We start from the raw sequence: 72,089 nt of genomic DNA, 5'->3' as shown, positions 1-72,089 counted from the left end.
GTCCGTGGGTCTTGGTGGTTGAGCAAAAGCTCCCATAAATGCAATCATATAAAGTGATACATGCTACTCTCCTTAGGTCACAACTTAAAATAATACATCAAAGCCTTTCTGTTGCATCACAAGCTTTTTTGCAATTGATTCAATACTTTATTACGTGCAACTTGTGCATAACTTTCTTATGGCCTCTTAATCCTTACATCCAATTTAATCTTACTGAGAAATCCAACTACACTTCTCTTCCTAGTAGTAGTGCAACATTTCCATGATGCTTAATACCTAGGGTCTTTAAGGCCTTACCCTCGCAAGTATACTTATGAGTGGTGGTTTTAGATTAATTTGTGCCATGAGTAAGTTAATCCTAACTACAAAAGTAACCATTTGTTTCCTTTGTATTTCTAAAACCAAGAAACCTCCTATACCATCAATGATTGACCCTACCCCATCATTACCATGCAAGTATATTTGGATTTGCATATCTTTATGAGTATGAACTAAGCTTCATATCCCATCTCAATAGAACTAGACCCATTTATGACTTGATAAAAGAATTAATGATCAAGAGTAGAAGGGAAATTACGAAGCACATGGGGGTCCTTTTCCTTCTAAGCATCATGGATTGGATGTTTCTTTGCTTGATGGAGTCGCTAAGTACTAGATATCTTGATCTTGTCCTCTTGAGCTTTCGATCTCAATAGTGCCTCTACAAGTTTCCAAGGTGTACATACACAGTTTGTTGGCCTTCCGATCTTTGTTAGGAGACCTCCTCACTTATCACACACACACACACACACTCTCTCTCTCTCTCTCTCTCTCTCTCTCTCTCTCTCTCTCTCTCTCTCTCATACTGATAAAAATAATTAGCTTGTACCCTTTTAGCAAAGGCATGTGAGGCCTTATGAGGTGACTACTAACCCCCCATTATTCTCTTTGTTGCATCATCGATCCAAGCTCTCTCTCTCTCTCTCTCTCTCTCTCTCTCTCTCTCTCTCTCTCTCTCTCTCTCTCTCTCTCTCTCTCTCTCTCTCTCTCTCTCTCTCTCTCTCTCTCTCTCTCTCTCTCTCTCTCTCTCTCTCTCTCTCTCTCTCTCTCTCTCTCTCTCTCTCTCTCTCTCTCTCTCTCTCGTATACTGATAAAAAGAATTAGCTTTGTACCCTTTTAGCAAAGGCATGTATAGCCTTATGAGGTGACTACTAACCCCCCATTATTCTCTTCGTTGCATAATCGATTCAAGCTCCATCTCTCTCTCTCTCTCTCTCTCTCTCTCTCTCTCTCTCTCTCTCTCTCTCTCTCTCTCTCTCTCTCTCTCTCTCTCTCTCTCTCTCTCTCTCTCTCTCTCTCTCTCTCTCTCTCTCTCTCTCTCTCTCTCTCTCTCTCTCTCTCTCTCTGTGATGCCTTCAAGGTAGATTGTAGACCAAGCATTTGCGTGGTGATTAGGGGGCAGGAAAGCTCCACTTGCTAGATGGAGAAGGTGATGTTTAGCATGGCAGCTCTGGTGATTGGTGTGGAATACAAGGGGTTGATGGTGCTGGCATGAATGACTAATTAGGTAAGTCTTTTTTAACCTTTTAAGAAATAGTCAAAGGTCTATAACCTTTAAAGTTTCTCCCTCATTAGCATAGGTTCACACACAAAAAGGGTGGGGGTTTGATATTATAGTTATCATCTATGCATGTGGCATTGCCCCCACCCCCCCATCAAGTGAGCCATGTCATGCTATGTAATGCTTCTTTCCTTTGTGCATGACCACATAAAAGAAAACTTAAGCAAAAGCAATAGCCATCTAGCAATTCAATTTGATGGTCAATATAAGATATGAATAATGTGGCAAGTAAATAGTTCAGAGTGAGTTGCTTGTTCACAAAGCTCACTAGAAAGTCCATGTTATATTTACTGTTTGTGGCACAAAATAGTTCCAATGGAAATTTTGGATGTATCAATATGAAGATGGAACATGATTTTCCAATCTAGGGCTTATAAAATGGGTGCAAAAACAAGAGCCTTCTTCAGGGCCTCATAGGCTTCATGGTATTCAAAACTCCACTCCCACATAGTCAAAAGCTTATAGAGTGACCTAGAAATAGCAACATAGTTTAGAAACAAAGTGGCAATAATAGCTAGTATGTTTGAGAAATCACTAAATGCCCTTCGAATTGGTGGGAGGTGGAATCTCCATAATAACCTTGATCTTAGCTACATTAGTTGCAAATGTCATTCTTAGACACAACATGTCTTAGAATAATACCATGCTTTACCTAGAATTGATATTTCAATAGATTTAGGGATAGTTGATATCGTCAACATCTTTCAAAGATAAGGCAAAGCTTGGATAAATGCTCTTCTTAACTAGAATGGATACATAGATCATTAACAAAGACTTTGAGCAATTTACACAACATGTCTGGAAAGATGGTGCATATCTTTGAAAAGTGGTGGGTGCATTAGTTAGCCTAAATGGAATGACAATATAAGTAAAGATGCCCTAATTAGTGGGAAAAACAATCTTATGCCTATCATCCAAGTGAACCTAAACCTAATTGTATGCGGAGAATCCATCCAAGAAGCTAAAAGATTCTTTCCTAGCCACTCTCTCAGTCATGTAATCTGTGTATGGTAGCAAATAATTGTTTCATTTGGTCATTGCATTGAGCTTCTTATAGTTGATGCATACTTTGATTTTGCCATTTTTCTTGAGTACCATGATAATTGGTGATACCATTCAATATGCTCAATCTTATAAATGACTCTTGCTTTCTACAATTTGTCTACTTCCTTCTTCACATGCTAAGCGTAGCAAGGATTCATGGGATAGGGCCTTTGCTTGATAGGTTTAGCATATGGATGTAAGGTATTAATCCTCAGAATGACACAAGATGCAAAACAACACAAGGTGCAAAGAAGACTTAAGAAGGAGCATAAAAAGACAGCCCGTTGGAAAAAGAAGACCAAGAAGTGCATATAGCCCTTTGTAAAAGAGAGCGAGGATCCCTCCTATGCAATTTGTAAATGAAAAAGTGCATGTAAAGAAGCCATTAGAATAGGAAAAAGAATGGGAAAGAAAGTGGAAAAAAGGACCAAGGTCGGATGGCCAATCATGGAAATGGGTTGGGTGCCCAAGGGGAAAAGGGCATGTATAAAAGTCAAAAAGTGAATAGATAAGCTCATTCTTGGTGTGTGTGCAAACTAGCTCTCTTCTTGTTCTTGTTCTTGCTCTTGCTCTCTTATTGTGCATGAGAGAGGGAGAGAGGGAGAGTGAGAGAGGAAGAGTGTGAGTGTGTGAGAGTGAGGGACTATGGAGAAGCTCTTCTTCTCCTCTCTTTTTCTTCTCCTTCTTTTCTTCTCTTTTCTTATGCACGTGGCTATGGGAGTTGGAGCTTGGAATGAAGATGGAGCTTTCTTAAGCTAGTGCCTTGGATTGTGGTGCCATTGAAGGATTCAACGAAGAGGACTATAACGATTGGATTCAGTAGTAAGCTCACTACATCCTTGTGCGAGAGCATGCATGGCTATGTGAATGGGAGCCATTGTCACTCGCTTGAAATGCTTGACTTTATAAGCAGTCCGTAGGGTCTCGATGGTTACTGGTGATAGCGATGACATTTTGGTTTTATTTTCAAGACCAACAAATTCAAGCTTGAGTGCTTGCGCACTTCAAATTGAGTGACGAAGTAGGAGTTCATCTCTGAAACAATTCTTAGTTTAGTAGGAAGCAAGGGAGTTAGAAGGTGTTTGATCTCTTTTGCCAGATAGTTTAGGTGTTGGAAGATTTAGGAATGTTAGTTAGATCAATGATAAATATTTAGTGACCCTAGCTAGGGATCCTAGACCTATGACTGTGACCATAGAATTAACCAATGCCGAAATTTGCCCCAACGTGCCCAAGAATTGACCAAATCAACCAATCACTTGCAGGTTGCTACCTAATAGAGACACTATTTGACTGCTTCTAGGTGTGCAAATGATTTCATTGAAGATTGCACATTGCATTGTAGGCACTTAGAGTGCATGAGAAAAGTGGAAAGCCTGATTGTGCACAGCTCACCTTGCATTGAAAGTTGAAAGCCTAATTGTGCACACCTCACCCTACATTGCACCACTCAAGTGTGTGAGGAAGGTAAATTGGTGAGGTAAATTCATTAACAAGGAACACAATAAAGGGGAATTAAGTTGAGAAACAAACCCACCAATAGGACTTGCAACACCCTGGGGACGGCAAAAACAAACCAAGAAGCCCAACACTGAGAGGTGAATAGCCTTAAACCCATGATAATCGAGCAAAGAAAGGAATAGACCACAATTACAAATCAGTCCTTAGCCAACCTAATCACCCTTGTTGGCACCTTGGTGGATCAAAAGACTGCCAATATGGCATGTGCTAGCACGGATATAGGTTTAGCAAAGGATATATTCTCTTTGCCTTGTTCTTGGGAGGAATTTGAATTCATATTTACAAAATCTTCCATGATTTTAGAGGTGTTGATTGCCACTAAATTTTCCTGAGAAAAAGCCTTAAACTAGCGGTTAATCACATCCTTCAAGAAAGGCAGAGTTCTAATATTTCATGATGAGCTTGATGAGTTGAAAAAGCTACCTAAATCCGAATCCACTTTCCTACGGAAATTGTACTCTCTTTGCATCCAATGGGAACAAGAGGGTTGTCAAACCATGACCATTGTAAAACAAAGATGAGTCATCAAGACTTATGAATATGACCCCACTTACGTGGCCCCAACTTGTTTAGAGTGCTAATCATGACATGAAACAACTCATTAGAAGACAATTTCATGTTGAATCTATACTTAGATAGGATCTTGACTGAAGAAGAACTTCATGTTGCTAGGAGAATGAATTTAGTGTGATGTCTTGATCAATGTCTTAACCTATATCATACATGTGGGCATTCGCCCACAAGACATGGACCTCTAGGCTGCATTGGAGTATAACCCAAACTTTTATGATTGGCTCTTGAAACACTAGAGCCCATCAAGAGCATCCCAAATGCCCTTATCCCTCCATTCTCCAATCCTAGAAAGGATTCTCATTGTTCTAAGAGGGGAAGAAGTAAGGTGAAAATTATTCATGAAGTTCTTGTGTGGAATGTATGGATTGTTTGATATGGAAAAATCTTTCACTCCTTGGTTTATATGTTTCACTATTTGGTAATGTTTCCTTCTAACTACTTTGCTTTTAATCAAAAATTGTCTCTCAAAGAGAACTCATTTTGTGAGTTGTTGTGTTATGTTAGGGATCCAAATGGCAAGACTACTACTTTTCAAAGAGGAACGAAACAAATATCACCTAACCATGGAGATGTAGGTGTTCAACCAGTTACGATACTAAAGTATACACAACTTGGAAGAGCTTGTGGCACAACTGAGTGTAATAAAGCATAAATGTCTTAGCCTAGGGTTTAGTATAAAAGGTGGAGATGTAATATGTAAGGGATCTTTTTGCCATTTTGAAGAATACATGATTTGAGGTTTCCATCCTCCCACCATCTAAGAGGGTGCATACTCTTAGCCACCATGATCATGGGGTGCATACCATGTCCCACCTTGGCATGAGGCGAGTATTCATGTTGCACCATTCATATTTGATTCTCAGCCTTCCATGGCAATATAATTTCATGCCTATCCACCTTGGCTATGGTTTCTTGGTACACGTGGTGTATTTCTTGTATTTTTAGTTATTTTGCTTGCTATGAGAATTAGTTATTTTACATTGGTATCAAAGCATGGATTTTGATCCATGGGAACAATCATTTTCTTGGGGAAATTAAGTCATAGGGACAAGTGACAGGTAACTGGAGTACAATATTTAATTAAAGTGGTTGGTTGGCATAGTTTAAAACCGTGACTACTTAAGTTATTTGCAGTAAGTCATGACTAAATTTGATGGTCTTGAAGAATGTCTGAGGAAATAATGGCAGATTCATGGTCATTTTGGTGGTTCATGCTCAATTTTGGACTATTTTGAAGGATCATGAACTTAACTGAAGCCTAAACAGGGTTTAGAAGGATTAAACCATGGTTACTTTTTGGACCAAGTTTCTCTTTCCTCTTTTCAAGCTTCTTGTTGAAAACTGCCATGGAGATCTCTTCTTATTTCTCTTTGCCATGGTCATATCTCTTCATGAGACCTTAAAAGAATGATTCCTGATGTCTCAAGCAACCTGCGGACTACTTATTTGGTCAAGCATCATCATGATATTGATAATGTGGAGCATGAGAAGTGGCCGGATAGTTTGTGCCATTTTTCTAGCTCATCTCCTCTTGAAGAATCAAAAATCTTCTTCACCATTCAAGCTTCTCCCTGTTTTGACTAATCAATGGCAGCCCTAACATGAAGTACCTACACTCTATTTCTTGATCTTTCACTCTCCTTCAGCCCTAAAGCTTCCTTCACAACCCTAGGTATGGCAAAAAATGGACAGCATGAAGATTCCTTCAATTTCCTGAAGATTTGGCTTCTTATTGATGCCTTTTAGCTTCCAAAGGTCAAAGGGAAGCATCTACAACACACATTGGGTCTATATTGAGGATTTCAAGAAGATTGGAGCATTCTCTTCTCTTGATTTAGGGAAAATAGGGCAACCACTTGATTCTTTTAAAAAAATTGTATTTGAAGATTGGAATCATGGGGCTTTTGGCTCTTGATGCCTCCTAAGGCTTCTAGGCATTGGAATTTGCTAAAATTTGAAGGTCTTGCTTCAACATTGCAACAATGGAGCTTGATGTTGATGTTGCAAGTATATGGACAGCTTATGCAAGCTCAAGTACTTCAATGGGAGAGCTCCTTTTCAAGATTTGAAGCCTTCTATTCTCTTAGAAGGTTCATCATTGATCTCCCTTCAAATTTCAGTCACATTTGGAGCTCATAAGGATCATCTCCATCAAGCTTATGGTCATAGGAGCTTTCTTGAAGAAGAATTGGAATTTATGAGCTAAATATTCATCTTAGGAATTACAAATTTCTTGGCCACTTCAAGTTGGATATCAAGCTTTTCAAGTCTCATACGGTTGTTGGACCTTTCATGATCATCTACCTTCAACAATGAAAGAGGTACTACTACATTTTTCTCTTAATTCCCTTTAATTCCAATTGCTTAAGCCATCCATTTATTGAAAAAGGGAGGATTAAGAGTAATCCTATTTTGAAATTGACAACTAAGTGCATATAGACCCAACTTAGGGTTGAATGTGGCTATGATAAATTTTCTACAACTTGCCCACGTAAAATTAGTAGCCAATTGATGCTAATCTTTCTCATTTGCTGGAATTGTATACCTCACCTTGACTTTGGTTGCTTGAATGTGATTGATTGCAATATGGCTGACAGCAAAAATCAAATGGTAAGTGGAATTCATTGTATGCAATGAGTCACTGCAAGAAAGGGCAATGCCTATCCCTATCCCTTTTCATTTTGATCAATTTTCTACTTCCACTTGCATATCATTAAAGGGATGAAGGAATTCTTTTCAGCCTATTGCATATCATTATTGTTTCTTAGCCTTAGCATGTACCTTGCCATGTCTATACCGATGAGTAAAAGTGTATGTCAGGCGAGTTGTAGGACAAAAATGAGGTGACCCTCCCCTACTACTAACGAGGACCCTGAAGGGGAGCACAAACTAGCTTGAGAGGGAAATTTGCACACCCCTCAAGTCACGGATCCCACACATTTTTTTCAATTTAGGTGCATGTACATCTCTTGAGCTAAGATGTGACAATGGTATTTCACTAAGATCAGCAATTCACAGATGTTACAGACATTCAGCAACAACAAGAGAACATGGTCATTTGGCCCTCTTGATTACTATAGGTGACATGGTACTTACTGATCATTTCCAGCAAAGTTACCAATCAATTACAGGTGTTTCTTAGAGATCTACATGTGCCCTACAATCCATCACAAGTATGCTAGGTGTTTTGGGTGTCTACAAGTACTCCAAGAGACAATTCAGGGTGAAACTTTGCATTCACAAGGTATTTACAGGGTGTAGGAATTCACAGGACAGGTACACAATTTCAACTACAGAAATTTCTGTCATGATCTAATCCGAGAGCTTGATCTCTTGATTCAAAGAGGGAATGTCAAGCTTCAATTTAAACTACAAATTTCAATAATCAAACATCTGGATCAAAAGTTATAACAGTTTTTTTGACAGCTGGTATAGTGGGATTGCACCTAGACAGGCTGACAGGGGTGCATTGTTTGAGGTCATTACACCCATTGCCTCTCTTGCAAGCTAAGATCTTAACAAACTTAGAATATCCTCACTATATGATCTTCCTTTGGGTCAAGAAATCATTGGGATTGGTGCCATATTAAGCAAGATGTCAATTTTCTCTAGAACAGTCATCTTTGACACCAACTATCCCTAATGGCCAAAAACAAAAGGAAAGACCAAGTGATGGAAACCATTCAAGAGGATATCAAAGAATATGTCAATGATCAAAATAACACCAATGAATCCCATAATCAAGACCAACAAGATGAAGGTGTTAGTGTTGGTAATGCTCATAGTGTACGACTTGGCAATGATGAGAATCAACTGTTTTGTGAACCTTTTGAAGACTCCATACTTTCAAAAGAGCTACATATGCTTAATATTGGAATGCATGACACTCATGAAAAACTCTCTAATTCATTAGGAAAGATGGAGAAAACATCCAATGAGGTAAATGAGAGCCTTCAGTAGTTGGTCAAATTTATGCATAATGGATTTGAAAATGCAATAGCAAAGTCTATGAAAAGTAGATTTGAAGATGTATTAGCAACCATCAAATACTTCAAAACTCAAACCACACCTTCTATGCCAAATGAACCCACTTCTCATATTGGAAATACTTCAGCCCCCTAGCCCACTAATATGAAAGGAAAAGGAATTGATCAGCCGACAATGCAAACCTTTGAGAAAGGAGAGTCATCAACATTGAAGAGTGCCTATTATTAGCCACCACTGATACCATCAAAGCATCATACCCATCCGCAATTCAATTCAAGACATGAGGCCAGTTATGAAGAGGAGGAGAACTTAAGAGAAGATGAGAATGAAGAGTTTCATGGATGTGACCTGTTCTACAAATCCTTTCCTTTCCAATCTACCATCAAGCAAAAATAATCGAAGTTGCATGATAAGAATGGAATATTTGAGGAAAGAAGGTCATTCCATGATATCACTAACAAAGAGAACTCATTTTATGGTCAGCCCCACTAGTGGAAAATCTTATTCTTTTGGATCCGGTCAACCAAATCAAGGTGGTAATGCTTCTAGACTAAATTCTTTTGAAAGAGGTTCAATGTATAGAGAGTCTTGGAGACAATCATCTTTTAGGCAGCAACCAACCTATAATGAGTGGGAGTACAAAGAGAAAATCACCATTTCCAACATCAAGGGTGATAATGCATCTCCAATGGAGTGGGAAGAATAGGTAAATAAATTAGAGATGTACTTCACACTTTTTTCTGCCAAGATGAAGCTAAGATCTATTTTGCGGCGCTCCATCTTGAGGGCAACGCACATACATGGTGGAGATATTTCCATGGAAGGTTGATAATCAAAGATGAATGCTGCAACATGAATACTCGCCTCATGCCAAGGTGGGACACGGTATGCACCCCATGATCATGGTGGCTAAGAGTATGCACCCTCTTAGATGGTGGGAGGAAGGAAACCTCAAATCATGTATTATTCAAAATGGCAAAAAGATCCCTCACATGTTATATCTCCACCTTTTATACTAAAGCCTAGGCTAAGACATTTATGCTTTGCCTAAAAGAGCTTTATTCTCAATGCTAGAATTGGAACAATTTACAAGGATAGCTTGTAAATAACGGATCCATCCTAAAATGGAACTCCAAGTTGAAGATCTCATATGTCAATGAAGTACAAGTATGAAATTTGAGTATACTGCTAGAATTATCCAAAATGGGCTATTGCACAAGAATGGCCATAACTTGAAGAAAAAATATCCAATCACCACGTATGAGCTATAGAAATGTAGAGGACAAGGCCTAGTATCTAGGCATGCCATAAAAATCCAATTTTGATTACAGTAGAGCAATTATTTTTATGATAGAATTTTTATACAGCAATTTGTCATGTTGAGATTTTACTCTGTTTCTTACAAAAGCCATGGAAAAGAACCAAGGTATGATGATGGTTTCCAAGTAGACTCCTCCATGGGCAACAAACCTCACCATTTAATAAGGTATTCCAGCAGTGAATGGTTCCTTAAAACCTTTTCTCTTTTGCCAATAATATTTTCAAGCTCGTAAATGATGAGACCATTTTCATCTATGGGAGGAAGCTCCTCCAAAACCTTGATGGCTAGACCCACATATTTCTTAAGTTGGGAAACATGGAAGGTCGAATAAATCCTTGTTGAAGAAGGCAAATCAAGCTTGTATGCAAGCTCACCAACTCATTTGAGGATTTGATAAGGCCCATAGTAATGATGAGCCAACTTATTATGACCGCCTTTGAGAGAAGCATACCTATATTTAGGCACTTTAAGAAATACCCAATCTCCTTCTTCAAACTCCAAAAGCCTGCTCTTTTCATCAGCATAAGCCTTCATAACATCTTGTGCCTTTCTAATTTGTTCTTTGCATTGATGTAAAATAGCTTCCACTTTCTCAAATTCAGCCTTGGCTTGTGGATTCACGTCTTCATGAAAGAGAGCTAAAGGTATTTGCACTTTATATCCATAAAGCACTTCAAATGGCGACATGCCAATGCTCATATGATGAGTGTTATTATAGTAAATTTCGGTAAGATATAGCCATTGATCCCACAAAGCTTGAGTTTCATGGCAAAAATGTTGAAGGTAGACTTCCAATCATTTAATGACACGCTCCATTTGGCCATCCGTTTGGAGAAGATATGCCGTACTAGGAATCAAAATTGTTCCCATAGAAGTGAACAACCTCCTCCAAAAACTTCCCATGAACTTAGTATCACAATCGGATATGATCTTCAATGGCATACCATGGAGCTTAAAAATACATTCCATAAATTGTACAGCCACTTGCTTTGCTGTAAATTGAGCCTTGGTGGGGATGAAATGAGTTGATTTAATTAATCGGTCTACCACCACATAAATGCTATTCACCCATGCTTAGTTGTAGGTAATCCCACAACAAAATCCATAGTAATATCAGTCCACTTGCCTTGATGAATAGGGAGTGGCTAAAGTAAGCCACCGGGTAGAAGAGAGGAGTCCTTATTTTGTTGATACGAAAGACATTGCATAACATAATCCTTGGCATCCCTCTAAATGCCCTTCCAATAGAAGCTCTTATGGATATTGTCAAATGTTTTGAACAATCCATGGTGTCCCGCTAAAGGTGAAGAGTGCATCTCATGCAAGATACGGTCTTTGAAAGAAGATTGTGGTGTCAAGTAGACTCTACCATGATACCATAAAAGACCATTGTGCCACTTGAAATTGGGATACTCTTTTCCTTTGCCTTGCTAAAATTCATTCATCATCTTTGATTCTTTCTCATTAAGTAACATTCTTGATAAAGCATCCGCCATGATAATGAATTCCTTAGAGAAATCCGAGCATACAAGGATAGGTGCTGAAACTAAGAGAGATTTCAGCTCATCAAAACTCTTGTCAGCTATGGAGCCCTAAAAGAAAGCCTTGTTCTTCAGCCTATCAGTCAAAGGAGCCACCACATGAGCATGACTTTTGATAAACCTCCTATAAAAGGAAGACAATCCAAGGAAACCCCTCAAAGAAGTAGAATTCATAGGAGTAGGCCACTCTTTGACACATTTCACTTTGTTGGGATCCACTCGAATGCCTTGCTCTCCTACAATGTGACCCAAGTATTCCACTTCATCTTCCATGAAAGAACACTTTGATATTTTGGCAAAGAGTGTGTGTCTTCTTAATATGTCAAAGACCTCTCATACATGCATCAAATGCTCCTCCTTGGATTTTTTATATATGAGGATATTGTCAAAGAATACCAAGACTGTTTTGAACAAGAAGGGCTGTAATATTTTATTCATGAGAGCTTGAAAAGTAGCGGGCGCATTTGAAAGCCCAAATGGCATGACCAAGAAGTGGTATAACCCTCTTCCAGTCCTAAAGGTTGTTTTATACTCATCTTCTTCCTTCATTCTCATTTAGTGATAACCCGAACGAAGATCAATCTTGGTAAAGACCTTTGCATCTTTGAGCTCATCCAAAAGGTCATCAATGTATGGAATCAAGTATCTATTCTTCACCGTGGACTTGTTTAACCCCCTATAATCAATGCACATTGCGAAAAGATCCATCCTTCTTCTTAACCAAGAGCACAAGAGAGGCAAACAAAGATTGACTTGGCTAAATTAAACCTATTTATAGTAACTCTTTGGCTTGTTGCTCCACCTCTTCCCTTTCAAACTTTAACAAGCGATAGGGAGGTTTGTTGATGGGTTTTGTATTAGGCAGTAAGTCAATAGGGTGATTAACCTCTCTCTTTGGAGGCAAAGATGATGGTGGCTAAAATAAATCTTTTGTATTCCTCCAATAGTTCTTCTAACCTTGGATCCTTTTTCTTTGAAGAAGAAGATGATTGGTTTGGTGGCTTCTCTTCATCTACTTTCGCAAGAAAAAGAGTGAAGATACATGATCTTGCATTGATTTCTTTTTGTAACTTCTTTATGGCTATGAGTTCCAACTATTTTTTACCAATGCCCTTCAATTCTATATGTTGTCCATTCCATTTGAACTCCATTTGTACGTTTTCCAAGTCTAATGAAAAATTTCCAATGGACATTAACCAATCACAGCCAATGACAACATCTATAGGTCCCATTTCTAAAGTAATCAAGTCCACTTGTATGGTACATGAAGGAGATAAGGTGATAGGAGTGTGTAGACACACTTCATTGCTTGACTCATAGGCTCCATTAGCAACTTGGATCTTCAATGGCACTTGCATTTGTTGAGGTAGCAATTTCAGCCCATGCAAATATTTGGTATTTATAAAGCTATGGGTATTGCCCGTGTCTATCAAAAGATTACCCACTTTCCCATTGATCAGTCCCTCAAGTCTAAGGGTATTTTCTCTCTTACAACCGGTCCATGCATCATGAGAAATTGCAGATAGAGAACCACCCGAATCAAAGGGAAAAATGTCCACAATATCATAGAAGTCATCATTAGTTCCATCTCCTCATCATGCATGTCTTCAACCATAGGGTTTGCATCCACATGAAACACATTTCCCTCTTCACCTTCATCTTCATCCGGCTCATCAATGATGACAAAATTGAGCTTGCTATTCTTGGATTTACATTTCAGTCTATGGTCTTGTGTCCACTTTTCTCCACACTTGAAGAATAAACATTTGGCTCGCATGTCCCAAATTTGATCATTGGAAAGGACTTTGCTGTAAGTGTTGTTTTGAGATCCCTTTTGTGCATTTTCAACCCTTGTAAAGTTTTGTTTAGCTTCAACCACCCCATTGGTCTAAAACCACCACCAACACTTGGTTTTGACCCATAAACCATTGGATAAGCAGGCACCTTGTTGTAATTATTGTTGTAGGTATTAATTCCCTAGCTATCTTGTCTATACACATCCCTTGGCTTGCTGAAATGAGCTCCAAACTTAGAAGACTAATTTGGTGAGGAATACCCTGCACTTTTAGGCTAAGTACCCATTGAATCTCTTCCATATTTCTGCCCATACCTTTTAGCATATTGAATAGCATCATGAATTATCTTGGGTTGCATTGCACCTACTTCCTAAGAAAGGGTTGGATCAAGACCAAAGATGTATTTGTTAAAATTTGCCGAATCATCAATTCCTTCAATGTACATAGAGAGATTGAGGAACATATTGGAGTAGTCACAAACGGACATGCCCCTTTGTTGAAAACCATACCATCTTCTTTGCAATCTTTCTTTTTCCATTGGAGAGACAAACACCTCTAACATTGCCTTCTTAAAATCCTCTCAAGAAGCAAAAGTATGACCAACTCTTTGCGTGTATCTCCACCATGTATGTGCATAGCCCTCAAGATGGAGTGCCACAAAATAGATCTTAGCTTCATCTTGGCGAGTAAAAAGTGTCAAGTGCATCTCTAATTTATTTACCTATTCTTTCCGCTCCTTTAGAGATGCATTATCACCCTTGATGTTGAAAATGGTGATCTTCACTTTGTACTCCCGCTCATTATAGGTTGGCTGAAATTTGTTAGAGTGTTGCCCAAAAGATGATTCTCCAAGACTCTCTCTACATTGAACCTCTTCCAAAAGAATTTGGTCTAGAAGCATTACCACCTTGATTTGGTTGACCCGATCTAAAAGAATGAGGCTGTCCACTAGTGGGCTGTGACCATAAAATGAGCTCTCTTTGTTAGTGATATCATGGAATGACCTTCTTTCCTCAAATCTTTCATTCTTATCATGCCTCTCCAATTCTTTTTGCTTGATGGTAGATTGGAAAGGAAAGGATTTGTAGAACGGGTCACATTCATGAAACTCTTCATTCTCATCTTCTCTTAAGTTCTCCTCCTCTTCATAACTGGCCTCATGTCTTGAATTGAATTGTGGATGGATGATGCTTTGATGGTATCGGTAGTTGATAATAGGCACTCTTCAATGTTGATGGCTCTCCTTTCTCAAAGGTTGACATTATTGGTCGACCAATTCCTTTTCCTTTCATATTAGTGGTCTAGGGGGCTGAATTATTTCCAATATGAGAAGTGGGTTCATTTGGCATAGAAGGTGTGGTTTGAGTTTTGAAGTCTTTGATGGCTGCTAATACATCTTCAAATCTACTTTTCATAGATTTTGCTATTGCATTTTCAAATCCATTATGCATACATTTGACCAACTGCTGAAGGCTCTCATTTACCTCATTGGATGTTTTCTCCATCTTTCCTAATGAATTAGAGAGTTTTTCATGAGTGTCATGCATTCCAATATTAAGCATACGTAGCTCTTTTGAAAGTATGGAGTCTTCAAAAGGTTCATGAAACAGTTGATTCTCATCATTGCCAAGTCGTATACTATGAGCATTACCAACAGTAACACCTTCATCTTGTTGGTCTTGATTACAGGATTCATTGGTGTTATTCTGATCATTGACATATTCTTTGATATCCTCTTGAATGGTTTCCATCACTTGGTCTTTCCTTTTGTTTTTGGCCATTAGGGATAGTTGGTGTCAAAGATGATCGTTCTAGAGAAAATTGACAATATCTTGCTTAATAATGTACCAATTCCAATGATTTCTTGACCCAAAGGGAGATCATATAGTGGGGATATTCTAAGTTTTTCAGCTTGCAAGAGGGGCAATAGGTGTAATGATCTCAAACAATGCACCCCTGTTAGCCTATCTAGGTGCAGTCCCATTATACCAGCTGCCAGAAAAAACTATTATAACTTTTGCTCTCGATGTTCGATTACTGAAATTTTTAATTTAAATTGAAGGTTGAAATTCCCTCTTTGAAACACGATATCAAGCTCTTAGATCAGATCATTTCATAAATTTTTGTAGTTGAAATTGTGTACCTATCATGTGAATTCATGCACCCTGTAGATACCCTATGAATGCCCTGTTTCACCTTGAATTGTCTCTTGGAGTACTTGTAGACACCCAAAACATCTAGTAGACTTGTGATGGATTGTAGCAAGGGGTATCACCACGGCTGAAGGCTGTGATTGCTGTGATTCTTGATTGGAAGTAGTAGCGGCTAGTTCAGGGGACTGGCTATTGTTGGTAGACTGCGGTGTCAAGTCCTTAGGCAGATCGGAAGTGGTCGTGTCTTTTGTTGCCCTTTGAGCATTCACTTGTGCAAATCGAGTTCAGATAGCCATGATGGATTGCACATGCATATCCCTAGGTTGAGAATTAGGGGTGTTGTCATGTCCCGCATCTTGGACATTTGGAAGCTCAGATGGAGATAGGTATTGGGATTGAGCAGTTGTACTTGACAACCGCTATTGTGCTTCTTGTGTCTGTCTAGGAAAAGAAGGTGTAGGAGATTTGGGACTCCTAGGTGGCACCTGTAGATATCTAAGAAACACTTGTAATTGATTGGTAACTGCTAAAAATGGCAAAAACTATCCAGCCCCTTCTCTTACTCCACGTAATCAATATCATGATGATGCTTGACCAAATAGGTAGTCCACAAGTTGCTTGAGACATCAGGAATCATTCTTTGAAGTCTCATGAAGAGATATGACCATGGCAAAGAGAAATAAGAAGAGATCTCTATGGCAATTTTCAATAAGAAGCTTGAAAATAGGAAAGAGAAGCTTGGTCCAAAAAGTAACCATGGTTTAATCCTTCTAAACCCTGTTTAGGCTTCAGTTAAGTTCACGATCCTTCAAAATAGTCCAAAATTGACAACGAATTACCAAAATGACCATGAATCTACCATTATTTCTTCAGACATTCTTCAAGACTATCAAATTTAGTCATGATCTATTGCAGAGAACTTAACTAGTCACGGTTTTAAACTGTGTTAACCACTGTAATTAAATCTTGTACCCCAATTACCTGTCACCTGTCCCTATGACTTAATTTCCCTAAGAAAACTACTCTTCCCATAGATCAAAATCCATACTATGATACCAATGTAAAATAGCTAATTCTCACAGTAAGCAAAATAATTAGAAATACAAGAAATACACCATATGTATCAAGAAACCATAGCCAAGGTGGATAGGCATGAAATTATATTGCCATGGAAGGCTGAGAATCAAAGATGAATGTTGCAACATGAATACTCACCTCATGCCAAGGTGGGACGTGGTATGCACCCCATGATCATAGTGGCTAAGAGTATACACCCTCTTAGATGGTGGGAGGAAGGAAACCTCAAATCATGTATTCTTCAAAATGGCAAAAAGATCCCTCACATGTCACATCACCACCTTTTATACTAAACCCTAGCCTGAGGCATTTATGCTTTTTTACACTCAATTGTGCCACAAGCTCTTCCAAGTTGTGTATGCTTCAGTATCATAACTGGTTGAACACTTGCATCTCCGTGTTAGGTGATATTTGTTTTGTTCCTATTTGAAAAGTAGTAGTCCTACCATTTGGATCCCTAACATAACAAAACAACTCACAAAACGAGTTCTCTTTGAGAGACAATTTTTGCTTAAAAGAAAAGTAGTTAGAAGGAAACATTATCAAATAGTGAAACGTATAAACCAAGGAATGAAAGATTTTTCCATATTAAACAATCCATACATTCCACACGAGAACTTCATGAAGAATTTTCACCTTACTTCTTCCCCTCTTAGAACAATGAGAATCCTTTCTAGGATTGGAGAATGGAGGGATAAGGACATTTGGGATGCTCTTGATTTGGGCTCTAGTATTTCAAGAGCCAATCATAAAAGTTTGGGTTATACTCCAATGCAGCCTAGAGGTCCATGTCTTGTGGTGAATGCCCACATGTATGATATAGGTTAAGACATCGATCAAGACATCACACTAAATCCATTCTCCTAGAAACATGAAATTCTTATTCAGTCAATATCCTATCTAAGTATAGATTCAACATGAAATTGTCCTCTACTGGGTTGTTTCGTGTCATGGCCAGCACTCTAAACAAAGTTGGGCCATGTAAGTGGGGCCATGTATAGATTCAACATGAAATTGTCTTCTAATGGGTTGTTTCGTGTCATGGCGAGCACTCTAAACAAAGTTGGGGCCATGTAAGTGGGGTCATATTCGAAAGTCTTGATGGTTCATCTTTGTTTTGCATTGGTCATGATTTGACGACCCTCTTCTTCCTATTGGATGCAAAGAGAGTACAGTTTCTGTAGGAAATTGGATTCGGATTTATGTAGCTTTTTCAGCTCATCAAGCTCATCATGAAATATTAGAACTCAGCCTTTCTTGAAGGAGTTGATTAACTGCTAGTTCAAGGATTTTTCTCAAGAAATTTTAGTGGCAATCAACTCCTCTACAATCATGGAAGATTTTGTAAATATGAATTCAAATTCCTCCCAAGAACAAGGCAAAGAGCATATATCCTTTGCTAGACCTATATTCGTGCTAGCACCTACCATATTGGCAGTCTCTTGAACCACCAAGGTGTCAATAGGGTGATTAGGTTGGCCAAGGACACATCTCTAATTGTGGTCCATTCCTTTCTTTGCTCGATTATCAAGGGTTTAAGGCTATTCACCTCTCAATGTTGGGCTTCTTGGTTTGTTTTTGCAGTCCCAAAGGTGTTGTAAGTCCTATTGGTGGGTTCGTTTCTCAACTTGATTCCCCTTTATTGTGTTCCTTGTTAATGAATTTACCCCACCAATTTACCTTGCTCACACACTCGAGTGGTGAAATGTAGGGTGAGGCATGCACAATCAAGCTTTCAACTTTCAATGCAAGGTGAGCTGTGCACAATCAGGCTTTCCACTTTTTTGATGCACCCAAGTGCCTACAATGCAATGTGCAATCTTCAATAAAATCATTCGCACACCTACCAAGCACTCAAATAGTGTCTCCATTGGGTAGCAACTTGCAAGTGATTGGTTGATTTGGTCAATTCTTGGGCATGTCGGGGAAAATTTCAGCACTGGTCAATTCTATGGTCACACTCGCATATCTAGGATCCCAAGCTAGGGTCACTCAATATTTATCTCCTAGCCTTTAGTATGTTTGGGGGGTCTAGATGGTCCCTAAGAATGTGTTCTAGTATTGGTAATCTTCCAATTTAGACATTTGAGTTGTAGGTCTTTGACCATCTCCTAGATTCGACTGTCTAAGTGGTGAATTTGGCTTGTGCAATAGGGGTACCCGCTCGAGTCCAAGAGGACAACTCGATCATCCGAGGGTGGCTTGTCTAAGTGGACTTATTGTTGTCTGAGTGACTTGACTCAGGCATCCAAGTGGGACTGTTCGAGTCCGAGTAAGTGTGTGTGAGTGGACTTAAGTGACTCAATCGTCCGAGGGCAGCCATTCGAGTCTTGGGGACATCATCTGAGCAGTAGAAAAAACACTTCGAATGACAAAAAATCAATGACAATGAATCATTTAATCACACATGCACTTGAATACACAATTCATAAGTTATAATCACCCACTTTTGTCCACTACACCTCTGAACATGAGGGTTAACTTAAAAAGAAATATGCTAAGCTAATCCTTCCTAAGTAGGTCGCTTAAACCTCCACCCAACTCTGCCCCTATAGGAGAACGAGATGCAGCTTAGCATTACCCCTTGTAATTTCATTATATTATAATATGTAAAAGAAAAAATATAAATAAATACATAAATAAAGCAGAAGAAGAAAAAAGAAGAAAGAGAGAATGAAGGAAAGGGAAATAGGGTGAAAAGAAAAAGAAAAAACATAAAATTTATCATTTGTGATGTATAAGTGCCATGAACATTGCATCTAGGGATTATTAAATCCGTAGGCCTTCCCCACTTCACGCACTTAGGGCACATCAAGGGTAGGATAGTTTAATAGACTTGTCTCCCTAAGTTATACATAGCACCCCCTTCCCTTTCATGAACTAGGTTCTCAAGTGTGGGACAACACCATAGGCTTGACCCATCTCCGAGTTCTACCACCACTTGCACAATATACTACATGGTAAGGCATACACACCCCCTAGGTAGTGCACCTACTCTTTCCTTACATATACATTTTATAGCTCTATGGAGCCCCAAAAGGAACACTAAGGAAATAGGGTTTCTACTATAATAAAATATATATTGTATCATCGACAACCATCTTTTTCATCTTTATATGTCCACAACAAAGAAAACAACATCAGGAACAAGAAATCTTCACTCAGCTTCATAAAAACAATTCTCCCACGGCTTTAACTTTAACAAAATCCATCATATTCTTCATTGAATTCTTTGATAGACATTGAAAACAAAAAATTAATACTCCACTTTGAATAGAAAGATATCACATAGGATTCATCTTCAAAGTTTCCATAGCTTTCTCTCACAATCTCTTATAGATAGATACATTGTTTGGCATAGAATTGGCTCTCTCTCTCTCTCTCTCTCTCTCTCTCTCTCTCTCTCTCTCTCTCTCTCTCTAAATATATAAATCAATCAATCAATAGTACATCATCTCCTCACTACAATACTCATTAACCACTCACAACAATCCTTCTTTGGTCATGGATGCCCCTTCCCAAGAGGTGTGTCTGATATGAAAGGTCACCAAAGCCACTACAATGACTCCTCATAGCTCATCACTGTCACTTCACTCCAGTCTTCTCTTGAGTCTTCAGCAATAACTTTTTCCACTTCCTTGAGCTCTTTTTAACTTACGTTCACCTATTTTCAAGGCTATAAAACTTTCCCAAAGTCTCACATACATTCCACAGAACACTTACAGAGGCATATAGAACAGAACAAAATGGGAACAAAGGCTCTACAGAAGCTCAACAAAAAGCATCAGAACCTCATAACTCATACTAAAACCATTCTAAACTATCAAAAACCATTCAATGAGCTTTCAAACAACTTAAAACTTCATCAATCATTACTCCATGCATCATACAAAAGAAAAACAGAACAAAACATAAGCTATCAGAACCAATTAGAACCTCAAGAGAATCTATCAGAACATCACATAGCCTCATATCTCTACTAAAAAACATCATGAGCTTCTAAAACATAATCAACATCATCCAAAACCTCTCAAACACTTCCAAATCAACTAAACATCATTCAAAATCCATCAAAAATTAACCATTCATGCCTTAAAAACAACAAAAATCAACCAAAAAATCAAGTCATTTCAGCATTCAACATATCCCCACACTTAATAAGGGAATGTCCTTGCGCGACCTAAGAAAAAGGGAATACAAGTTCATCAAAGATCTCAACTCGATTTCTTTAGCATCCATCTAACCACAACCCTAACTTATGACCTTCATCTAGTAAAGAATACAACGAAAGGAAAGCCCTTTATCCATTAACATATCTTATAAACAACAACAAATCATGACAAATTCGTAAAGGATATAAGAGGTTATGTATCTTTGCTTCTTAAGCTATCCATCCACCATCACCATCACTACAAATCTTCAAAAATATAGCCCTTGAACAAATCCAATATTCAACCACCATGAACCCATCACATACAAATTAACACAACACAAACACAAAAGACCCATCTGAATGGCACCTCTAAAAGAGAGATATATCATTGTGAATCATGAAAGATACATCTAGACGTATCATTGAAGATGATCCCTCTTGAAGACTTGATGATTACATAGACGATCCATGGATAAGGATTCATCTACAAAAGTTTTTGGAGGATTCTCGAAAATTTGAAGGTAACACATCCTCTCTAGCAAGACAAGGTATCTGCTAAGCAGACAAAGGGCATAAAAATACAGTACATCGGTTTTTTGAAAATCAATGTTCACATTTACATTCATGCATAACTTTGGAATGGTCTTTCAATCATTATGTGAATGCCTATGCATATATGCTAGGTACCAAGCAAAGTGAGCCATCAATCTCACTGAAGGATCTGTAGATTGTGAATATTGTTGAGTAAAATGGAGATAATTCTGATATGCTTGACTAGTAGTCATCCACTCCCCTCGAATTAATGGCCAATTAATTTGTGGTCCAGTAAGAGAATCAACTGATCTCCATCCTCTTCTTCTAGGAATATTCTAATCAAACCCTGCATATCCACTAACCAACTGAGAGGGCTAGGAAATAAAAGTAATAGGAGATGGAAAAGGAACTGGTACAAGAGGATGAAGAGATGGGTAGGCAAAATCATAAAATGAGGAATGGGTTAAAGAGGGTTTTGCTGAAAATTTAGAAAAATCTATTAAAAAACCTGTTAATTGATAGGCAGAAAAGTAGAAGGAATATGGATGGATGGTGAAGGACAAGACAAAGAAGGGGAAAAGACATAATCTTCAATGAAAGAACAATAAGTAAGGATTGGAATTTGAGGGGCACCCTGAGGTTGAAAAAGGAGAGGTAAAATAACTGTGGAATTAGATTTATAAAGGAAAAAAAAAGCATCATACCTATGGGCCATATGTTGATAATAAGATAAGCTAGGAACTGATGGACCTAAGGTGGAGATCGTCGATGATTAGCATCAAAGAAAGAGGAATCAAATGGATGTTGTTTGGAAAGATAGGCTAAAAGATCCACCCTTAGTTGGTTAATGTTTTGCACATGAATGGAGGCTTTATTATGTCTTTGATTTAGGAGGATCACAAAATCAATTATTGTATGCCCTGAAGTCATAGAGTCTTCAAAAACCATTCGAATGACTTCAATCAACAAGTTAGAAGACCAGGCTCCACTCCATCCATCCTCTGGAAGAGATAGATCCATTGTTGAGAGCTTAATATAGAAAACCAACTTCTAAAGCTGATAGTGCACAAAAAATGAGTGGTCTAGAGGAACATACTCCTGGAACTACTCAAATGAAGACCACCATCTTGAGACTAAAGCGTGACTGAAGCCTTTCCACTTTAGCTTGGAACAAAGGGCATAATGTGGCTTGTCTTTGAAGAACTTCCAACTCCGCAAGGGACAAAGAAGGAACTGGATGTACATTAGGACTCTATGAAAAAGAAAGTGACTGAACCAACTGATCGTTAAGTTGTTGAATTTGAATGTTGCTCTGTTCTAGGGTGGTATTTGCTAATTTAAGCTCCTCTATCTGGGCAGCTATCAATGCTTGAAGCTCTTGAGATGCCTTCAACAATATATCCCTCTCCTCGGTCACATTAACCACTTGGGATTGAGTGTCAGCCAACTAAGTGTACAAACTAGAAATTTCTACTTTTTGAGTATCAATGATCTTAGTCTATTACTTCATCTGAGTACAAAGATTAGAAAATCGTTCTTGAGCAGAAGCTAGCTCATCATTTGCTTTAGCTTCTATTTTGTTCTTCTTTTTTTTTGTATGAAGCATGAAGTAATGATTAATGAATTTTGAGGTTTTTTGAAAGCTCATTGAATGGTTTTTGATAGTTTAAAATGGTTTTAGTATGAGTTATGAGGTTCTGATACTTTTTGTCGAGCTTCTATAGAGCCTCTGTTCTTTTTCTGTTCTATTATGTATGCCTTTGTAAGTGTTGTGTGGAATGCATGTGAGACTTTGGAAAGTTTTCTAGCCTTTGAAAGAGGTGAATGTAAGTTCAAAAAAGCTCAAGGAAGTGGAAGAATTAGCTGCTAAAGACTCAAGAGAAGATTGGAATAAAGTGACAGTGATGAGCTATGAAGAGTCACTATAGTGGCTCTGGTGACCTTTCATATTAGCACGCCTCTTGGAAGGGACATCCACAACCAAAGAAGGATTGTTGTGAGTGATTATTGAGTATTGTAGTGAGGAGATAATGTACTATTGATTGTGAGAGAGAGAGAGAGTCAAAGGTAGCCAATTTTATGCCAAACAATGTATCTATCTATGAGAGATTGTGAGAGAAAGTTGTGGAAACTTTGAAGATGAATCCTACGTGATATCTTTCCATTCAAAGTGGAGTATTCTTTTGTGTTTTCAATGTCTATCAAAGAATTCTATGAAGAATATGATGGATTTTGTTAAAGTTAAAGCTGTGGGAGAATTTTTTTTATGAAGCTGCGTGAAGATTTCTTGTTCCTTGTGTTGTTTTCTTTGTTTTGGACATATAAAAGATGAAAAAGATGGTTGTTGATGATACAATATAAATTTTATTGCAGTAGAAACCCTATTTCCTTGGTGTTGCTTTTGGGGCTCCATGGTTGCATTGTGCATTCCATCTTTCAGCCCTGGTGTGGTCCAAGTAGGAAGGGGGGCATGTGCAGAGGGGAAGGGTGTTTGTCTTCGGGGGTGGTGGAAAGGGGGACCTACGAAGGGAAAGGGGGCTTTTCTATGGGTGGGGGGAAGGGGGCAAGGGGGGCTTTTGTGTGGGTGGGGGGAAGAAAGGGGGAGGAGGTGGAGTAGGAGGAGGTGGAGGAGCCGATAGGAGGAGGTGGTGACGGAGATGGAGGTGGCAGGGGTGAAGGGGAGGAGGGGAAGAAGAGGTGAAAACGACAAGGAAGACGTTGGAAGGGGGAGGAGAGGCAGGAGTAGGGGAAGCAGCCTGGGGAGGAAGTTGCGAGGAAGCACGCTAAAGGGGCAACAACTTGCGTTGGGTGGTGACGAAGGGTACCAAGGCAGCTGTGAGGGCACTGCGGTGGCCAGTAGAGAGGGAGGTGCTGGGGCGGCATGGAGAGGGAGGCCCCATGCAGTAGGTAGAAGCACTGGGGCGGCGACGAGGAGAAGAGAGGAGGGAGAAGAGAGGAGAAGAGGAGGGAGGATGAGGAAGGGGCGGCCAAGGAGGAGGAGGAAGGAGAAGAGGAGGGAGGATGAGGAAGGGGCGGCCAAGGAGGAGGAGAGAAGAGAAGGAGGGAGAAAGAGAAGAGAAGGGAGGAGGAGGAAGGAGAAGAGGAGGGAGGAGGAGTAGGGAGAGGAGGGAGGAGGAGAGAGGAGGAAGCAAGAGAGGGGAGAGAGAAAGAAAGAGAGAGAAGAGGGAAATAGGAGGTGAGGGGACGCGAGAGAGATAGTTAGGGGGATACTATATATATATATATATATATATATATATATATATATATATATATATATATATATATATATATATATATATATATATATATATATATATATATATATATATATATATATACGTCCCCTGTCTCACACGTTCATGCGAGGGCGGGGGTAAAAAAATTTACATTGCCTAGAACATGGAGCAGATGCATACAAGTGTAGGGATGGAGGATGACAGGACAACGAACGCGACCTGCGCATCGAAAGACAGAAATGAGAGCATTCCCACACAAACTCGCACGACGGCGAGACGCAAAAGTAGACGAAAATTAATTCCAAAAAGTAGACGAAGAAAAGGAAAAATATATGAAACGATGTGTTGAATATGCCTATTATAGCAAAATGCCATTTTGATAGAGATAGGGCTTGTTCACATGGAAAAAACCAAAAAAATAGATCCAAAATGGGGAAGAAAAATTTATACGAAAAGATGTGGCAGTCAAAACCTTACAAAGTGAACATGGAAAATGTCCACAAGAATAGGATAGACAAGATGAGAAAGGTTGAACAAGGTTCCGGGGATGGGAGAGCACGTTCGCATGGAAGAAGGAAAAATGTAAGGGGACATGAGTGGAATAGGGTCATCTAGTCAAAATGCAGTTCCGAGGGCGTTATGGGGAGTTCACATGCAAAAAGAAGAAAAAAGAACATATAAACACACACAAAAATAAATAAAATAAAATTGGTAGACCAAATTAGGAGGGAAAAAAGGAAAATCAGGCAAGAGACCAAGTCGGACAGGGCTATGCAATCAAAATTAAATTTGGAGGTAATTAAGGTAGGTTCAAATGGAAAAACCATAAAAAACGCACACAAGAATACCCAAAATTACAGAAATATTAATAACAGACAAACCGTACATCGGAATGATAGGCAATAATAAGGAAAAATGTCCAAAAAACACCTGAAAGGGATAGAAAATTCTTCAAAAATTAATAACTCAAGAGTCATGGCTCGAAACAAGGGGCGGTAAAAAGGAAAAGTGGCCAGGTCAAAGGAACGAGTAGGGCTAGAAGGTTGGAGGGGGGTTCCAGTGAATGGAGGATGTATTCACATTGAAAAACATCAAAACAAGGAAAAAAGGGAAATGGAGAAGGAACGGCCTCGGGAAGGGGGTAAAGGAGAACGAGTGGGTGGGGAAGGGACATGGCATACATGCATGAGCACGTCATGGTAGACACATAAGGGTATGCAACATAGACATGCAGGGATGTGTCCCCACACTTAAGACCTTACCAAGAAGGGTGAACTGAGCAACAAGGACCTATGACCACACATTAGACCAACCGCGGACATTCCCACACTTAAAACATGACCATCATGATAAACAGAAGGTGTAGGGTTAGAAAAACTCGGCCCATGTTGCCAAGAAGTTGCTGGTGTTGTGTTGGAGTTGAATGTAAGAGGTACCAAAGTATCTTCACAACACATGTTCAACAATGTGGCAAGGACCACGCAGCAATACCCAAGGAGGCATCTCTACAGAGGGAATCGTGGGAAATCATCGATAGTGAAGGATATTGCACTCAACTCAGTGGAATGAAAGAACAATCACTCGCCCCACAACAAACATCGCTCGATTTGAATAATGATGAAAACCCAATCCCACACCAGATGCCGAGTGTCATAACGTCCCTCAATCCGCGACTCTCAATAATTGTTTGAGGAAACATCAATTACGCTCAACCCCCCCCCTCCTCTGTCTCATGCTCTGTTAATAGATACAAGAGGCAAACCGTTCTTGAAACCCATTGATGTAATCCTCACTATCACTTGTGCCGAGAGTATATACCTTGTACGCAATTGATGGTGCAACTGTGCATCCTACCATGTGCTAACATACAGTGCGAGAAGAAAGGCCATGAAGCCTTATAATGTCATGCACATGAACAATTTTGTGCTTTGTGCATTGAGAGACCCATCCCATGCATGCAACTCTCCATTCACACATCTCAGCTCTCTCTGTTGGATATAAAGGGCAAGGACTGGTCACTCACCCCACCCTCTATTGCATGCTTGGTTGATAAATATAGAGGGCAACCCATACTCACATCCCCATCTGGATCGGATGCAAGCTCACATCAATCTAGGTTTGTCGATGAATATCAACTTCGTCTGGTTGATGATGTCAACGTGGATTGGTTGATGAAGAGGCCACAAATTCAGTGCTTGGATTATAGGTTGGAAACTTAGTCAGTTGTAGGAATCCAAAGCACTGATGAGGTTACAAGATTCAGTGCACCAACGGAGGCCGCTCGAAAACTTCTTATGCAAGAGTTTGGCTAGAGATTCGACGTTCATGGACTGCAGCGTGTTACCACATTTTCCACAATCAGCTTCCCATCCAAGGGTACGTGCCACCTTTTCTTGGAATGAGGCTTATTATGACAAGGAATTGCTTCCTTTTCGGCATGATAGGGACCAAAGCCCTTTTCTCCCATGATCGATTTTTTTTTCTTGAAGAGTAGAATGGCAGGAACACCATGTATCAGAACCAACCTCGCCACCTTTGCTGCATCAATTGAAAAGGAAGCCAAGGAGGAGGGGAAAGTGGCTGCAAGGGGCTAATAGAACAAAACCATGTCATTAGGATCAGCAGGGTTATCATGAGTATTAGGTAAAGCCGTATCCACCATTGTGCAAGGAACGAGGAGGCTATTGATGATGATTGTGAGGATCCCCAAGGAGGGTAATACTTCTTGAGGTGGTAGCCATTAATCAGGAAGGGATCATCCGAAGCGTCGAGTGTCTGGATGAGTCATTAGGATTGACAGCAAATATCTTATAAGGGCCCATCTAGCATTGTTGAAGCTTGCCTGGAAACTTGCCAAATCGCGAATCATAGGCTAGGACTAAGTCTCCTTCCTTGAACTCCTTTGACTTGATGAAGTTGTCATGATAGGCCTTCCTACGAGCTTGCGTGGCTTCCATTCATTGCAAGGCCATTCTGCGAGTCTCATCGAGACATTTCGGATGCAAGAGACGGCATTGCAATGACTCGTCATCTCCCAAGCATTCCTTGATAGCCATTGTAAAGAGGGTAGCTCAAGTTCAACAGGGAAGACAACATCTGTTCCATCCAATTGGAAAGGGATGTAGCAGCCTTATGGGAGGTTTTGTACGCCCAAAGAGCCTATGTAAGTCGGTCGTCCCAATCATAACGATGTGCAGTAATCGTTCGTGTCAAAATCAAGCAAAGGATATGGTTAGTAACTTTGACTTGGCCATTGGCTCTAGGGTAATATGGTGTGGACTTACGATGGCAAATCTTCTACTGTTCTATCAATTCTTCCATGATCTTGTTGAGGAAATGAGTACCTCGGTCATCACTGAGGAGCTCTAGAGGACTGCCAAAAAGGTGATGATGTTCTCGTACAAGAATAGGGCCATGCAGTTACCAATCCTCCCACTTCAGAGATTTAGCTTCACACCACTTGGTTACATAGTCTGTACAGACCAAGATGTATCTATTTTGTTTCCTTCTGGTTGGCAGATCCATGGGACCCACAAAATCAATTCTCCACTTCTCGAATGCCTTGAGGGAAATGATAGGTTGCTAGGGCATAGTGCTAGATTTGGTAGGCTTTCCCACTCACACCGACAGGCATCACAACATTTGCAGTAGTCATAGGCATCCTTGTGGAGGGTCGACCACCAATATCCTACAAGTAAGGCCTTTCTAGCTATCACTTCTCCCACGAAGTGTCCACCACATGGCTCGTCATGACATGCTTTCAATACTATGCCAATCTCTTCTCCTACAACACATCTTTGCAAGACTTTGTCTTTTCCTTTCTTGTACAGAGCACTGCCTAACTGGGTGTAGGGGTTGATTCCAACAGAAACTTCTTCTTCTCACGGCTCGAGATACTTAGGGGATATTGTTGGGTTGTCAGGAGGTTGGCTATGTTTGTGTACCATGGGGTAACTGTTTCGACTAGAAACAAAAAAGCATCAGGGAGATCTGGATCATCCTACTCTTCTTCGTCATCACTTTGAGGGATTCGCGACTGATGATCAACCTGGACATGAGAGTGACCAGGTTTGGTAACCGCTTCAAAGTCAAACTCTTGAAATAGAAGGAGCCGTCTCATCAGTTTTCCTTCACATCAGCCTTGCTCATCAAGAAGGAGTGTCAGAACTTCTCCAAAGCAAACACCATTGCTAGGCACTCAAGCTCTGTCATGATATAGTTCCTTTCTTGGTCGGTTACTTTTCGACTTACATAATAGATAGGTTGATCTAACTTCAAGGGGCCCTTTTGGCATAATACTGCACCTAGGCCTTCAATTGATGCATCAGTGTGCACATGAAACTCTTTCATCCAATCAGGAGGGTGCAGAATAGGTGCTTCAATTAAGCATTGTTTCAGGATGTTAACTGCCTCATCACAATCATTGGTCTATGTGAACTCTGTATCTTTTCTTAGGAGTTTGTGCAAAGGGGTTGCCTTTGTCGCAAAGTGCGCAATGAATCTTTTGTAATAGCCCACATGGCCAAGGAATCACATCAATTATTTAAGGTTCCTTAGGGCTATTAAGGTGGTAATCTTCTCAATCTTGGTAAGATCTATTGCTATCCCTTGCGCAAAGACAATATGGCCTAGAAGAACTCCTGAGATGACATACCAAAGACACATTTGTCAGGGTTGAGGGAAATCCCATACTCTTGACATATGTCATCTAGGTATCCCCAATGCTCACGAATTAGGCTATGAACATAGAAGTCATCAAGATACACCTCAATGAAGTCATGTAGATGGTTCTAGAAAGCAGCCATCATCACTTGTTGAAAAGTAGTAAGAGCATTATAGAGCCCAAACAACATCACTCTATAAGCATAGGTTCTCCATTCTATTGTGAAGGTCATTTTGGATTGATCTTCTTCTGCAATTTGGACTTCATTGTATCCACGGAATCCATCCAAGAGGGAATAAATTTCATGGCCTGCCACTATGTCCAATAGTTGGTCTGTGACTCGGGATAGGAAAATGATCCTTCTTCGTCTTGGAATTCAACTTTCGTAAGTCCACACATATTCATAGCTTTCCATTATTTTTTGGTACTACCACAATGGGTGAAACCCATTCACTATTGGCAACTGGATAGATGAAGTCAGCTTCAAGGAGCTTCAGTAATTCGGCCTTCACTAGGGCAGAGTAATTTAGATTCATACTCCTCTATCTTTGCCTCCACAAGTTTGGCATCAAGTTCTAGGTCAATGTGATGTTGGCATATTGTGGGATCAATCCCCTTTAGATATTTGTATGACTATGCAAACACATCTAAGTTCTCCTTCAATAGGTCTCCAATGACAAATAATTCTTCATCTGGAAGATTGATACCCACTTTCAAGTGATGTTTAATCCCTTTAGCATCCATGAACATTAGTTGCTTTTCTCATTTCACTTCATGGATGAATGTACCACGGACTGCTTCTGGGTAGAAATCCAACTCCTTCAAGGGAGTGGTCTCTTCTTTCGATGATTCACTGAAACTAATGTCCTCTTTTAATGGAGGCTTAGCTCACTCTTTGGAAAGCTAAAAGGGTATTAGAGTTGTTTCAGTTTTGGTTTGAGGATGAGTTATTTCTTGGCTCAAGGACTCATCTTTTGAGCATGCATCCAAGAATGTCACATAACAGGAACCTTCTACGTTCTGTTTAAGCTGGCAAACTAGGGGTTATTGGCAAGGTGCATCATCATCATCTTCTCTTAGGAAGGGTAACTTTGGGCGACAAGAGCCACTGTTGAAGGAAGGCCTATTCTTCTTTATCTCTTTCTTATAGAGACTTTGCTTATGACGTGACTCATTAATTAGTCCAAAAGGTACCATAGTCATTCTATCTAATAGAAAGGGATCTGCTTTTGAGGCTTCAGGAACTTCTGCCACTTCTTCCTCATCTCTGCCTTCTGCGAGTAGGATATACTCTTCTAGCTTGCTTTAATAATCTTCTTCTGCATTATCACTTTCGTTCTCCTCAAATTCTGTTTCTGCCTCTGTGGGGGTGTAAGAGACGAATAAGCTCTTTGCTATGTCTTTTGCATCTGCTTCTGTTTATGTCTCTATCTCTGTGTGATTGCCATGTAACACAGAGAACAATACGTCCATGCTTATATCTTGCTGTTAGAGGAGGTAATTTCAGAAGTCAATTCGGGTTCAAGCTAGGAGGTAATTTTAGAAGCTAATTTGGGTTCAGGCCAGGAGGTATTCACCCACTGACAAAGACTTTGCTTCCTTCAACAGTTGGCTTTGTCAATAGTAAGCCCACTATTAAGGACTATGCCTCTATTTTCTTAGGAAAGATCTGTTTAAAGGCCTCTGCGTCTCCTGATGTACCATCTGTTACTTCATTGGAGGAGTCTATTACGACTTCGATGGAAGTGGATCCATTACCTTTTTGCGATCCATACAACTTCAACACCACCTTATTGGGTCCTCTACCTTAGGGTTAGGTTTCCTTTGAACCAATCCGTCCTTGCTCTTGCTTCAAAAAGCCAAGGTCTTCCTAACAACAGAGGGTATGAGATCCCGTAGGAATTTGGTTTGACCACCAGATATGTCATCCAATAATCTCTTCGTACAAGGATTGTCTTTACATATGGGAGAATGCCCAAAGGCTTGATCTGATAAGCCATTGCATAGGTTGCATTCCTTACAAGCCTAGATCCTTCATTGTCACATCTGTCAATATGTTCACTGATGAGCCTCCATCAATCAATGTGTCTGTTATAAAGCACCCTTCAATAGGTATGCCAATCTTTGGGGTTCCAAGATCTAGGAAGGTGTTAGCCACATCCACTTCCTTCACAGGTTCTGGGGCTCTGTTGGATCTAGTTGCCACAGAGGGAGCAATTTTTAGGCCTCTTCTTCTTGTCAGTATGCTTTTGAATTTCTTTCGATAGCTAGGAGACAACATCAGCAACTGTTGAAATGTTAGGTTAGGTTTAAAAGTGTCTAGGTCTTTAACCAAGTCATATTCTTTGATAAGATACACAAGCTTCTCCAACCGGCTAGGGAATGGGGCCACACCCACTTTTATCTTCCCTTTTTCTTCTATGAGTAGTAACATATGTGCCTCTTCTCCTTGAGGAAGTACTTCAACATCCTCTATCTCTTAGACCTCTGGTCCTGTCTTTGCAACTGACTCTATAGCTCTCAGTGGCTCTGTAGTGTTTTATAGCACATTGTTCTGTGCTGCAATGTTTTGTTTTTCCTCATGAAGGTTGAACTTCACAGTCTTGGCAGAGAGAATGTCTTCTTTTGGAACTATGGGTTCTCATTTCTTTGCATGTGTTATTATGGCCACTTCTAATTCCACCAAACTGGAAGCAAGTTCTTGGGTCTTCTATTGGGTATCAAGAGTAGCTTTCACAGGAGCTCGACTTGGACAATCTTTTGCAGTGTGGCCTTCTCCCTTGCATTGATGGCATAAGGGATTATAGTCCATAGATCTTCTAGGGTTTGGACGGCTCGGTGAGATATGATCCTTTTCTCCACATCTATAACACTCCACTTCTAATCTATGGCCACCGCCAAACTTTCGTCCTTTGTAACTTTGAGAGGGAAACCTCCTTGGACCGAAATTAGGACCAAACTCCCTAGGCTTTGGTCTAATGTCCTTCGTTGTCATTTTGGATTCCAACAGGTTAAATCTTGCGTCTTCATCTTTCTTTCTTCTTTCGTGTATCTCTTTCTTCAAAGAGCATATATCTTCTGTATGGTTCTTCCTCAAACAGTATGAACAGAAGGTCCCATGGATGGTTGGTTTTTGAGTACATTCAATAGCTAAATGTCTCGCTTGATGGCACTTTCCACACCATGTATTAGAATGCATCACATCTCTCCCATCTCTTGCATGAGTGAATATATTGGTGGTATTCACCTTTAGCATCAATAGCTATTCTATAATCACATCCATAAGCTCCTTCTTGATACTTGCAACTGAATTGGACAAGTAGTCCTTCAAATTTTTACCTCTTTGACTACTTATAGTAGGGTTTTGGAAAGCTTCTATAATCACTGCATACACTCGTTGGGTTGATCCAGAGGGTTCTCTATTCTGGTTCTAATTTAGAGCTCCTGTTGAGACTTGGGGTTGTTGATTCCAATGGGTAGGATTCCACTATTGTTGAATCGCCTTTGGGGAAACTGTTTGAGACCATTGTTGTTATGGTTGAACCATCATTTGAGACATTGTCATCTGCGGTCACTGTGGATTAGGTGCACTTTACAATGGCATTGTTTGCATATGGGGGTAGGGGTAGGGAACTATCCATGGGACTGCATTTGGTGTGGGTATACAATTCTTGGCATAAGAGGAGGTAAGACTCCTCTTCCTGAGGTCATTAACAACCTTGCTTCAACTTCATCATACAGTCTTGCACCTTCCACTGCAACTTGTAGATTGACCGATCTTCTCAATTTCATAAACTTGCGAACTTTTGGTTGCAAGTCTCTAAGAAAAACCCCCTTCTGGATGCCTTCATCCAAATGATGGTTGGTCCATCTCTTCAGTATGGATTCCATTCACGAGACATAAGCTTCGACTCATTCACTAGAGGATTGACTTAGATTCATGAACTCCTCTCTCATTTGCTCTTCAAAACCTTCATGCATGAATTTAGTGAGGAAGGCCAAGTCCCATGTGCCAAAATTTCCTACTGCTTGTCTCTCATACCACTAAAACATTGTGCCTTTAAAAGTGGCGGGGAATATTGCTAACCAATGTTCAAGGGTTCTGGCATTGTTAGCCACACATGCTACCATAAACTCTGCTACATGAAGATCAAGATCTTCATTGTACTCTCCCTTAAAAATGGGCAATGGGACTACATTCTATGGCATATCATCAATATTTCTAGGACGGATTTGACTAGGAAGGGGACCTTGAGTCGTCATGGGGACTTCCATAAAGAGTGCTTTTAGGGCATTAAAGGAGGCTTCTGCTGCAAGCTTGTTCTCAGCCTTGATTTTTGCCTTCTCTCTTCTCACATACCTCTGGACTCGTTCTAGTGCTTCCCTCTTGATTGCATCATTCATCAGGGAGTTGGCTCCACCCAGTTGGTCAGTACTCAACAGAACAGAATCAGGGAGATTTCAGTCTCTCTGGAGAACTCTTTGGCCAGCATCTCTTCTACTTCGTGCTTTTCTATGTCTCAGAATTTGGCTTTCAGTTCGCTATAGAGGGGAAGATATTCTGTTCTGAAGGTATCAAAACTCTTTCTTCTAAGGATCGTTGTTGCACAACAACGATCCTTAGAAGAAAGAGTTATGAAGAACACTCTATCCACCAACTTCAATAGTGTATGTTATGAAGAACACTCTATCCACCAACTTCTAATGGGTTGCTAATTGGACAAATAGGAGATTATCAGTGCACCATGCATCCCACATGTCTTGCTGTTGAGCATCCACGAACAAATTCCAACTCTTTTCTTTCTTGTTTTCATGAACCTCCATTGACCATGATTCCTAAAGTTTTTTCATGAACTTCCACTTCATAATGTCTGGAAACTTCTCAATGAATGCCAAATCTTCCATGGATGGTCATTCTCTCTGTTTTTGCACTTCAGCTTGTTCCCAAACAATTTTCTACCAAGATGCACGTCTTTGTTGCTTCAACAGGGAGAGAAAATAGTCCATCACCTAGAGCATGCATCATGATGGTAATATGTTTCCACCATTGTGGGATGAACTTCTTGTGGACAATGGCTTTGGAAATAAAAATCTCTAATTCTTTAGTGAGGTTGGAGGAACTTTGCAAGCATCCATTGAATTCTTCTCTTCTTCGCAATGCCATTTCCTTCACTTTCAGCCACTTCTAATGCTTGTTGATGGCAGTTTTTCTTGGCTACGCACCAAAAACATGGAGCCCCAAAAGGAAAACCAAGGAAATAGGGTTTCTGCTGCAAGAAAATCTATCTTGCATCATCAACAACCATCTTTTATATACCCACAACAAAGAAATCTTCACACAACTTCATTAAAACAATTCTTCACACACACACACACACACACCCGCACGCGCACGCACGCACGCACACACAAGTATGTTATGTGCACTTGAACTACTACTACTATATATACATATAAAAAATGAGCATACAAGCTACCATTAAGTGAGGTAAAGCAATTAATGTATGTGAGAGAGAGAGACACACAGAGAGAGAGAGAGAGAGAGAGAGAGAGAGAGAGAGAGAGAGAGAGAGAGAGAGAGAGAGAGAGAGAGAGAGAGAGAGAGAGAGAGAGAGAGAGAGTATATTGGAGAAGAGAAAAAGATAGTATGGGAGTTTGAATCCTCGATGAGAGAGAGACAATTAGAGAGGAGGGACAACAAGAATTGGAGAGAGAGAGAGTTGGTGAATGAGAGAGTTGGGGGGAGAAAAAGAGATGGTTGTGGTGGTATTGAGGAGAAGGAGATGTTGGTGGTGGTGACTAATTCCCAACTTATGAGAGAGAGAGAGAGGATTGAGAGTTGGGGAAGAGAAAGAGATAGATGGGGAGGAGTAGTGGTGGTATTAATGAGGAGAGGAGAAGGAGATGCTGGTGGTGGAGGACATTGTGGTGGTGGTGGTATTGGTAGTGGTGTGAGTGAAGGTTGTCCATAAAGGGGCTCCTCGGTTGGATGTCAATTGTTTGTCCATAATTTCTAAACGGGCCTTGCCTAGATCTTGGAGATCTTATGGACCAAATATTCCACTTGCCCCAATGGGATATAATCCTAGTTGATAATCATCCAAATGGCTCCCCACGTAGCCATGGGCTTCTAGGGGTTGGTCAAGTGAATGACCACTGTAAGTGATAATCCTTGTGTCTAGTGGCTCAGCATTTATGTTAGAAAATCTATGTTGTATTGAAAGGAAGCCATGGGCTTTTTGACAATGTTCTTCTTAGTGAAGTTGGTTCCATTAATAAATGTAATTAGTTTAGTATGCACTTGTCACGGATCAATTCTTGCAAAATACAATTGTATAGTGCTATTTGTGATACATGTAGGCTACCCAACTCAAAACTTTTTCAAAAAGTTGAGTTTTTCGATGTATTTTTGCAAGCAATAGAAATTGAACATCTCAGCAAGGATTTAATCACTTTTCCACTTCATGAATGCAGGTTTGAAAGCACCACATGCCCCCATATCCTTGTAGCCTTGGGCTTCCATGGCCATTATAGGCAAGCCAATGTTGCATAGAAGAAGATGAGAATTTAGGATGGATGTAATTAATGGGGTTGCTTGAAAATTGAGCTAAAAGACTTTTGAAATGGGTTTGTCATTACTATCTAAGAATATCTAGAAAATGTTTGAAACATCTAGGTGGTAACCATTTCTAATATAATATATAACTAGCAGTCTGTGGTGCTAGGACCCATGCAAGAGTGTGTCATTAGGGTACTTGTAAAGCAATGTTGTTTACCCCCCCCCCCCCCCTCTCTCTCTCTCTCTCTCTCTCTCTCTCTAAAAACACCTTCTTAGGTATGCATGAACCAATGTGTCAAGTCTATGCTCATACATATCTATCTAATATATCTATTTTTTAATGCATGACTTGACTTCTAGCCTTAAATCACCAATCTTTAATAAGTTTGCTTCTTGCCTAAACATTGAACCCACTACTTGTAGTATATAAGCAACACACCATCCTCTCTCATTCTCACAACAAAATCCATGTTTTGCCAAAGAACAAGTAAGACATTGAAATTTGATTTTACACATACACACACACACACACACACACACACACACTCTCTCTCTCTCTCTCTCTCTCTCTCTCTCTCTCTCTCTCTCTCTCTCATTTGGTTATAGAAACTAAGGATAGTTACCTTTATTTTGTTAAAATGATGATATCTTGTCATATGAACATGTACTTAGAGAATATATAGGAAAACAATATGTAGATATTTAGGAGAACTAGATAAGATAGATCTAAAACATGTGGAGGATACTTCACTAACAAGACCTATCATATCCACACCTTTATTGTATATATGTCTACACTTAGCTATTGCGATGTAAGTGTGTAAGCAAGTGTGCAATACAAGTGCATGACTCATTCTCCATCTCATTGTCTCATTGTCTCTCTCTCTTTCTCTCAAAAGAAAATAAAAAAGACATAGGGCAAAGGCGGAAAAAAGGTAGCTTGACTGAAGAAAGAATAGGAGAAAAGGCCAAAAGCGCAAGGGCAACCTTAAAAGTCCAAGGCAAATGCAAAAGGGGAAAGGTGCATTTTAAAATAAAAATGTGCACTCTGAAATCTTGTAAAAGAGCGCTGAGCTCTCACCCGTGCAATTTGTAAATGTAGATGGGCGATGGAAAGGAAGCTAGGAAGATAGAAGGACAATGGGAAAAAGGGCCTAGGCTATGGCCAGCCATGTAAAAAAGGGGAAAAGGGGATGACCGCCCAAAAGGGATTTAGGGTTTTGTATATAAAGTTGAAAAGTGAATGAGAAGCTCATTCTTGTGTGTGGCCAAAAGTAGCTCTCCTCCTCTTCTTCTTCTTCTTGTTCTTGCTTGCTTGAAGCTTGTGCTTGAGAGAGGGAGTGTGAGAGTGTGAGGGAGTGAGTGTGTGAGGGTGAGGGACCGAGGAGAATAAGCTCTCCATCTTCTCCTCTCTCTTTCTATTCTCTTCTCTTCTCTTGTCTTGCTCGCAGCAATGGAGCTTGGAGTGTGGAGCTCGAGATTGGAGCTTGCTTGAAGCTTGCACTTGGATCGTGGAGCTACCGGAGTGCGCGGGAGAGGAGGTAACTCGAACGGCATGGAGGTAAGCTCACTACACCCATAGATATGGTTGGCGCGTCGGCTATGTGAGAGGTGGCCATTAGTGCTCGGCTTGGAACGCTTGAAACAATAAGCGGTCCATGGGTCTTGGCGGTTGAGCGAAAGCTCCCACAAATAGCACACTGTCTTATTTGGCACTCATCATTCATCCTTGTGCCTCTCCTTTTATCACATATGCCTAAAATCAATCTATCTACACAACATATGCATGGTAAGGCCATAGTTCCTAGCTCCAATAGCCACATAGCAACATGTTAATAAACACACATGTGCGTGCACACACACACACACACACACACTCTCTCTCTCTCTCTCTCTCTCTCTCTCTCTTTGAGTTCTCTTAGGGGACATTAATAAAACTTTACTCTCTCTACATGGAATGGTGAGGTGGAGGTGGAGTGTTTTGCATGTAAGTTGCACAATACGAATACTTGCAACTCTCTCTCTTATCCAATAGTAGGGTTGATTGCCTTGCATGCAAGTTGTATAATATGAACATTTGTGAATTAGCCTTGAAGCATGAAAAGAAATATACATATGGGAGACAAAATCTGAACAAAGAGCACAACCTCGCATTTTTCTAAGTGCAAGAGTTATTGGGCAGCAAGAACTTTACTTATGTACCCATAGTTAGACCATCACACTTAAAATTAAAGAGAACAATTTGTTGAAAAGTAAATGGCAAATCTTGTTGGGGGCTTCTTGTGTCTAGCTGCCAACATTTACTTGTACTTACTATCCACATACTTGTAGATCGTAGGTGGCACTTGCCTGTCATTGCCACTTTATTTTTAATTCTTACTATGACAATAGAATAAGGGAAGGTAGGTTACACATTGTGATTGTTGGAGTTCCCACACACTAGTCTCTCTCTTCTTTGCTTGAACCTCTATAGCTCTTTTTTCCACTTATGCTTCCACTTCCACTCCACCTTTCAACTGGTATCAGAGCAACATTCAAGGAGCCTCATTCATATTACATTCAACTCGAGAAGAAGAGCTTGCTTGTAGCTTCCCACGTAGCTCACTCCAAACACTCCTAAGTTATGCATTGACCTTCAACTTGTTCAAGGCTTAGCAGAGCTTGTTCTAGGACCTCATTGGGATACATTAACTGCTACTAAGTACTCTTGAGCTTAAGCGCAACTAGTACATGGATTAACATTAAACATGCATGCTACACCTATTTTGCAAGTCTCTCCATTCCATTTGAAACTACCATTTCACTTGGCCATTGCCTCCTAGCACTTGGACAAATACTTGATGCTCTCTTGTGGGGATGATCTAACCAACAATAGTAGTAGATAAACCAGTAGCATTATTGTGTTCTTGAGCTTGGTTGTTACATACTTCTTATAGTGTCTTATTGCTTTAGAGGTTGCTTCAATGGTTTTCTAGTTACAAGCTGAAGACTCATTGAATGTATATCTCCTGGATATATAGATCTTGTACTTTGGGCACCCAAATGTGATGTGCTTGATGGATTGAGCCTTGTTATGCTCTTGGGCATTTTGGATTCACTTATAATGGGAGCCATTTGTATTTGCATTGTAGAGCTTAGTTGAGACTCTTCATGCTCTTTTGGTTTATGCTACACTATTCATAATTGAGATTTATGATTGTGGGGTAATTTGCTTTTGAAGTTGGATACCTTGTACCTATCATTGTCAATGGGTTGTCAATGGTAGATACATGCTTAATCCACATTGTTGTAATAATCTATGTATTTGACACCATGTATATTTTGATAGTTCTTAGTACTTAGTTGCTACATGCTAGTTACATTTTATATATCCTGATTGCTATCTCCTTTCATCAGTTGCCTACAAATGTATAGTCATTTATTGTAGGTTTATGGATAGAAATGATGAAAATTGTTTGTAAGCATTTTCTTTTAGAGTAGATGCTTTGCTCGAGTATTTTAGTGCCTACTGGTTGTAGACAGTTATATAGTCTTTAGTTCCCCACTTCTTGCCCTCAAATTTGGCTCAATTTTGGGGTTGTTTACTGTAATTACATCAGCCCATACTCTTGTTCTTTGTAGTCCTTTACAAAAATAATGGTAAGTACTTCAAATGCATCTAATGACAATGCTATTTTCAACACTGACAAGTTGGATAGTAACAACTTCCAAGAAGATGCAAATATAGTATGTATTGGTCCAAAAGAAACAAGTTAAGCCAAGGGCATAAAGCCAAAAAATTGGAATAGAAATGATTGGGATGAGCTTGATGAGTTATGCAAGTCTACTATCATATCGTCTTTATCTAGCAAGTGTACTTCAATGTTATTTCAATTGATGGTGCTGCATATTTATGGAAGAAGATATGTGATCTTTATGACAAGCAAAGTCTCGCATCTCAATTGTATTGGTTGAAAAGCTTACGGACCTGTGCATGAAGGAGGACATCCCTAAGACTGCTCATTTGAATGAGTTTTGCTCTATTTTCAACTAGCTTATCTCTTAGGGCATTTAGTTTAAGGATGACATAAAGTCTTTGTTCTTGCTTGTCACACTACTAGAGTCATGGGATACATTTTGTATTGTAGTGAGTGCTAATCCTCTTGTAGATGATTTTAAATGCAACTATATAGAGAGAACTTTGCTCATAAAATAAGTAAATAGGAAAAATATTGATACAGCTCACACTTCTCATGCACTTATAGTGAGAGGCAAAAATGGTGGAAATGGACAATCCCATGGTCATAATTCCTCTTTGACATGTCATTATTGTGGATAGTAGAGTCACATTCGATCATAGTGCCATGAACTACACGATGATCGTAGTGCAATAAAAAAGGCACAGGAAAAGTGTAGGATAATGCCGAATCTTCTAGTGATTTCAACATTGCTTCTAAGTCTAGTGTGAAGATAAAGGAGATAAATGTGTTGGAGTATAGTTTCAATGATTACATACTTACTTCTTGATCACTTGATGCTACTCAATTGATTGATTCTCCGTCTTCTTACTCTAGTGTTGGGTTCTTGATTCAAGAGCTTCATTCCATGTTACCCCACATCGTTATTCTTTTGTGATTCATGATGTACATCATGTCCCAACTTTATATAAAAGCTTTATCTTAGCTAGATAGCTGGATGATGATAAGTACCATGTATCTTTTGGTGACTCTACATGGAAGATCACTCATGGTAATCTTGTTTTTACTAGATATGCGAAGGTTAACAACCTCTATCCCTTGCTTGTCTCTAGTTTTGTTGACCATGTTTTGGCTGCGATTGATTTACTATCTACAAAATTAGGATATTGGCACTTAAAGAAGGTATTGGCTAGTTGCTTAATCCATGCATGAGTATATAAAAGATCGAAAGCATCACTGTCTTGTGCATGCGCCCCTAAAAGAAATGAAAGTACTTACTCATTTGCAATATCTTATGCATCTTGATTACTCATGTTTTGATTCATGTGATCATTATCTTTATAGCAAGCAAACACACAGCTCTCATAAAAACATTGGTTCTATGTGCATGGGTGAGGCATCAGCTCTTATGCATCTAGATGTTTGTGGTTCCATGCCCTATCAATCATTAGGTGGCAAGAAGTACTTTGTTACATTCATAGATGACTATTCACATAAGATTTGGGCATATCCTACTAAGCAAAAATCAAATGTTTTGCCTACATTTCAACGTTCTTTTACTATGGTTGAGAACTAGTCTTGGTGTAGGCTAAAATGCTTATGGTTTGACAATAGGGGTGAATATATCTCTAAGGTATTTGAGTAGCTTTGTGTGATGAGAGGGGTATTAAGCATCTATTGACTACCCCATACATCCAACCCCAAAATGGTATTGCAAAGCGCATAAATAGGACTATTTAGGAAAGAGTCTGTAGTATGCTTAGTCACACATGCTTATCACAATACTTTTGGGCTGAGATAGTTACCACTACTGTGCATCTCATAAATAGATTACCGTGCAACATTGCTCTTGGTGGTAGAGTTATAGAGGAGGTATGATTTGGTAAACCTCTCATGCATGCACACTTGCGAATCTTTGGATGTGAGGCTTTCTGCCATATTCCCAAAGACAAGCGCAATAAGTTGAACCTGAAGTTCGTCAAATGCATCTTTCTTGGATATGGTGATGTAGGTGAGATGGGCTATTGCCCTTAGGATCTGCATGCTCAGAAGGTTATCCCCATAGCCATGATGTTATATTCTACGAGAAAAAGATGCATATGAGGTCAAAGTAGGTGATTGAGTTACATAGGGCAATCTTTTAGGAGGAGCCTCCTGTTACAATATAACCAAACCTAGTTAAGATAGCTTGTTGTAGCTATTGATAATGTAGTGACCCAAGATTTGCATGTTGAGTAGGATCATGATGTTGGATAGAGAGATATATAAGACCAAATTGGTTGCTAATGGTTTTAACCAAGAAAAGGGAGTTAATTTTAATGAGATATTCTCTCTTGTGGTCAAGATGACTACCCTACACTTGGTATTGGCCTTGGTTGCACAAAATGGATCTAAACTTGTACTAGATGGATGTGAAAATAACTTTTCTTCATGGGGACTTGCATAGGGACATTCATATATATCAGCTTAAGGGCTTTAAGGAAGAGGGTAGGGAACACATAGTATTGATGTATGCCGTGATAGCCACTAGACCTGACATAGTATTTATAATGGGAATTATGGCTCATTATATGGCAACACCTAGTAGGCAACATTGGGATATCATAAAAGGTATCATGAGATACCTTAAGGGCACTACATATATATGCATTTGTTACGGTGGCTAGGATATTGGAGTCATGGGCTACACGAACTTTGATTATGCAGGATATGTAGATAGTACGAAGTCTAGCTATGTCTTTACCTTTGCCAAAGGTGTTATCTCTTAGATATCCAAGGTGTAGAAACACATGGCCTTGTCTACTATCAAGACTGAGTACATTGTAGCCACACAGAGGTTTGCAATTAGGCCTTATGGTTAGGCTGTCTAGTGATAGATCTTGATACAACTATAACTTCTAAATTGCATTCAAACTCTATGAGTGCCATTTAGTTGGCATGAAATCCGATATTTCATGTGAAGACCAAGCACATTGAGATCTATTATCATTTCATTAGAGAGGTGATTGTCGAGGACAAGTAGATAGAGCTCGTTAGGATTCAATTAATGATTGAGAATCCAGCAAATTTGCTCACTAAAAGTCTCCTAATGAAGCATGATGCCTTCCTTAAGAAGATGATGGGCATAGGATGAGATAATGTCTATTCCTTATCTTATTGTACTTCCATATACACTTTATACATTGTCACATTTTTTCTTGTTTTCTCCACACTTGGGCACATTCACCTTTAAGTGGGAGGTTAGGGGGGATTAAAGGCCACCTATGTCTAGCTACATATATTTACTTGTACTTATCACCCTACACTTATACACTACATGTGACAGCCACCCGTCACTGTCACTTTATTCTTTATTATTAGTATAACAATAGAATAAGGGAAGGCAGGTTACACATTGTGATTATTGGAGTTTCCACAAATTAGTCTCTCTCTTCTTGCTTCTCTCTTGATTCCGCTCTTGCTTTTGCTTGTGCTTCCGCTTTTGCTGCACCTTTCATATTTGATTAAACACTAGGCATGACAAAAAGACCATATGAAAGTACATATAACTATGTGTATGCACACACAAGTGTGTGTCCATCTCACATGGAACTAATAATAAATAATTGGTTATACAACCTTATATTGTGGATGCACATCAATCATTCTAAAACTTAACTACCATTGAATATAAAATCTAAACATTGCTCCCTCATTAAAACCATAAAATCTACTTAATCAAGCATGTTAAATTTAAGTACTTCCATATGCTCCCACTATCATGCACATAATTGCTTACTAGGATGTATCCAACTCCACATCACGTGCTCTTATTTCCATAAGTAGAGTTATTTGCTGGGATGCTCTTGTGCCATAATGATGGTTAACCTGAGTGGATATACATAAAGCTCTAATCATGGAAATGGAATCCACACACACAAAATTATTTCCCAAAATCAAATCCAATCCACCTTTTGTGCTAAAAAGTTACACTTATGGCCAAAAGGCTCATTAGGATAACATGACATACTTTGCAATCAACTTGAAACGTCTCAAAGAAAGATTTTTGAAAACAATATTCCATTGCTTCTAGAGAGAGAGAGAGAAGAAGAAGAAAAAGAGAAAGAGGAAGAAATAGGTCACTTACTATTCTAAATATACTTGGACTCGCATTTCTAGCAATAGCAAGCACTATGCTTAACATGGCAGCCAATGTGACAAGGTTGAGGACACCTTGAATGATGACATTGCTCTTATTGAGGAGCCCCTTTAATTGGTAGAGGTAGGCCACTTTGGAGAAGGCAATGCCTAGCACAACAAATGCTAGCTTGCAAGTGTCCATGCTCACGGTCTTGTAGAAGATGATGATTCGAAACATAGAGAAGAGCTTCGGTTGGGTGGCTTCAAGGGATTGATGCCATGGCCATTGTGGATGACGGATACATAGGCTCTATTTGCTCTTGAATTTCATAAACTCGAACCCAAAAATCTCCACCACACAAATTTGCTAGTCAATAGGGGTCATACTACTCAAAACCTATAGCAGCCTCTTTTCCTATCTACCTTGGAAATTTAAAATACATCCTGTAACTCTCTCTCTCTCTCTCTCTCTCTCTCTACATATGTGTGTGTGCAAAGAGAGAGTGAGAGAGAGAGAGCTCAAAAAGAGTAGGCACCAAACCCTGAATTAACAAGCAATAAAAGATCATGATTAGTGACATCGTTAGTATGTGGAAATTGAACACAAGCATAAGAGAAAGAGAAATAAAAGATCATGATCAGTGACATCATTATGTATGTGGAAATTAAATTGACAAGTAGAAAAAGATCATGATTCTTGATATGGTTATGTATATGGAAATTGAACAAAAGCATGAGAGAGAGACTAAATGATTGGAATTTGCATGGAATGCTCTAAAAAAACCTGAGTATAGTATAATCTCATCTTCAATTTTCAAACTTTACCTTTAAAAATAAAATTTAAAGGTGAGAAAACCTACAAATCTTGAAAACTCTAAAATTTAGCAAGAAACCTCTTATCTTCCCCTCTTGATTCCAACTTCTGAAAAAGGTTTATTTCGAGCACCGTTCTCTCGAACTAAATTTCTTTTTTGTATTGAAGTTCCCTCAATATTTTGAAATATAAGCTCTTTAGAAAATCGTACATTTACCACGTCAGCAAGGTCAGGTTTGGGGAGGTGGCCTCGAGAAATGTGAAAATGAGAGGTCTTACTTTATCTTATATCTTATAAATATTAATAGTAGGAGAGGAGAGAGAAAAAAACAGAAAATTCGGAATTCACTTGTAAGTTGTCAAGCATGTTCCCATTCCCGCCAAGAAGGACATTTGCTTATCATGTATTCACTACTATTATTATTAGCATTCATTCACATTCTCGCTCTATTTCTCTGTGTTTTTTTCCGTAAATCTATCTCTCTCTCTCTCTCTCGCGCGCGCGCGCGCGCAATTTCGTTTATTCATTCATTCGTTCATCCTCTCGTCCGTGGACACGGATTCGAAGACGAAGCAGAAGAAGAAGAAGGAGGCAACATCACCTATCAGCGGCAAAGATATTGGCTCGCGGGAGTCATCATACCAGGTGAGCTCCCCTATTCTTCTCCTCTGTCTGGCCACTGGTTGTTCTTCGGTCTGCTGGCCGTGGCTCTCTCTGTAGCATCTTCATTTGAGGTCGGGACGCGTTTACACTCCATCTTTGCATGTACTGTGCTTTAATACAACCTCAGCAAAGTGGATTAATTTGAGAGGTGAAAAGGCATATCTCTCGAAAAGATGCGGCAGATTTTTTAAATCTTGCCAGGCAAATGGTGTTTCTATGTAAGTACACACAGAAATGTTGTCCCTTGTAAGTACAGGTAAGTACAGGCACAAATAGGTGCCACTATCGCAAAGTGTTCAGCTTGTATGTTTGAAGAAAGTTGCATTCATTATGGAATGCTACAGAGTTTCTCCCTGTCAGAGAGAAACGGCGCTTTTGTAAAGTACAGCCAGGGATAGGCTCCCCTCGCGCTGGTTTTCAGTTTGTGTGTGATGGCCTAGAGTGCCTATGCTTATACCCAAGGGACGTCTTAGTATGCAATGTGCTGTTGGTAGGATAAAGGAGTCCTTTGAATGGTTTTTCATTGGATTGAATTACATCATCTCTGATGCACTCTTAGTTGGTTAGGTCTCATATGACTTCAACTGTAGTTTTGCACTATAATCAGCTTGAATGTATGGAATGAGTAGCGCATTTGGTAGCCACAGCATTAGAATTTCTCCCAAGTTCAGGGACCAAGTGTAGCATGACTTCCTAATGCAGCATTTGCTATAAGCGCCACATTCTGTGAGGCATGAATTCTGGTATCACTGTGAAGCAACATGACTATACAAAGTCATCCAATGCCAAGATTTGATGGCAGTAGCAGGAGCCATGTTTTGGATCTTTGTATAGAAGTTTTTACATCATCTGAATTGTAAAAGTATTGTTTTCAGATATCATTTTCCCTATGCCAAATCAAGGCATCACTTCTACACTTATGTTTTCCAAGATGAAAGTACTTATGGGCGCATCTCCAGATCACTGTGGTGGCAAGCAATGATGCTGCTGCTTGCGCAACTTAGCTAGCTGATGTTTTCAAGAACCCTTTGCTTATGAAGGAAATTTAATTTCTTGTGCAGGATCAGAGTACGTTTTCTGTGTTCTGGAGTGATCAGAAAAGCTGTCTCATGAATGTCTAGATATTAGATTACAGGTATGGTTTCATTTGAGTGTTGACACATATGGAGAGATTATTATTGATGTTGCTGGTTTTTTATGAATACTATTTTGCTTTCAGGGTTGCACCACTAAGGAAAACTTGATGGGGGAGCTTTAAAATCTGGTATCTCAAGATGTTTCCCAGTCAGGAACTTTAGGCTGGTCCCAATGTGTTTATCTGATATGTAGAAGCAGTGGGAACCTACTGTTCCATAGAATTACCTGCTGGATGCTTTTGTCAGAATATATAAAGGCCTCAATGTCTATGGATATGGAAAGACCAGGTTTGATGGATGTTATCCCTGATGCACTAGTGCAACTCCTGCTCTCCAATATATGCAATGCAAAAGATGTAGCAGTATGCTCTTGTGTGTGCAAGCGATGGAAGGAAATTATGTCCCAAACTCAAAGTCTTTATTTTGCAAGAAACATTGGTGATGAAAAAGGTGCTCGTTCAGAATGGATTGTGACGAGAATGGTGCTTTCCATAACTTCATTACACGAACTTGTTGTTTATTGCCCATTCTCTCCTTTGAGTCTCCTTGCTTGGTTGTCGCATACAAAATCATCTCTAAGGAACCTAGAACTTCGTGTGGATGATTTGGCAGAGAAACAACCTGCCAATAGCAGCATGAGTAAACTAGATTTGATATCCAGTGTCTCTAATCTTCAGACACTTCGGCTTTGGGGGGTTTTGCTCAGTGAGAAGCCCCATTGGCAGAGCTTTTGCCATCTACACACTCTGGACATAGTGGGTGCTCGGCTACATGATGCAGCGTTGAATGGAATCTTAAGTGCTTGCCCTGCATTGGTGAATCTTACTTTACTAGGCTGCAGTGGAGTAAATTATGTTGCAGTGGAGATGCGGTGTTTGAAGCAATGCAGGTTTGATTTCTATGGCCTGGGGGATTGTTGCATCAAACTATCAGCTCCTTCCCTAGAATTCCTGGAAGTGCAAGGTGCCTCCTGTTTACATGTGGTTGGAATGCATAACCTGCATCATCTTTCGGTGGCCAATAATGCAGGTCTGGGCTTGAGATGTGATAAAATTTGCTCTTAATGCAATAAGTTCATCTTTCTGTATTATATCTGAACATTATTTGGTTTTAATCTTTCTTAAATTAGTCATTGAGAGTACATTCTTACATATGGATCGGCTACACAGTTTCTGTTATTATCTCTGATGTATCTTGCATGCTGTTTCTTATGGCTCTATTTGCCTTTTCACTGTGTTTTCTCATCTTATTCTACTTTATTTTGTGGTCCCCTGGATTAGTCTCTAGATATGCTGGAGAAACAAATCATGGAGAAAATGGAATTGTTTAACCGGATCATTTTAGTCACATTTTTGAAGTGCGTAACTTGGTTGATATTGAAACATTGATTCATGCCGATATGATACTGATTGTCTTATTTCAGGTAAAGTTAAAAAAGTGGAAGTGGGTAGTCTTCCTGCACTGCAATTATTGTGTCTGCGTGGGGTTCAGTGGTGCTGGGAAGCAGTGGTAAAAGTCCTGCAGCATGCAACAGACATTGAAGAGCTGTCTATGAGAGTGGAGTTCTGTGGTGAAGGAGACAAGCTAGAACCTTTTCCAGAGGTTGATTTTGTAGACTTCTTTGCTGGTCATTCCAGGTTGAAGAGGCTTGAGCTGCAGGGGGCTATGTTTGCAGCTTTGTCCCAGAAGAACAGTCTAGCCAAGGTATTTATAACCAGTCCTTGACAGTCTTATTCTTCAAAAGTTGCTCAAACAAGGTTTTATGGCATACTTTGAGAATTAGACATTCGATCTCTGTTTGTTTCATTGTTTGGAACTTTTCTGAGTCCAGTGCACCACAGATGCTGTGTATGCTCTTGGGTGTGCCACAGATTTTATATGTTCGCTTGACTTGATCTGTTTGTTTCTAGTTTGGGACTTATCTCAGCCTGGTACACGACAGATGCTTCATGCATTCTTTTGGCTTCTACTCTGCAAGCTCTTGTAAAATTTTGAATGGTTTTGTCCTGCTTGCAGATAAATCCCATGTTCACTATTGATTCTCTGGAGAGAGCTGCCATTACCATCAGATCACCATTGAATGCAGAGCAAAAGCTGGCTACTTTGGAGGCCCTTATCAAGTGCAGTTCTAGCTTGCAAGTTCTGGTTATCAAGGTCTCACAAATGAAGAACTGTGAGAGCGTTGCAGATGAGTTTTTCCTCAAATTGCTCGATCTAAGCAGAAGGCACAGTTTCATTGAAATTGAATGACGCAGATGGGATGCTTGTGATGTTAATATGTAGGAAGGCAATTGTCAACTTGTTGTCAGGCAGCACTAAGTTAGCAAATGGTTTCAATGTGCTCCCATGTTTTGCAATCAGATCTTTTGTATTAATGCAAGGATAATCGCGAACAGATGTAACATGTTATTGTGGTACGGAGGTCGTAGTTTTTGTTGGTCCTACCAAAGCAGGATCAGTCACTGGAAGTAATTGAGGTCAATACAAATTTATCTTCCATGCAGAAACTGGTTTGTGGGGAGATAAATAGTTTTATACTGATGCCCCAGGCTTTTGCTGTATATCTGTGTATTCTTGTATAACCATTCGAGCATGTCTGTACTACTCTTTATAGTAGTCTAGGAAGCTAGTCATGGCACCCACGTTAACTAGGATGGCTTTGATCAGCTGCGTCGGCTCAAGGTACAAACCCTTGATAGTATGGCTTTGATTCCATTTAATCTTACATGTAGAGTTTGACAATTTCATGCCCATCATCATACCTTTCTTTTGCATGGCATAACACTACTTCCAAGGGCTTGTTCAAAGTTGGAAATCTCTCTGTTTTGAAAAGGGTTTCGAATTAATGGATAGAAATATTTACAACGGGACTTTTGGTGAACGAAGCAAACTCATAGACACCAACGAAGCAAACTCATAGATAGGTAGATAGCTATACACAAGAAGTTAGAAGGCTAAGAAAACACAAGGTTGCAACAATGGAAGGGATTCACAAAGCAGGCAAATAGTGTGGTGTGGATGATTTTCTTCAACGAAGCAGCCATATCTGCGAGGATCATTACCAACAGAAACCACGCAACTAATTTTCCATATATAACAGCACGTCGAACACGGTGCACACCCACGGAATACTTTAGGCAGGATAAAAAATAAATGTATTGTAGGTGAAGCAATCGATCAGCCACTTAGCTTTATATTTGCTTTCTCAGCCATCCATCTCTTATTCTCAACCATCTTATGAAAATCTCTCTCTACGTCACAATGCATTAAAGCTATAACATCATTGGATAAAGTTAATGTGGTATAGTTTTTAAAAATAGCCAACAAGTTACAAAGCCTTTGCTATCTAATCTAAGTTCTTATTTCACAGGTTACATTGGAAGATAGATATTAAGGCCCTTTAGAATTTTCCATGTTATTTTATATTATTTATGTTTTGTTGAGTGATAAATTTGGAGATATTTATGCAAATAGACTTGTGCTCCTGCATAATGCATATAAGTAAAATAGTTAAACAAAATAGTTATGTAAGAAGTGTGTGTACATGTCACTAAATTGTTTATGATGTAATAAATAAGTTACAAAGGTTTGTATAACTAAATGTCTAATCTTGAGATGACGATCTATAAGAATGCAAGAATAAGAAGTTTGTTGACAAGAAAGTGGGGAGAAAAATTTAAACTAGTGTGTTGGACTATACTAGTTTTAAGGCTCGTGGATCAAGTGACAAATAATGTCAGTAATTGTGTATACACTAAAATAAAATGCAAATTTTAATGCATTGGCACAATGTGCTTATTTAATGAACAGGTAAAAGATTAGAATAAAACTCGGATAAAAGACAATTAAGATGTATGTACATGAACTTTGTTGTCACAAAACATGTGTAACTAAATTGACTTCTCAACTTGTGAAAACATGTGTAACTAAATAGACTTTTCAACGCGTGAAGTAAATACACAATCTCATCCTAGATATAGAGACTTCTCAACCCTCAGTGAAGTAAACATACAATCTCATCCTAGATATAGATTAGATTTAGCTATTTTACATGCTTTTAAGATAGTACTTTATATTTTAATAAGATATTAGGCATTTTGGTGCTGAATTGCTATACAAGAACTATCTGCAATTTGGTCTGTCCAACTATGAGTTCTGTTGCCAAAGTGCCCTCCTTATCTCAACCAACATTGTTGTTCTAGAATCAAAAACGCGTCACTAAAAAACATATCCTCTCCTTCCTTCCATGTCCTTGTCTCAACCAACATTGTTGTTAAAGTATGTAGTTAACTCTCGATCATTATGACTTGGTATTTTGATTGACTTAACTTCTTTCAAAGGTAATTTTCTAAAACTAATCTCAATCACTTAAAAACTCTCATAGCTAGTCATTTTTCATTGCATGGTTGCTAGTAGATGTCACAACTCTATAGAAACAGAATTTGTATCCTTTTTCATTAATTTGTTTATATAATGATTTATTAAATTTATTTCCTTTGCACTAATTAGATATAAAGAAAAGTGCATTGGAGTTGGCCACTGATGAGTGGTCACAGGTTATGGTGGATCCACACGGTGGGTTAGAGAAAAGATAGTTCACACTTCCACCTATATGACTCGATTGGGCGCCTGTGATTAGAACTCACGCATATCAGGGTTAGACTCGCACACAGAAAGGATTGATGCCTTGAAGTGTGGGCTAGATCCACCAGAACAGACAGTTACAATCAACAAGATGGCATGATCATGAAATGCTTGTATAATGTGCATGTGTGGGTTGAAAGCTTGAAATGTACATTTCTTTGCATAGGAAAGTCACATGAAGATCCGGATACCATTTTTGCGATGTACACGGAAAAAGCTTTCATATGATACCCATATTAGGGGGGGTTCCTAAATTTTAGGAGATCCCTAAATTTTAGGAGCCTCGAATTCGCTTAAAAATGCTAGTCCTAAAAAATAGGGATGTCATTCTAAAAATAGTAAGTTCTGTACTTTGACTGTGCTTACTAAATTTGGTTGTTTCTATTCTTGATAGTATTCAACCCAAAAAGGAAGGCCATAGAGAAGAGACAAGTGTCAAGACACTTGTCACACAAGTTTTCAAGTGTCCCACCACTTGTCACATCTTATGACATGTGGCTGGACACTTGTCTTGTGCTACTCCACTTTCTCCTTTTGTACTAGCTCTCCCCTCTCCTATAAATAAGAGCTCGTTTTTCTTCATTCAACATCATTTTTCTTTGCTGTAAACTCATGTACAGCACCCACAGATAGCCAGAAATTGGCCCCATCCATCCCCATCATCATCCCCCACTTCTCCATTATCAAATTCCTCCATATTCCCTCTTCTATCACTGTTGTTTTACAAGACAGCAAGCCTGTAAATTCATTACAGCACCTCCTTCTTGAGCTCTTTCTTCCATTTTAGCTACAAGAAGCAAGCTCTATCCATGTACTACTGATCAACGATGGAGAAAGGTTGAATTCCCCTTTTTCTTCTCTCATACTGTAAAGAAATCAGTTCTTATCATTGCATAATAGATAATGCATGTGTGTTTGTACATCTTTGCATGATCTTGTGAGAGTGAGAATTACTTCTTCTCACTCTCAGGTTGATTGTAACTGAGCTCTTCCCTAAGGGACTTGGGTTGAGCAGAAATACATTCCTTTGGGGAGGGTTGCCCATCTTCAACCCTCAATCTTGTCTCCATTACTTTTACATTTTCATGGCTGTAATTTTGTGAGTAATTTTCATTTTCAGCTTTAAGTGTTCATTCTCTTTTATATTAAATCTCGAAAACAAGCAAATATCATAATTGTTAAGCATACTACGTTGTTCGGGGCGTTTACAGTGGTATCAGAGCTTTGGCTCGGTCCTCACCCCCAACATTGGTAGTGCTTATAACTATAAGTTTGTTTGTTTTCAGCCCTTGCATTGAGTGCTTGAGCATATTTTTTTTCTTTAGTCTCAATGGATCAATCGAGTGCTATCCTTCAAGCCATTCAAAGTCTTAGAGAGGAGAATCAGCAAATTTGTGAGCAACTTCTCAAACTAGAAAAAGTTGAGAATCCCAAAGAATTCAAGGAAAGAAGCCCATCTACTTCAAGGAAACAAAGCCATACCAATGAAAGGAGCCGATCAAGAAGTCCAACTACTTCTAAGAGGCAATCCCATTCTACTTTAAGAAAGAGATCGTGTCGAAGCTCATCCTCTTCTTCAAAGTCATCTGGCGCCTATTCTGATGGATCCTCTTCTAGTAATGAAGAGTCACACCCTTCTCGTGGAAGACCTCATCATCGTTAAAGGCGTCGACATTCTTCACCCTCGTCTCCATCTTCATCCCCATCAAGCACTTCATCATCTTCAACCTCAATATCCGAGCATGGACGAAGGCATAAGAAGAAGAAGAAGACTAAGTCACTATCTCAACTTGAAAAGAAGATCAAGTTCAGTATGTATGATGGTTCCCGAAATCCTGATCTTCTTTTGAAGTTTATTCGTCAATTTCAAATTTTGTATGGTCGTGACAATTATAAAGAAAAAGAAAAGATTAAGTTTGCAGCTTTACATTTAACCGACTTAGCCCATACTTGGTGAACGGGGTTGGAATATGATCATGCTGCCCCAAAATCATGGCGGTCCTTTGTTCGCCTGATACAAAGCCAATTTCTTCCTGTTCATTTCAAAAGAGATGTAAAAATGGAATGGGATCGGCTTTGGCAAAGGAAAAATGAGTCACTTGGTGACTATACCAAGAGATTTTGGGAGCTACTTTTGAAGGTCCAACATTTCAAGAAGATCGGCAGTTCGGAAAAGCTTAGGAAGTTTCAAGGAGGTTTGCATTTTAAACTTCGTACTGCTCTTAATCATTATCATTGTTCTAGTCTCAGGGAACTCATTGACCATGTTGAGACATGGAAACGGAGCACAATGGCAACAAATCATTCCAAAAGAATGATAAGAAGAGAGTAGCTGATAATGAGGAGTATTCAGCCCCAAATGAAGGACAAAAACAATGGCAAAAGCAGCCATCAAATCAAAAGAAGATGAAGCCCTATGCACCTCCTAATGCTCCTCAATTTCGCTCCAATCTATACCCACAAGCAAAGCAATTTTCCGAAGAAGAAAAGCAACGCTTCATGAAAGAAGGGAAGTGCTTTAAATGTGGACAAACAGGCCACATAGAGAAGCAATGTCCAAACAAGGGACAAAGCAAGGTTTCTGACAACAAGCCTAAGTCGCCAGTGAAAATCAATGCTATCAGTGATGTAGTTGCAAACACAACTCACACTCCAGAGACGCGCAAATTATTAAAAGCTTGGGGACAGTTGCAAGGTAAGCAAGCACTATTCTTGATAGATCTTGGGGCGAATGAAAATATCATTTCCTTGCAATTAGCTAAAGAGCTTGGATTAAAGAATGAAGAGATGGACACTCCGGCAGAAGTTCACCAAGCTTTAAATGCTGATGAAGGTGACACAGTGAAGACTGTGATACCCTACATTGGCAAGCTCAAGTTTCAAATTCAAGGCTACAGTGACGAAGATACCTTCTGTATCGGAGACCTTGATGGTTGCGATGTGATTCTTGGCATGCCCTGGAATCATAGAGTAGATTCAACCATCTTCTCTCAGAAAAAGAAGGTAGAACTCACCAACAAAGGCAAGAAGTACGAGATCCAAGCTGGAGTTTCTGGAGACACCATACCTATGGTAAGCCATATGCAAGTCTCTAGAGCAATTAAGGATTGTGTTCAATGTTGTCTGCTTTATGTCACTGATGTAAAAGATAATATGAATGCTGAAAACCAAGAGCAACTTCAACTCTTGGAAAAGTATAAAGATTGTTTTTTGGAAGATCTTCCTTATCAACTTCCCCCAGAAAGGCTAGAAGACCATCATATTGATATTATCCCGGGCAATTCTCCTCCTAATATAGCACCATACCGTGTGAGCCGTCCTCAACAAGAAGAAATCAGAAAGCAAGTCGAAGACCTACTCAACCGTGGCTAATTAGGCCAAGTAGCTCACCATTTTGTTCACCGGTTCTTCTTGTTCAAAAGAAAGATGGCACATTCAGGATGTGCATTGATTATCGAGCCCTCAACAAAATCACCGTGAAGAATCGGTTTCCTATTCCCAGAATTGACGACATTTTGGATCGTCTAGGAGGCTCAAAGGTTTTCAGCCGCATTGATTTAAAGAGTGGTTATCATCAAATTAGGGTTATACCACAAGATGTATACAAAACTGCTTTCCGCACTTCATACGGTCTTTATGAATTCTTGGTGGTTCCTTTCGGATTAACCAATGCACCAGCCACCTTTAATCGAATGATGGAGCGCATCTTTAGAGAGCATCGACAATATGTCGGTACTTTCTTTGATGATATTCTTGTCTTTAGCAAGAATGAAGAGGAGCATCATCAACACTTGGAAATTGTTCTACAATTACTACAACAAAATCAACTCTTGGTAAATGGTAAAAAGAGTGAATTTTTCATGCATAAAATAAATTACCTTGGGCATGTCATCTCTTTTGAAGGGATTCAGATGGATCCTGAAAAGATCAGGATAATCCAAGAATGGCCTCATCTTCGTGATGTACATGAGGTGTGATCGTTTCTTGGCTTATGTTCTTATTACCGCCGCTTCATCAAGCATTTTGCACATATGGCTTCTCCACTTCATGACCTTACAAAGAAGAAGATCTCTTTCCAATGGAAGGAAAAAGAGAAGGCAGCCTTCACAAGGCTGAAAACAGCTCTTACTTTTGGACCTGTTCTTATCATTCCAGATCTGGTAAAACCATTTGTCGTGGAAGCAGATGCTTGCGGTGATTGTATTGGTGCAGTGCTAAATCAAGAAGGCCATGCCGTAGCCTTTGAAAGCCGCCGTCTAAATGATGTGGAGAAAATGTATGACATTTATGAAAAGGAGCTCTTAGCAGTGGTTCATGCTTTAAAGATATGGAAACATTATCTTTTAGGCAATGAATTCCTTATTAAAACCGATCATCAAAGCTTGAAGTATTTCAAGACTCAAAAGCATTTGCAGGAGAAACATGCAAGATGGGAAAATTTATTGTCTATGTTTCATTTTCAAATTATGTACACTCCAGGGAAACAAAATGTAGTTGCTGATGCACTTTCTAGAGTGCCTCGCATTGCAACTATTACAGTGGCTCATCATGAAGATTTTCAAACGATGAAGAATACTTATGATGAAGATACTGATTTTGCAGTAGTTTGGTCAAATTTACAGCAAGGAGGTTCTCATCCAGATTATTCCATCAAAGACGGTTACCTTCTCATGAACAATCGCCTTTGTGTCACTCTTCTTGTTCGACAAAAGGTGCTTAAAGAAAGTCATGAACCCCCTTATGCAGGGCATAGAGGGAGGGCAGCCACTCTAAGTGCAATTGAGCGCTACTTTTATTGGCCAACATTACGAAAATATACACATAACTTCATCGAGGCTTGTCTGGTATGCCAAAAATCCAAATATGATAGGCAGAAGATTCCAGGATTGTTGCAACCTCTTCCAGTGCCCAAAGATCCATGGGAATCTATCACAATGGATTTCATCTCAGGTATTCCAAGAACACCTCAAGGTCATGATATGATTTGGGTCATAATTGATAGATTCAGCAAACAATCACATTTTATTCCATGTTATAAAACATTGAAATCCGCACAAGCTGCAAGACTTTTCATTCAACATATCTTCAGATTACATGGTATGCCTTTTGAGATCATTTCAGATAGAGACTCCAAATTCACAAGTAACTTTTGGCGTGCTTTATTTGAGAATTTGGGAACCACTTTAAAGTTCTCCTCAGCTTTTCATCCTCAAACTGACGGCCAAACAGAGGTGATGAATCTCACTCTTTTGGATATGTTGAAAGCTTATGTTAGTGAACATAAGTCACAATGGGAGAAATATCTTCCATTATTGGAGTTTGCTTACAACAATACAGTGCACTCATCCACAGGGAAAGCTCCAAATGAAATAGTATAGGGTAAAGTGATTCCTTCTCCAATTATTCGCACTAAAGATAAGATTTTTGCTGCTGATGAGTTTGCTTCAGATTTAAAAACCGCAGTGGATCAAGTTCGAGCCACTATCAAAGTTGCCCAAGAGCGACAAAAGAAGCAAGCAGATAAACGAAGAAGACCTTTGGCTTTTGAAAAAGGTCAATATGTCTTGCTAAAGTTTGATAAAAGCAGGCTCAAACAAGGTTCTGGTCAAAATTCATCTTTTCCAAAGCTCTCCAGTAGATACTTTGGACCCTTCAAAGTGATTGAGAAAATAAATGAAGTTTCTTATCGACTTGAGCTTCCTACTCATTGGAAAATACACAATGCTTTTCATGTAAGTTTGCTAAAACCTTACATAGGACCAGAACCAAAGGAACCCATTACTGAAGATCCCCCAAAAGTTGAAGAAACAGAGCAACTCTTGGAACCTGAAAAGATTTTGTTTCTCAAGGATCGAACCACGAGAAGTGGCCTTGTGACACGAAAATTCTTGCTAAAATTCAAGAATCTACCCACCACAGATGCACAGTGGGTAGATGAAAAATTCATGAAGGATTACCCAAATATTCTACAACAATATCAAGAAGATTTTCAGCTGAGGACAGCTGAATAAAAGCCAGAGGGCTGTCACAACTCTATAGAAACAGAATTTGTATCCTTTTTCATTAATTTGTCTATATAATGATTTATTAAATTTATTTCCTTTGCACTAATTAGATATAAAGAAAAGTGCATTGGAGCTGGCCACTGATGAGTGGTCACAGGTTATGGTGGACCCACACGGTGGGTTAGAGAAAAGATAGTTCACACTTCCACCTATATGACCCGATTGGGCGCCTGTGACTAGAACTCACGCATATCAGGGTTAGACTCGCACACAGAAAGGATTGATGCCTTGAAGTGTGGGCTAGATCCACCAGAACAGACAGTTACAATCAACAAGATGGCATGATCATGAAATGCTTGTATAATGTGCATGTGTGGGCTGAAAGCTTAAAATGCACATTTCTTTGCATAGGAAAGTCACATGAAGATTCGGATACCATTTTTGCGATGTACATGGAAAAAGCTTTCATATGATACCCATATTAGGGGGGGTCCCTAAATTCTAGGAGATCCCTAAATTTTAGGAGGTCCCTAAATTTTAGGAGCCTCGAATTCGCCTAAAAATGCTAGTCCTAAAAAATAGGGATGCCATTCTAAAAATAGTAAGTTCTGTACTCTGACTGTGCTTACTAAATTTGGTTGTTTCTATTCTTGACAGTATTCAACCCAAAAAGGAAGGCCATAGAGAAGAGATAAGTGTCAAGACACTTGTCACACAAGTTTCCAAGTGTCCCACCACTTGTAACATCTCATGACATGTGGCTGGACACTTGTCTTGTGCTACTCCACTTTCCCCTTTTGTACTAGCTCTCCCCTCTCCTATAAATAAGAGCTCGTTTTTCTTCATTCAACATCATTTTTCTTTGCTGTAAACTCATGTACAGCACCCACAGATAGCCAGAAACTGGCCCCATCATCATCCCCCACTTCTCCATTATCAAATTCCTCCATATTCCCTCTTCTATCACTGTTGTTTTACAAGACAGTAAGCCTGTAAATTCATTACAGCACCTCCTTCTTGAGCTCTTTCTTCCATTTTAGCTACAAGAAGCAAGCTCTATCCATGTACTGCTGATCAACGATGGAGAAAGGCTGAATTCTCCTTTTTCTTCTCTCATACTGTAAAGAAATCAGTTCTTATCATTGCATAATAGATAATGCATGTGTGTTTGTACATCTTTGCATGATCTTGTGAGAGCGAGAATTACTTCTTCTCACTCTCAGGTTGATTGTAACTGAGCTCTTCCCTAAGGGACTTGGGTTGAGCAAAAATACATTCCTTCGGGGGAGGTTGCCCATCTTCAACCCTCAATCTTGTCTCCATTACTTTTACATTTTCATGGCTGTAATTTTGTGAGTAATTTTCATTTTCAGCTTTAAGTGTTCATTCTCTTTTATATTAAATCTCGAAAACAAGCAAATATCATAATTGTTAAGCATACTACGTTGTTCGGGGCGTTTACAGTAGACTTGGAATATCTATTTGCATGTTTAAAAAAATGGAACAATTACAAAAAATTTAAAGAAATGGTCTAATTGCAAAATATATGTTAGTATTGCACATGTAAGAGAGTTTTAAGGCCTCATTGCATGCTGTTGCAGACCCTTTTGCTATATCAATTTCAATCTTATCAACATAGAAGTTTTGCAAATCAGCCTACCCTTATTTGTCTCCATCCTACCGTTCTTTTTTGAGCCTCCGTGGTTGTCCTAATTTTCTTCTAGATAGCCATCTTATTTGATATGGCATTCTCATTCTCATTGGTCCAAGAGGCTTGATGACATGCAAGATCCTTTATAACTACAATGGTAAAGAGAGAGAGAGAGAGAGAGAGAGAGAGAGAGAGAGGTAAACTTCTTAGTGAGTGCAACCTATGTTGCTAGTTCTTCTCATTGTTCCGTGTATCGATAAAGACCTTCATACCTAGATTGGACAATGATTGTTGCACCAGTTACATGTGAAAACACAACATGAAAACCGCAAGTGCACAACATAAAAATCACTATTGTCGATGCAAGTATGCATTTTAAGAGGAGGGGAGGCCAAGGCTAAAGAGGAGTAGACTTGTACAAGCCGTTTGGGCAATAGAACAGCACTGAGTGGCCCCTCTTGAAAAGCAAGGTAAGAGTCAAACAAGTGACTACAAAGTTGAACAGTTTATCATTCCACAATGTAAGTTCTTTCTCCAATCTAGGCAGAAAATGTTTGAAAGATAATTTTGTCTTCTATAACCAAAAAAGGGCTCAACATACATGTTTGCTCAAGGCATGTATCATTCGAATTGTGGAGGAATGTCAAGTTAAGTTGCCTGTGTCTTCTATTCTTGGGTGCACATTGATCACTTATAAAAAACATTCCAACCAACAAATTTAAGCCATACAGATGACAATGCCTAGAATACCACATAGCAACTAGCAAAAGTACACGTTTTGGAGCTGGATCACAAAGGGGCAGTTATGCCTTTTGAATATGGTATAAGCACAGGTGGATTGGAATTCTCTCTATTTGGTTGAGAGATCTAAATAAGCCCCAAATGTGGCGAAATTGAAATTGCGATCATGTAACAGATGATTTGGATGGACTACAAAGTTTCAGAACTCAGATCCAAACATTTTTGCTTTGGAACTCACATAAAAAATTAGAGACTGAAGCCACAAACCATTTTGTTCTTGATCGCTTCTCAATTCCACTAAACTAATTGAACGATCTATGCTCACCTTAACAACAATATCCTTCCAAAAAAAGCATCTAGAACTCACAGCATCGAGTGTACAAATGTGCAAATTAAGCAAGTTTTGAAACTCAGTACCAAGCATTTGCTCCAGAGCTCCGTTCACTTTGATAAACAAACTGACTTGGAAAACAGCCAAGCCAAGAAACAAGAAGAAACTATTCTGATCTAGGTCCCTTTAATCCCAGACATTCACTAATTGAGAGATCCACATCAATCCTCACAACAATATCCTTCAACCAAGTATCAAGAAATTTTAAAAGTCCCATGCAGGAAGGTGCAAATGAAGTTTCAGTATGAATCATGCAAATGAGAGAACGATGCACCATAAACACACAACATCCAAGGCATTTATGAGGCACATAAGCAAATGCCTGCTCTCATCATCAATCTATTTGTATGGACATAATAATCCTATGACCTGAACCCAGAACATATCCAGCATGTGTCCTTTTTCTGGTCAATATATGAAAACTCTTATGTTTGTATGAAGAAAAATTTAGCTAGATTCCATTGTTTTGACGAGCTTGAAATGCCAGTATTTTCTGAGCTTTAACAGACAGTAAGCTCAAAATAGAGTTTTGATTTTTCTGTGAGCATGGCTGGACCATAAGCTCACAAATCATAAACATTAAAGCTGGCATACAAACTTGATTTCAGAGTCACAAATGTAATAATCCTGTGCATCTTGATTGCCACCACCTAGAAAGCCAACGAACTGTGCTCTTTGCATCCCCAAACTGGTCTGGTAATTGAACTCTATCTTTCCTTTGAAAATCTAGAAGTGAAGCGCCTTCCTTGTCTTTTGTCTTTGTTCCAATTATAGAGCCACTGATCGATATTGGGCTACTTATATAGCAACCTCACACAACTTCCTTCACAAGCACTTCTTTGGTGTCATCAAGCACTCTTTTACGAAAATCCTCAACCATCATTGGGAGCCCTTTCTTTAAAGAGATTTTAGGCTCCCACCCTAATAGATTCTTTGCTTTAGTAATGTCTGGCTTTCTCATATGTGGATCATCCTCAGTGTTCTTTCTGAACACTATCTTTGCATTCGGATCAATAACCTCTTTTACAACCTGAAAAAAAAAAACGGAGAGTTGTCAAAGGCCTACCCTACTCAACCCTCAACAGCAGTCAGACTGAACAGTGACCACAGCCCTTGAAAGGAACTACCTCAGCCAGCTCCAGCATGGTGAATTCACCAGGATTTCCCAAGTTGAATGGTCCAATATGCTCACCTTCCATAAGCCGCATTAGACCCTCCACCTTCACAAGAGCAACCAAAAGAGATTTGTTTGTGAACTCTATCAACTAAGTGAACTATCTACCAAATTACAACAACCACTATGTTGATAAATGCAATCGCTGCAATTGCTCATGCCACATACCCCTATAAGAATGCCTAAGAACACAATCAAACATAACAACCTTCCAACTTGATACTGGCTAGAAACCAAAGTGAAAGAAAGCAAGTTGAGTGTAGGAGTCTTGTCTTACTAGATCAGAAACAAATTGGAAGCTTCTGGTTTGTTTGCCATCACCATAAACTGTCATTGGCTCTTTCCGCAAAGCCTGAAAGAGTTCTTGTGGCTCAATGGTGTAATATAGCACACATTCACATTACAGAAGGCCACTTCCGAAATTCATAGCACAACAAACAAACAATAACCTGTGCAACAAAATTGCTGACGACTCGTCCATCATCAATACACATTCTTGGACCATAAGTATTGAAAATCCGGGCAATACGAACCTGTCACCATTGCAACACATCAATACTGCTCAAATTTTACATAGCAGACCCAAAATTGACCATTATTATGCTTACGTTTGAGAAGACATGGAGACCTTAACATAGTTACAGCAATTAGGTGACAAGACTTTTTGTAAGCTTCTGCTTAGCCAAGCTAATAAGTACTTAGTACTAAATAGTTTCTTCAACAAGCATCAACTCAAATCATGAAATGCCTCAACTCTTTGTGCACAGTAGGCCAAATGACCACTGTGACAAGTGTGGAAGCTGAATGGACACAGAATTGACTCCAATGCCCAAAACTGCGTAAAGACAAGACAAACACAACTCTTGCACCTAGCTAATGCATTTGTAAAAAGATAAATATGATAAGGCCACTGCTACTAGTCTTCAGCTTTTAAAATGAGCCAGAGTTCCTTCTACAGACCATTGGCAAACCCGATTCCGAAGGACTGACCAATTCAAGATTAACTACACAGCCTTTGTAATTCAGACACATCCACATGACAACCCACAACCTCAAGAACTGGTGCTCAATATTACCAGCCCACTGGTATACCAAGCTATTGCAGGCTAGAGTCTGAGAGTGAAGAACGTGCCCTACAACTAACTCCAAGACTCTGTGAGAGGTTTTCTACACCTCCACATCTTGAAACCCCACTTTGGGCAGTATAAACTAACACTAGCCACCTAAGTGCCGGCCCAACTACTAGCCTCAAGAGATGCCTAACCTTCATTGGCAAGTGTACCGTAAGGTATGGGAATATTTCCTGATCAAAGTGCCACAAATGCACTACTAGAAGCAAATCCACCAACACATCAAGTTGTTGGGCTCCATGGAAAAGAAGAAGGCAGATTTGTCTCCAGACTTATGCCCCCAACAAAAGAGACATGCTACCTTTCTGTCAGTTCAGAGGGTTGGACCAATGAAGAGGCAGTAATATTACCAACCAAAGCATTGCGACTGGAAGCCTCAAATTTCATGCTATTTTTTTTTTCCCCATACACATTTATGTATATAAACACGTGAAATTAATGCCGCTCATTTCTAGGAACACCAGATATCCAGTTGGTAAGGGGCCTAATATGCATGTCACCAGAAAGCTGAACAGACATGAGTGTCCGGGCAACAAAAGAAAATGGGTTGTGCCTAAAACTACGGACATTTAGTTTATAACAATAATAGGGGTCCTCTAATAGACAAAGGGCAACCCTAATGCTCCAATTGCCACAAAACTCTTCACACTCTAGTAATTCTTCTGACCAACTTTTGAAACTTGCTACAACCCGAGACTCACAAACTTGCACAAAAGGATGTGGGTAATAATGAATAGACTAATTGACTAAGTATCGATGGCTCTACAGCACATACGAGGGTTGGCAACATGACGTGATCACTTGACATCAGGTTACAACTAGACTACAGACCAGAAAGATCCTGGCATAGTCAAAACCATCTTAACCAACTTGGACTGAAATAGTAGCAAATGGAAGTAGCAGCCAGTTCTTGTCATTGTACTTTGATATCTAAACATGACCTAACTGCAACTATGAAAAAGCCAAAATCACTCAAATACCACATTTGGAAATCCCAACATGAGAATATGAAAAATGCAACTCTTTTTAGCACTTTGTGATGCAAGGATCTGTGCTAAGCCCAGGTCATAATTTGAATGAATCAGGCACAAGCATCTATTTAAGTTTGCTGATCAAAGATAAACTGTCCTACCTGTGGTATCTACCTTAAAGGATCAATTAGATTCTGGCATAACTGGGTTTCTTCAACTTTAACAGTGGCAAACAAAACAGTATCCTCTTACATGGACTGTAGGGAGCATTTCACTCAACAACTACCCTTTGGAAAACCCTGAGTCCACTATTTTGCAAGCACCACAAAAATCTTAACACACTCCCCCCTTGTACCCCCATGGCCCTCCCCCCAAAAAACCAAAACAACAAAACAAAACAGAGCCGAAAGAAAAAACTCACCTCCACATTTGCACCCCTATGATAATCCATTGTCAGGGTTTCTGCTGTTCGCTTTCCTTCATCGTAACAACTACGAACCCCTGTGGTAACATAGCAATGGTTATGCCAAAGATTGATAAAATAGTTAGAAAAGAAATATGTAAAAATGCACTCAAGCCACTTTTACATACAATATGCTGAAGTACATATCAAGCCACATACCTATAGGGTTGACATTTCCCCAATAAGTCTCTGTTTGAGGATGCTCAAGAGGATCACCATAAACTTCACTGGTACTAGTAAGCAAGAAGCGAGCACCTACTCGTTTTGCAAGCCCAAGCATGTTCAATGTCCCCACAACATTTGTCTTGTACTTGTGAGTCAAGGAATTGTAACAAACAATGCAACATAATACCCAATGAGGCATTCAGAAATGTAATAAGCAATTATGAAAGCAAATTGAACTAAGGCTTACGACAGTGCAAACTCACTAAACTGGCACATCATATACCCATCTGACAATCATATCATGGACTTTGACACCCCATTGTATCACTATGTCACATTCCCTTAGTTGTAGATATTTTATTATACCATGAATACAGTTCATGCGAGCAGCCCAAAAACACAGATAATTAGCCCCCAATTAACAATCCCCTAGACAAGGACCACAAACAAATGGCTGTGCATGATAAAAGTTAAGAATGTGCACAGATCTTTCAATCAAACAATAATGCAAATGCCTCAAAGGATATGATTGTCTTCACTGGATTATGCTTGTAGTGAACAGGTGAGGCAGGGCATGCAAGGTGGTAGATCTGGTCAACCTCCACCAGCAATGGCTCTACCACATCATGTCGAATGAGCTCAAACTGCGGATTGCCAAAATGATGCATCACATTCTCCTTGCGTCCCGTGAAAAAGTTGTCGACCACAATAACACTGTCTCCGCGCTCAATAAGCCTGTCTACAAGATGGCTGCCAACAAATCCTGCACCCCCTGTGACCAGCACTCGCAGAGATTTGCGCTTTAGGCCCAGAGGGATTTTGGCCCCAGGACTCACCAGCTTTCCCGCATAGAGTCCACCACTACTCTGTCTCTCGATCGGCTGTATCTGGAAAGAAGCAACTGATCGCCGTGGTGAGTGCTCCATCTGTGTCTGCGAGTTGAAGAGATGGGGTTGCAGGAGGAAGAAAACAGAGGCAATGGCCATCCCCACGATGACAAAGATGAGGCGTTGCTCTCTCAGCACATAATCGACCGGTCTGGTCCACGGCTTGTTCAGCTTTGGATGGTAGGAATCGCTGAGAGCTTGGCTTTCAGGGCGCCGATGATTCAAATTGGTCTGGTTCAACATCTTTGGTGGTGCAGGACACAGACACAGCAGAGGTTTTTGAAACAAAATCAACGCAAGCCAAGATATTGGGTTTGTGGAAGGGGGAATCAAAAGAATTAAGGATTGGATCGAAGTGTCTATGAGAAACCTGGCTCAGCGGAAAAACACTGATTGTAGGATATAATCAAACGCAAAAGAACACCGATTGGGGCATGTAACAATGAAACGCAACTCCTGATCTAAAGGCGATCTTTTTATCAAAAGCCACAATTAGATTATGAGAGAAATAACCCAATCGGGAAAATTTGAAAGCAAAGAAAAAAAAGGAACCACCCACCAATCAGAGATCTACTCAAAACTAGCGGGAACCTCTGCTCTGGCGAAGGGCTTCAGACAAATCCCGGATTTTCCTTGAAACTGATGAAGGGGAGCAAACAAAACATCCAGAATCAGAATGCAGAGGCCCCCCGAACAAGGGTTCTGCAGCTCAGGTATGAAGAATAGCCATGGCCGGGAACAGAGACAGGCCGTGTTCGGCGTACCTGTGTGTGTATATTTGAGCCGAGAGACTGTGTGTGTGTATGTATAAATATATTAAAGCAGTGATGACGATGGTGGTGGTGATAGTTGTGTGTGGGGGTTTGTGCCTCCCGAGTCCCTACCTGCAATGAGGTTGCGACTTTTCTTTCCCCTGCACCTGCCTCCCCCTCCCCTCTCTAACTTTCCGGAGAAGCGGTTCACTACTGGACCACCGGCCCACCACACGCAATCTCTGTAGAAAGGAAGCACAACACATGCCAATGGTCATGACCAGAGTGGCTTTCTTTCTGGGCCGCCTCCCCCCTTTTGGCCGGCGTTCCCTTTTGGGATGGCCCGGTCCATCCTTCTGGGCACACCCCCTTAACTTTTTTGGGCAGCACTCCTTTGGGGTCACTATGCTAGTTTTCGCAAAACAATGTTTAGGAGAAGTGATGGAAACACAGGAGCCTAGATGAATCAAGTGAGGATTCCTTTATTTCCAATCTATTTTGTTTAAAAGCTTAATTTTTTGCATGCTCTTTCCAAGGCTCTAAATGGCATCTCACAAATACATAACTAAGATGGATTCATCTCTATGGATTTAAAACTTGACATGCAAAAAAAAAGCATCGTTTTTTGAATTTTTGTAATTCACTCAAGATTCAACTTTTTTTTCTGGTGAACATTTGGCACAGCTTTTGTTTTTGTTTTTTTTTTTTTTTTTTTTGCGATGGGGTGGGTGGCTTTGGGTTTAGGTCATGCTTTAGGCCTAACCCCTTCAAGCTCCTTTCCCTTTTGATTTCTCTTTCTAGAAAACATAATCCAACTTGTCACATTTTGGCCTCTTTTGCTTTTGGGTTGGAACAATTCTTCTTATGGAGACCAAGACAAGTTGTATAGTTTCAACACGCTTGGAGCAATTCACGCAAGTGATGCTAGATGTGTAGAAAATCACTCACAATCCACACACAAAACTAAAAGCCAAGCCATATCACACATCATTGGTACAAAGTATGAGAGTGCCAAAAAGGGATGTGTGTCTACCACATAATGCATAAAAAGTTGCTTGCATATCTTATATTTTAAGCCAGGGATTTAATATTGACAATGCATGTTATCATCTTCATGAAATCTCTAGTGAGTCTCAAGGACATATTCATTTGAAGCACAATGTTCAAATTTGAGTCTTTATTGAAGTGAGGCTTAATGCAATGCTTATTACAATGGCAAGGCCACTTGTAGCAAGATTTATGTTCAAATTAATAACTTTTGATTACCTATTGTTTGAAGGGTTGAAGTCACTTGTAGCAAGGTGCGTATTCATATTTGAGTCTCTAATAATGACTTGACGTGACACTTACTCTATCATAGTGTAGAGAAAGGGTCATATTCAACTAGCACAACACTTTATGGGTCAAGCAATCATCTTCTATTTGCTTTAGAAGTCTGGTAGATGATTTCCTGTTGACTTGATATAACCATTCTTATTCTCATATTTGATGCAACTAAAGTATTGTTCTCATACTATAGAATACATTGTATCAACTTGTTATTAAAGACAACAAAAACATGGTGTCTTTGTAGTTTTATCCATGTACATGTGGAGACCCTATAGCTACATAGAGAGAAATGGGATTTTTGGACCTTTTACATGATTTCAAGCATGCAAGAAGTTTACAATGTAGTATTAAAGAATGTATCAAATTATCAAGTGATCTTGATCTATGGGTGATCACATGAAAATTGCATACGCTAAACATGTTCACATTTTGGTTGGTTAGACATCAACCATCTTTCCTACTACCCTTTACACACAAGGAAACACATAATCATTTCATGTTCAAATGGCAAATAGCTTGTGTCCACTAGTTTTCATACATTAAGTACATGCCAAAGCCTATTCTAGCTCTTCTTCTTTATTGATTGGTGGATTTATTGGAAGAACAACTTATAGGAAGGGAAGCTTCCCTACCTAAAAGAATAGAGAAAATGGGTAGGGAAGGTAATATATGCAATTAAGAAAGCAATATGGACTTAAACTTGTGTTAAAAGGGCCGCATCCTTACCACATAGAGTAGGGTTTTCATTTGTCCCTCAACTCATAAGCAAGTAGTCCCCCACCTTGTGTCTAACCATCCTTACATAAGTCATTTACCTACATAATAAACATAAAAGCATCATGACTTAGGGAGGGGAAAAGTAAAAGTCTAGGCAAAAGTTGTAAATGTAACTTAGCTAGAAGTTGCATTTGGAAATGCTATTGATATCCTCTCTCATTGGAAAATGTTAGTCTCATTCAGATGTTGGAATTTCATTAAATTGAACAAAAAAACACCTAGCTAAGTTGAATTGGACAATTTTAAAATTGCAACCATGTGTTGATAGTGGTTCTACTAGAATGATATAATTGGTTTAGATCCAAACTAGGCCATAAGCATCGGTCATCATATTATATAGATGAACACACTTTCTCTTATACTTCACAAGACACATATATGCATTCTAAATGATTATCTAGTCCCTATTGTTTCAACTCTCCACATCTCTTTCAAACACCTTAGCACTCTAGCCTCTTACTTGTTAGCATTGCCCATTAGGGCATATACCATTATAATCATGTGACAAGGTGATTCTTTCTTTGAAAAATTACCCCTAGTTAACTTGAGTTTAGTGGCCTAGTTTTAGACTTGTTTAGTCAAGAGTTGATTTAGTTTAGTTAAAGTTCACTTTAAAACCTAATTATTTTCATTTTAAAAAAACTTGGGAGACCTATTGCCTTTTGGAATTAAGGTAGTGGTAGGAGCTCTTCTCTGAAGGAAAAGGGAATTGCAATGTATGTTCTTGGTGAGAGGGTGAGAGAGGAAGCACATGAGAGAGGTAGGTATTCCTTTGGAAAGTTACTATAGAGGTTTGTTGCATATCAAAAGGGTATGCAATAGAAGAGGCACCTCAACCTACGCAACCTCTTGATGTTGATGTTGCGTCAAAAGCTCAAAAGGCTAGTGATGCATGGAGTTGGAGTATGTTGATGTGGTTCGTAATGATTATCGTGACATGCTCAAGGTGGAGAAAGAAACGTGCCTTGATTTCCAATTCTTTAATGACACGAACAAGGCTAACTATCTCAATGAGGGGCAAAGAGTATTCTAAGCTCCAATGCTATTTTCCTTTCCTTGACTCAAATAGCAATATGCCTCATACTCCATGGCAGATGTTTTCTTTTATTTCCTTTCAAGGTTTCCTAATTATTAGGAGTTTGAGGTGGTTTTCTCCCACCTATTAATCTATGGCCACTCTGCATCAATTTAGATTCATGGGGATAGGATTCACTTTTGCCCTCCTCCTTGCCCCTTCTACTGAGAGGAATTGTCCATTGTGTAGCACTATTGGTTGTAAGGGTGATTATGTATGCACCATTACGTACTTTGCCAATCTCACACTTGAGATGAGTGTCATGTTTAGGTTACTTTCCCTACTTCCTTGACTAGCATGAAGGCGAATTTCCTACCATTGCAACAACTCTTGAGGAGCTTTTGCATATGCCAATACATTGATATGGAGTCATGCATTCTGACAAGAAGACTTATATATTTTAAGATTGTAGACAAGATCCACTTAAAATTCTAGAATTATATGATGCTAATGGGATTGATATATTTAACTTTAAACCCTTCCTAGATGCTTGCTATATTTGCAAGGAATTGGATTATTTCTCCCAAGATTACCTCATGAAATTTAGTGCTAAGTATAATAAAGAGGTGCTTGTGCTAGTGGAGAACCTTTTCAAGACGAATCAACAGCTAGAAATGTAATTAGTTCATATGAATGTGTCTCAGAAGAATATTGGTGGTATTGTGCCTAGTAGTGGTTCAAATGCTTGGGCAACCCTAGGACCTAGTTTAGGGAGGAGAGGCACCCTCTTAAGGTTAATCCACCTATGCAACATCAATAAGCTAAAGAATCACAACAATCAAGATCTTTTAGCAGGTGTAAGGATAATCCTAAAGAGAGTGCTTTGGGTGCAAAGAAAGGCTAGAGTAAGGAAAACATTTCTCTTAAGACAATGGCATGTAAGCCCTTAGTTTAAAAACATGTGTTTATTGTGTTGGATGATTTGGATAATGAAGGCCATTTTGATCCATATTCAATAATACATGAATATAGTAACAAGAAAATTCACTTGCATGTCATGGAACATCTATGTGTTGTGTTCTATAAGTAGGAAGAAAATCATTGATGCTCTCTTGAAGCAATATTAACCAAATATTATGGTTATGCAAGAGGCCGATTTGGGGTTGAGGATTATTTTGCTTTGAAGTTTGAGAGTTATGTCTCCTTTTACGATGTGTTTGAAAGAGGAAAGTTGATACTTTAATTTTGATTAGTGATGATTTTAAGCCCTTGAGCATTTGGATCAAAGGGATGTAGGCATGTTGCGTGCTAGTTAGATGGGGAGAGAGTAGATGTTTACTACATAGATGCATCTAATGCATTGGTTGAAAAAGCTCCTCTTTGGAAAGTTCTTGAAGTTGGTTTTTCTCTCAATCTTGATGTTGAGTGACTAGAAAATGAGTACTGAAGGGGGTAGATTTGTTACATAGAACCACTTGCATGATTCAAGAGGAGATATGTGCATGGGAATACCTTGTGCTATGTCATTATCTTAGAGATGTACGTTTGATGATGACCAATAATGAAGTCCCCTTTTCTTAGCATAATCATTGTACAAACCAAACTTGGAGGGTGGTTTGTTTGGACAAAATGTATGCTACATGTGGTGGCTCAGTTGTAAGTGGGCAATTTGATGTACTTTCAGAAGTACTTGCATTGGGTTATGTTACTATCATCATGGTATCTTGGATTGCCTATGTTGTAAGGTCTATCAATGACTATCTTACATTTCGCAAGATAACAAGTTTGTTGCTAATGTTAAAAAGTGGTGGCTTATTACTATAAAGGGTGTTTTTGACCCAAATCTATGTTGGTAGAATGATTATTCCAAACAATATGTTCATTATAAAGTTGAGGTTTGGTCAGAGGAGTTCTCTTTTGCTACAATATTTTGAGATGATGTTGTGGATCTTGTTGATGAAATTTTGCTTTTCTTCTTGTAAGATGTTGAGAAGTTCCTTACAAGGGAAGAATAACATCATGTTGAAAGTGTAAAAGTGTAGTTGAAATCTTGATGGGACATCATGGCTAATGCTCTAGATCATCTCTAATTTAATGCCTTGAAAGTGAAACATCAAAAGGAATTGACTACTTTTGTTCAAGATCATAGTGGTTGTGGTATCACTAATAATTGGGATATCACTTCTATATTTTAGAAACACATATATTCTCTTGTAGCAACTAAGCTATTATACTCTACTAATGATTGGTTACATTATGTTTTTGAATTTTTGGATGTGTAGGTTTATAAAGTGACCTTTGAAGTTATGTTGCTCGTTGAAATACCTTTTTATACTAACGAAATTCAATTTGTACTGTAATCTATGAAGGAGGGAAAATCCCTAGAAATTGATGATTTCAATTTTCAAGTGGAATTATATACAAGATGTGTGTCTTGGTGATGTGTGACCTCTTAAGTCATTTCAAGTCTACTAGAGTGATTGGGAAACATGTCAATAAAGAACTTGTAAAACAGCCTCCAGTCTACACCCTTTAGAGTTTCTGTTTGTTTTCTCTCCACTTAGTCGCACATCTCTGCCCTCCATCTTCCTACTCCATGGAAGCATCTTCTCGGTGCAGAAGACCTAGTGCTTCCATCGAGTCCATAGTCACTTTTAATACACTCAATGATCAGGACAGGTGGGTTCCCTTGACCATAACAAAGGGAAGTTGGATAATCATGCAATGAAGAAAGCAGAAGAGATCTTCAATAGCCAACTCTTTTTTGTCATGCTGGAAGGGTGAGGTAACGGATTTTAGGCTTGGTGGCTCCAAGAAGACAATCAAAGAAGTGTGTGCGCAACATATTTTCATGCATAAGGAGCTTCACCTCGAGCCCACCGCCTCTAGTCTCCCTCTCCAAAGACCCAACTATTGGTACGTTTTGGTTGCATCTACTTTCTAATATGAATTAAGGTCCGTGCTTCTTATTCACCTTGTAATTGATAAGACCATTTGATGTTAATAGATTTGCATCCATCAGGCATCCACATGAGTGGCAACTAGTAGAATATATAATAGATGTTCTAGATGTCATCCATGACTCTGTTGTTTGGTGAAGAGATTTACAAGGGGAGGACCAAACCGGCACTGGCTGAGAGAAGCATATTCTTTTATGACAATTTTTACATACCATCTTCCTCTAGTATTTCAAGAACAAGGAGTGGGTGTTACTAGATTCTAGAGTAAGCGAGAGTTACAAGTGCAAAATATTTCACAAGGTACAAAAATGCCTAAAGCCCAACATTTCAAGTAGTTAAAGCAAGATATCCACTTTTATGCCTATAGCTATTTTCGTGGACTTCTTCTCCAGCACTAAAGTTTGGACCTCAAGAACCGTGTTCCTAGTGAAGTACCCAGGTGGAAACTGTAACCTAGATTTTGCGGATGCAGGCTGGGATACAAAGGTACAAGATGGAATCACCTACAATGTGAACTAGATTTAGTTGTTTGCAAATATATGATTGTCACTCAAAACTTCATCATGACATTTTTGTAGAGAAGATGGCACCATGTTTATGGAAAACTAGTGCCACTAGACCAATATATGAGGGATTTTTCTGGAAATTTATTATAAGATATTGATGTTTGGTTGGATCGTGAACTTTTTATCATTATGAAGGTAGAGTCAATGTGCACATTGTGACAATTGAGGACAAACTTGCACAATGAAGACATCCAACTTCCTACTTCACTTAGCTTCTATGTCGATGTTAAAAAGGTGCATTGCTATTTGCATTATTTATCTTGCTTTACATTCACATGATTAAAGGAATTGTTTGCA

General features: G+C 39.4%; 2 protein-coding genes and 1 long non-coding RNA gene across 3 annotated transcripts; 2 read left to right on the top strand and 1 right to left on the bottom strand.

Moving 5' to 3' along the window:
• Window positions 1-44,800: 44,800 nt before the first annotated feature.
• Window positions 44,801-48,708, top strand: LOC148025305 (F-box protein At1g10780-like). The gene is made up of 5 exons (XM_087692331.1): window positions 44,801-45,017; window positions 46,097-46,170; window positions 46,255-47,200; window positions 47,595-47,875; window positions 48,188-48,708. The coding sequence occupies exons 3-5, from the start codon at window positions 46,405-46,407 to the stop codon at window positions 48,419-48,421; spliced, it is 1,311 nt and encodes a 436-aa protein (XP_087548457.1). The 5' UTR covers window positions 44,801-45,017; window positions 46,097-46,170; window positions 46,255-46,404; the 3' UTR covers window positions 48,422-48,708.
• Window positions 48,709-60,017: 11,309 nt separating this feature from the next.
• Window positions 60,018-64,636, bottom strand: LOC148025304 (UDP-glucuronic acid decarboxylase 2-like). Its single transcript, XM_087692330.1, has 7 exons — window positions 64,034-64,636; window positions 63,501-63,648; window positions 63,300-63,379; window positions 61,227-61,310; window positions 61,055-61,129; window positions 60,731-60,823; window positions 60,018-60,633 (listed from the first exon to the last, which is right to left on the bottom strand). The coding sequence occupies exons 1-7, from the start codon at window positions 64,634-64,636 to the stop codon at window positions 60,415-60,417; spliced, it is 1,302 nt and encodes a 433-aa protein (XP_087548456.1). The 3' UTR covers window positions 60,018-60,414.
• Window positions 63,511-64,955, top strand: LOC148025303 (uncharacterized). Its single transcript, XR_015693040.1, has 2 exons — window positions 63,511-63,643; window positions 64,029-64,955. It is a non-coding gene; the product is annotated as an uncharacterized LOC148025303 (long non-coding RNA).
• The last annotated feature ends 7,134 nt before the right edge of the window (window positions 64,956-72,089 follow it).

Source organism: Lygodium microphyllum, chromosome 14 (assembly GCF_053477565.2).
Source record: "Lygodium microphyllum isolate KBCC chromosome 14, Lygodium_microphyllum_v1.1.10, whole genome shotgun sequence".
Classification (NCBI taxonomy): domain Eukaryota; kingdom Viridiplantae; phylum Streptophyta; class Polypodiopsida; order Schizaeales; family Lygodiaceae; genus Lygodium; species Lygodium microphyllum.
Note: the sequence above shows the minus strand (reverse complement) of the source record. Positions and strands in the feature narration are given on the sequence as shown.

What these genes read in the sequence shown, in the direction of transcription:
- LOC148025305 (XM_087692331.1), top strand. Translation starts at nt 46,405, where the DNA reads ATGCTTTTGTCAGAATATATAAAGGCCTCAATGTCTATGGATATGGAA. An exon ending in TTCGGTGGCCAATAATGCAG is followed by an intron (nt 47,201 to 47,594) that starts GTCTGGGCTTGA and finishes GTCTTATTTCAG; the next exon opens with GTAAAGTTAAAAAAGTGGAA. An exon ending in AGAAGAACAGTCTAGCCAAG is followed by an intron (nt 47,876 to 48,187) that starts GTATTTATAACC and finishes TCCTGCTTGCAG; the next exon opens with ATAAATCCCATGTTCACTAT.
- LOC148025304 (XM_087692330.1), bottom strand. Translation starts at nt 64,636, where the DNA reads ATGTTGAACCAGACCAATTTGAATCATCGGCGCCCTGAAAGCCAAGCT. An exon ending in TCCAATTTGTTTCTGATCTA is followed by an intron (nt 60,824 to 61,054) that starts GTAAGACAAGAC and finishes GCTCTTGTGAAG; the next exon opens with GTGGAGGGTCTAATGCGGCT. An exon ending in CCATGCTGGAGCTGGCTGAG is followed by an intron (nt 60,634 to 60,730) that starts GTAGTTCCTTTC and finishes TTTTTTTTTCAG; the next exon opens with GTTGTAAAAGAGGTTATTGA.